This window comes from Melospiza melodia, chromosome 5, assembly GCF_035770615.1.
Source record: "Melospiza melodia melodia isolate bMelMel2 chromosome 5, bMelMel2.pri, whole genome shotgun sequence".
In the NCBI taxonomy this organism is placed as follows: Eukaryota; Metazoa; Chordata; class Aves; order Passeriformes; family Passerellidae; genus Melospiza; species Melospiza melodia.
Genome location: NC_086198.1, coordinates 69811911 through 69883999, shown reverse-complemented (window position 1 = coordinate 69883999; position 72089 = coordinate 69811911). Strand labels below are relative to the sequence as shown.

Below are 72089 nucleotides of genomic sequence, written 5' to 3'. Positions count from 1 at the left end.
TGTAAATTTGAAGACCAGAGAACCCAGATTCACGCAGGAGCAAGACTGAAGCACTGGAAGGTTTCAGCCCATGTTATTAAGGAAGTTTTTTGCATGCAAGTTTGAGGTAAATACAACCTTCTTGGCCTCATTTCATACAAAGACCAAATTTCTGAAACTTTCAGGTAAATTTTTCCCTAAATTGTTTTTCAGTTCCTCCAAGAGCTTGATAAAACAAAATGGAAATAAGCACTCAAAAAAAAGTGAATTTCAACTTCACATTTGAGCCAATTTGGTCAGAATTACAAGCAGAGCTCAAAAGTTATCTGCATAATGTGAGGAGGAATTATACATCCCTTGCTTCAGGAGCAACAAGAAGTCGCTACCCCCTTTCCTGTCCAAGAATGGGTTATGTTGTCTTTCAGTCTCCCATCAAATGGGGATGCTGTTAGCAAGGGTGGTGCAGTGCTATTAGAGAGATGAAACCTGCCCCCAGCCCATGCCAGACCCACATTCCTTAGCAGGCTGTGGAGGCATAACTTGGCAGTGCAGCATGGAAGCCCAGGGAGCCCTGTTACACCCCAGGGTGATCACTCAGTGCACGGGCAGAGCTCAGCGGAGCAGCCGGACGCGCGCTCTGCCCAGAGCAGCCTTGTTGTGCTTTCCTAGAAGATCACTGCTTTCAACTCTGGACCTTCCTAATCCCCTGACAGATGCTTTAACCACAAGTTTGCTCTCATGCCTCAAGACATGCAAGTGACCACCAAATTCAGCCTCATCCCCAGAGTTTACATTATGGGCTGTTTGCCCATGTTGGAAAGAGTGCCTGACATCAGGATTAAATCAGCTTCAAGGACTTCAGTAGCTGGGACGTCAGCTATGCTTCCCTTCTCCACCACTTTTCAGAAACTGAAAATTTCTGGCTGAAATCCCTCTCTCTTCCCTCTAGGAATCATATGCTGACCTTAGGTGTGCTTAAAAGGTGTCTGTTTTTTAAAACTTGAACACCAATTCACTTTATATCAAGATACTGAACAGCCACAGGGCTAACACCAGGGCTTTACTGATTTCAGGTAGCACACAACAAAATGTTACGGCCACACTGAACACCACCCTACCCATCTCACTTAGAGAAGAGCAGTAAATGGATAAAAGTGCAAGCATCAAAGAGCTGATAAAAGAATAAACACTGAGCAGCAGTTCATCACATGGTTTCCATCCCAGTGATCCAAGATTACTTAAAGCAACAGTTTACCCATGCACAGACCTAAGAATACAGCTGCTGTGCTGCAGCTCTGGAGATAAACTGGATTCACATATAACTTTCCAAAGGTTACCAGCCCAGGGGATAATGCAACTTCAGTGCAAAAGAATATAGTTTGATTTAGAGAGAAACATAAAAGCTAGATGTACTGGGATGTGGAAATATGTTTTGCAAATGAATCGTAATTACTTCACTTAGAAGAACTGTTCGTGTCTGCAAGTCACACGGACTAAAAAAAGTTCCTAAAAATAGGAAGACTTTTTTTAATGAAAAGGTTTATCTGGGAAGAAATTTTGTGGTCAGGATTAGCCACTTAGCACCCATAAACTGAAGGACTGATTCCATGGAACATCAATCCCAGAATGGATAACTTCAGAGTATTGAGCCTTTCTAAAAAAATATCTCCCCATAACACATTGTCTAGACATATCAAAGCATTAAACTGCTCTAATTAGCTAATTATCCTTAGGCACCTCTTGCTTCCCACGGGTGCTTCAAGCAGGGATGTTCAAGCCAAAATGCTGCACGTGGAACATGTCCCAGCACAGAGTGCTCAGTGCCACTGTGGGCATGAACATTAACTCCCACTGCAGACTCAAAAAGCTGAATTCTCTCAGGGGGGGCTGAGGATGTTCAGCCTCTCAGAGGAGAGACCAAAGACTTCAGTAAGACACGAAGTCAAATGTTACCGAGAAAACTCAACGCCTCATTAGATATGCTCTTTAGTTTAAATCCCCAGGTTGACAAGACAACTGGGGCAGAGATGAAAATCCAGAAGGGGCTGTTCATCACTGCATGGAGCCTTCTTGCAGATTAAAGTCTGTGGGAATATTCAGCTGTATTGAAATAGCCATTCCTCCATACAAACATATCAACTCCTTACAAGTATTTTGATGTTTTGATTGGAAACTACTTCATAATGCCTTCTCTGCAGCAGATAGAAAGAAATCCATCCTTGTTCTACACAGACTACATCATCAACTAAGAGCAGTTACTTGAATCAGTTTAGGGAACTGTAAGAAATGGGTCTGGAAAAAGCAAATGCTGTCTGCCATATTATCTCCTCTTTCAGTGGAGCTGACAGGACAGCTGCCTGTTATTACAGTGCACCCCAGGAAATGTTTAGCTGCCAAAAAAGTGCAGAGCCAGCAAGGGATTAGCAGACAAACAGAATTCGTGCACCTGGAAGTCATGCAGCTAGAAATGCCATCTTTGTAAGGTATACTTCAATCTCATTTGCAAAGAAACAAGAACAAACAGAAATGACTCAATGTCATCATAATTATGATAAATCTAAGAATTACTATACAGTTTTGTGACTAGATTAAGTGGCAGTAGCTTTCATTTAACTGCAGTAATCTGTTGAAGGACTTATATAACTGCCATAAATATAATGCTCTCTCTTTTATGTTTAAGCTGTTCCTTATTAATGCAGCATTATTACCATGGTAAGTGACCAGAACCCCAATGGCTCTAGAGATGAATAATGCAGATGGTGCATAGGACTTAACGATTTCATGCAACCTGTGTAATACAAAACTTTCATTTCCTTCACCAATATATTTTTAACAGCAAAAGTTCTGCTAGACATCCCTTTGCTCCTCCCAGCACTGCATTTGTCCTCCACAGGCACGCTCTCCCAAGCACTGGATCTGTGTGTGCTGGTTCAGGTGATGCCTAGTGCCATCCCCAGCCTGTGTGGGAAGGGCTGGACAGCAGCTGCCACATGAAGCTGAGCTGTGTTCTGAGCAACGCCTTCACTGCATCCCCATGGACCCTCATGCTCACTGCCAGCAGTTGTAAGTGGAATAAACTTATATCCTTACCTACACTAAAACAGCAGCACCAATACCGACAGCCTAAAGTGTCTTTTCTGATATCAAGATGGATGATACATATCCAGCACAGTGTCAATGATCTTCTAACTAAGCTGCTGCACAGTCCACTGAGGAGTATTATACAAGCCTTAGAGTGCTCTGTGCTTAGACAGCCCAGGAGAGTTCAGATGGGGACTTTTCCTTACAGTTATGCACATATTTATCATACCAACAGAAACAAGTTAACATAAGAGTCACTGAAATATTTAAGAAGTCAATAAATTCATTCTGCCCTTATTTTAGAAATACTTTCTCAGCAGGCTTATGGACAGAAGTGAGAAATTATTTAAGAAGTTTCAGGAATCAAAATTCATAAGAGCAGTCACACTCTAGGATACAGTAGCAGAAAATAGCTGGAGAGCACCAGAGTTATCCCAGCTGTGTCTGGAGAGTGGCTTTCAAAGATGAGCCACCACCAACCTGACTAGGTAGTAGCTAAATCACCAGTATTGAGATTATGCATTACAGAAATTCCTGGGAACAAACCTGTAGGAGTAAGCACAGTGCATTTCAACAAAATACAAGCTTTTTCTAACACAGGCTACCAATGTCTTCAGTTACTGACTTGAACATCAGAAGCAGAAAACAGACTCTGATGGATCCACCATAACTGTTTACTGGATTGTTTTGAGAGCAGTGCCTGTGCAGTAATAGCTCAAGGTTTGGAAAACGAACTTAACAATTCTTTCCTCTGTTTTTCTCTATAAATTAGCTGTAAAAGTTTTCTTGTATTGGTATAATTTCAAGCTTACTGTTGTTATAAACTAAGAACTGTTTATACTAGATCTAATTTCTCACTGCACTACTGAAAACCTGAGGTTAGAAATAAAGGTCTGTACTTTCCTGTATTCTGCCATCTCCTCTCTCAGCCTCTTCTTAATCCCTAACCTGAAAGATGCCCCATCTGCTCCTGTCTATTTATATGATAGTTGAAAAGAGAAATCTGCCAGAGAACACTGTTCTGGGGTTGCATGGATCAGCTAGCTCAGAGGGAACCAGCTCCCTGCTACAGGGGTGGGAGACCTTCGGGTCATGTGTGCAGAGGGGGCAACAGCAGTGGAGAGCTGCAACCAATTAAAAGTGCCTTCACATCTATTGACCTTCCCTGGAAACTCAAATAAGTAAAATGAGTGGCAGCAATTTACAAACTCATCAGTCCCATGAGGACGTCACAGGCAGCCTCTTCTCTTCATGAATCCCTAGTGTTCAATTTGTTTCCGGTTTTCTTGCCCAGACAAAATATTGAAAAAACAGAAAACTTGAGTCTAAAAATAACTTTCCCAGTTCCTTAATTCCACTAAGCAATCTCCCAATTGCAACTTCCTCTTCCTTATGCAGCAGCACGACTAATGCAAATGCACTCCAATCTTCACAGATAAAGCAAAAAGACCCCCAGTTTTATTCCTAAATCAAACTTTGCTTCAATGTAACGCAGTTGCAATAAACAACTTTCTCAAGGTACCTATTGCTCCACTCTTTAAAACCAGAAACTACCACAAATCAGTGAAAATAATAAATCAGTGAATGTTCTATATAAGCAAATTTTTTTTCCTATCAAAATAATAGTAAAAAGTCAAAGTAGATTACTATTCTGGATGTAGACCATGTAACACAATCACTGTATCAGTTTCTCTTGTCACCATTTTCAAAGTGCAATCACAAGCCATGCCATTAATCAGTAGATAAAAGCCCTCACACATGGAGGGTTTTGGTGGTGACTTCTGCCCTGCCCCCCTCCCCTGGCTTCACTTTGTAAAGTCTCTGGAAACCTTGTGGAAGCAGAAGATTGAAATTCATCATAATTCATCATAAATTAGCTCAAACAGTAATTATAGGGTGCTAATCTGCCCACTATCTTTCTACTCATTATTCCAGCAACCAGCCTCCTGCATGATGCCTTCAGGAAAGAGCTCCAGACTGCATCAGTCACTCTGTTTGCACACAGAGTGCTGATGAAGCAAAGATTTACCTCTTCTGAACCCATCACTCCTCTGCAGTGTTCTGACACAGAAATAATGTGGAGTAAAAACTCCCTCTGTGACAAAAAAAAAAAAAAAAAAAAAAAAACAACCTACATAGGCTTCTTTGTTAAGTAGTAAATCCAATGGTAAATAAAAGATAAATAAAAGATCACCTTTCTCAAATCATTCATGTAACAAAATTCAGAAATAGTCATAACAGTAGGCATGGAACACAAGCCTTTTGACATTCCAGGACAAATGTGTGGCTCCGTGTCTTGTTGCCTCATGAACTTTACCTGTATTGCCTGGGGAAACCTGAACAGTCTAAAATGTGAATACATAGGGGTGGCATATAGACAGGCATCTGTAGCACTCTGTGCAAGTGGGATACCCTGATTTCAACCCATACTATGCATACAAGGTTTGAACCTCGGTTTCCAGACACTTATTCTAGCTTGTAAAATGAAATTGGAAAAGTGAGAAGTTAACAGCAGTCCACAAGAAGCAAAAGTGGCCCTGGGGGAAAAAAAGTAATCTACAAAGGGGAGCCATTATCCACAAGAAAAACATGTAGCCACAGAAGAAGCCACAGCTGCCTTGCATTTTGGAGAAACAGGAGGCCTTTGCATTATTTACACACACACTCTCCCCCTCCACCCCACACCCTTATCTTCTTTTGTTGTTCTGCGGCCATAAAATGCCTTGGTCTGGATTTTCGAGGACTCTCAGCATGCCTCCAATCAGGGAGAGGCATGCAAGGCACCCACAGTAACTTCCCTTGGGTACTGGCAGCTGATGAACCACCACAAGGGGTAGTTTAGTCCTGAGCCACTGTTGAAGCTTTGGTGTCACCCCAGAGCCCACCCCAGTGTGTGGTGAGGTGGGCACCCAGGCACTGACACAGAGACCAAAACCTCCCTATACCCAGTTACTCACTGCTCATTCCTCACCTAGTAATCCTTGTCTCCCCTCCCGCATTCTGCTCTGGCAATTGCATCCACAGTGGATGCTGGCCCCCTCCTAAAGCTGCTGAAAATCAAAATCTTTAGTGCTGAAGCTGCTTGGAGAGAATATCGTAGCAACTGCAATCCTGGATGTCCGTCCAACACACTAACACACTTCATGCTACTAGGCAGGAAACATCTGTTTCTCTTTGCTCAACCAAGTTTTCCTTATAAAGTGGTCCTGAATGTGCAATTCTGGGTCAGTTTGGACATACACTAGCAGATGAGATATTTTTACTCTATTATATAAGTTGGAAGTGAATTATACTGGAATAGCTTCAGGAGGTCTACCTAGAAATGGTAGAACACACATGGAAGCAATTTATTTCAAAAATAGGAGAGGCTGAGTAAATTTACACAGTTCATAGGGGGGTTTTTTGAAAGGCCTTTTTCTGCACTATTCCCAAGTAGGCATTTACCTAAAAATTACTCTGTAGACAGATGTACATTGTGCTTGAGAGTACATCTACTGAGGTTTTGGTATTGGAGTTTAATTCCCTCTTCTCCCTAGTGGTGAATTTGCATATGTCTAGAGAAAGAAAGCCTTTGACTTCAAGCAGAGTGGTTCACACAGATGCATGGACACTAGGTGACAAGTTGCACTAAAAAACCCTATGAATTTAATTTACCCTGTGCTTATAAGTAAGAGTAATACATGATCACTATTTTTTTCTCATATTGACACTCATTAGGTAAAGTTTCAAACAGTGTAAAACTAGACTGCATTGAAGCATTGTTTGAAAAGTAACTTTTAAGACCTGAAAGTAGTTGGAGTCTTTAAAAATAATCAAACAGAAGGGGAACTTGAGCACTAAATTATACTGTGACATAGATTGTTTACATAATTATAAAATGAAATAACCATTTTTTGCACAAAATTTTACACATAAATTACTCAGTTTTGTTTAAATTACCTGGAATTGAAAGTAATTTTTCATAGATTTACTTCATAGAGGACACCCATTCACCTACTGTAGAATTCCTTTTCCTTTATCTGTTAAAGCATCCCAAAGCAGCAAGCTCACAGTGACTAAGACACTGCCAGATTATGTTCCCAGCTACCACAGGGAAAAAAGAAAAAAAAAATAGAGGGATGTGAAAGTTAAAAAGATGTTATTCTATAACCAGACATTACATAAAGTCCTTTTTTTCCTCAAATAATAGAAGATAAGGCGCCAGCCCACAATGCTAGTCAGACCATTTCTGGATCAATTAAAAAAATCAGGTAGCTGCTATTATTTCCAGAAATGCTTAAGCTGACACAAGCATAGTTCCGGGAAAACTTTCCAGTACAAAAAGGTACCAATGAGTCAATGCAACAAATATCAGGAGTTCAATAACAATTTCATGTTCTATTGTGAAAAGACAACAAAATTGCACAGTCAAGCCCCTGAAAAGTAAAGGATCTGCAGAAAATATTCCTTTCTAAGGCCATAGAAGTCCATGCATAAAAAAATGATAATAATAAAGTCAATAGAAGTATTTAAGAGAAATTACATTTGCAAACATGCATTTTACCCTTCCATTTTTCAAAGCAGACAAACCAATACGCAGAACTATTAAGAGGGGGAAAGAGATCACAAGGCAAAAGACTTAGGTATTTTAAAAGAGGGAAAAAAAAACCCAAAAACACCTTCTCTTATCTTCTTCTTTCTCATTAAACTCACTGCACTTCTCTATCAGGGTTTACTTCTCATACTGGTAGAATCAGCAGTCTGATGATCCTGGTGTGATATTTAAAGTCATGCCCGCATTCATCCTGCTAGTGCCACAAAAACTGAGTATATCAAACACCTTTCTGTTAACACACAAAAGGGGGCAAGCAGGTCTTCAATGCACCTTTCTGACTTCCTCTGAGCCTTTGCATTTGTGACTGAAAATGGCCTATCAGTTTTCCCCAAAACCATCCATGGTAACCCTTTATTTTAGTATTCAACCTCAAACCATTTTCAGCGCATGCTTCCCTTACACTTAACACCAACAATCAAACATCCCGTTTGGTTTTTTTTGCTGTTTTTTTTTTTTTTTTTAATAACAAGGACAGAAGAGTGTGAGAACTGAAATAACAAAGGTACACTGTTGATTCTCCCTGTGTCAGATGAGTGAACCACAGAAGCATTGCTCTTCATGGTTCTCCCCCTTCCCAGCCCCAAGGCAGGCAGACACCAGCCTGTACCTAAGACTGGGCACACTTGTACTTTTCTCAAGTGTGCTAAAACTTGACAAAAGTTTTTTTCTCACTGTGGCTCTTACACTTTGACATCTCTGGCATCTAGACTTCAAGAATGAAAGACTAAGGGAAGGTCTTTCACATCTCTGCAGATGGAGGTTAACTCATATTTATTTTTACAAAGCTAAACAGACAGAACCAGCAGCAGCAGCAGATGTACATGCAGTTCTGAGTAAGCAAAGCTTTTTCACACAGCCTGGCCTGCAGTAGTCCTTTTCCTAGCCAAGATTTCTGCTGAGCAAGGATAGAGAGGCATACAACAGATCTGCCCATATTCTACATCAGCAGAGCATAAGCCATTTCTAACAGAGTCATTTAGAAGCTTTAATCTTCCTGTCGCAGTAAATCCATATATTTGCAGTCTTTATTTTTAATCCACAGGACCCTGCCCTTCCTCTAGTGCATGGGATGAACTTTCTAGCAGTGCCAGAGTCCCAAGGTAAAGTAGCTCTTAGAAGCATAAAAAGTGCAAGAGCAAAGACAGTGGTACAGTTGAAGTTACTGAATATTTCTGGGAACACAAGATTTTGTCTCTAAAGTTCTGACATGAAACAAGATTTTATGCTAAACAGACTGAAGTATTTTTTAGAGCATTCTGAGCAAGGATGAAGAAAAAAAATGAACAATATGGACCAATAAATTACTAGAGACCACCAGAACAAGTATGCACTTAGAAGCCCTATTATGCAATTTTAAGTCAATCTTTGGATTGCTTGGCTTTGCAGCTTTGATGCAATTCTTTCCATGTATTTTGTGCAACTTAAACCACACAGTATACATTGATAATCAGGGTGCAATTTTCCCAGTGTTATTCAGGTAAAGTTTGATTGCTTTTTCTGTTTCCAGATGGTGACCAAAAGCCTGCTGAAATGCTTGCAAGTTAACCTGCTGAAGAAACATGGCATGTGTGTCTGATTACAAGTCAGCATATACACCTCACAATAAAACCTTAACCTGTACCTTTTCTTCTGCAGATGCGACGAATCCTTTCCTGCTTTGTGAAAAATCTTGCTTAGGACCAAGGCACTTTCACATCAGTGAGGTGCTCATCTCTTTGCCAGCAGGTATCAGCATACAAGGTCAGAAACTAAGCACAAGGAGAAAAGAAAAACCACCCCAGCCACTTAAAACCTCAACTCATCCCTGAAGCAGCTGTGGAAATGCTGGCAATTACCTCAGAAACAAGAAGCAGCTGGGTTCAGTTCCTGATCTTTACGAAGCAAACAAGGAGAGGGAGGGTCTTACACAATGAAGTGGGTTGGGAGTGGTGGAAGAACAAGTGATACTTGGGGAAAGTGTAGGGTTAACAACCTGTTAGTGTGCAGTTGGACAAGCTGTCTGAAGGGCCTTGTGGTTAGTTACTGGTGGTGTGGGGGAGAGAATAGCCTCAATTAAAAAGAGAAGTGTGGTATCCAAGTAGAGATACTGAATGTGGGTGTGTGGGTTAATCAGGGTTTCTTTAGGAAACATCAGTAAGAGCCTGGTGGTAGTCATGACTGAGGGAAGACAATCTGGAGGTGGATCTGTGCACTTTGTTTATTTCATCTGCTTCTTCCAGGGCACCCTGCAGATGGAGGGGGGAAAAAAAAAGATCAGAGGAATTTTTTCTACCTGCCCTTTATCTTCCAAGCACACGGTTGTATATCTGTAGTTGCCATGTGTAAGGCTAAAAATGGAGCTTTGAAAAAAAAGGAAGGGGTTAAGATGAAAAGAATCACTTATCAAAGTATTATCTGTGTTCTTGTTTTTCTTGGTTATTTGCAGGGACTGAGCTTGCCTGTATAATGATACATTTGTAAGTTTGTCACTGGAAATACCATTTGTACAGAGAACACATATATTTACAGGTACAGGGTTCTGTAGGGAGGCTGACAAGGTGGTTGTAGAACCACTGTGAGCTCACAGCACTATGAGCTATTCAGGATTCATTCATATGATACTGCAGCCACACACATGCAGGTAAATGGGATTCCCCTTTAAAAAAGAAGTATTTTTACTTTTGTTTCCAATATGACTATTCCTTAGTGATCCTTATTCTCTGTGACTGGTAGTTTTGCATTCAGCATCTCTATACCCTACATCCTCATGAGGAGAATTGTGGCATGCTGAGTGCATCAGGAAGAAGGTTGCCAGCAGGTCAGTTCCTTGTGGGAATTCAGATGCTCAGGTAACTCTATCCTTTCTGGTAAATATTAGTTTCACAACAGGTAAGCAGGAAGGCATGTAACACTTCTCATTGCTGGATGGGTTACGTGGTACTTGAAATACAAATATTCTATCCCATTGTCCTAAATTTTTATAAAATGTTTCAAAAGTTCACTTGCAAGAGGTTAAGGAGACAAATCCATAATGAGTTTCAAACAGCTTGCAGTAATATTTCCTAAGCATAGAATGCTAAAGATGATGAGAATTGTTGTGGGTAATTTTCCCATTTTATATATCTATAGATTATTCCTCATTTCCACTAAGCAAGTTAAAAATATTAACCTGCTAATAGATACTGGAGATTCACACTATCGTTGATGCTCTTTAACTATAATCAGATGTACAGCACATTTTACAAAGAAACAGGGAATGTATAGGCAAATCTGACCAAGAGTCTTCACTTAAAACAACACTGTCAACCCCAGGTCATTTGGTCTTTATGGAAAAAGAGGAACTTGGGAGATGCATATTCCATTCTCTGGCTTGATCCAGCTGTTAGTGCTGTGGCTGAAAGCTGGCATTGATGTCTGAAGATAAGCTGCCCACATGTGTCTCTGGGGTTAGCCAGATGGTCGGAGCATGCTGCTGGTGCACAGCCGCAGTGTTAGTACAGCCTGGCTGGAACTAATGGGCAGGAGCGTGGGTGGGATGCTCAATGACTTCAACATTTGTTTCTTTTTCCTCTTCAGATGATGCTGGTGGTCCATGCAGGCTAGCAAACCTTAGCTTCAATTAAGCTTGTAGGTGTAGGTTTCACACTTTTTTTGTGATGTTGACAGAGCGCTTGCCCTGTTTCACATCACCATCAGATATGCTGTACTCTCAACTACCTAAACCACATGCAAATTTACATTTTGTACTTCCCACAAACATAAAATGGGGCTAAGCTTTCTCCTGCAGTTAATGTGTTCATAATGCACCCTTTAGAGGGTACGTATGCAAAACATCATTTAACAAGGATATACTGAATATTGATTAAAACAGCCCTGCATATATAAATTAAAAAATAAAATAATATTTTATATCTTATTGGTTAGCTTGGCCATGCAGTTAGACAGGAACCCTGCACTGCACACTACAAAATCATATGTGATTTTTTTCTGCAATTGGTGCTTCACTGCTCTTTTGCCTGAACCATGTTACAGCATTTGAGGATGACACCAATATTCTAAGAGACAGGAATAAGGAAATGAACAAGAAATCTCCCAGGAGGACAAGAGTACAGAAACCCAGAACTGAAGTAAGCAAACAAGAGCCCAAACAATCCGGTGATTTTCTGTTGGAAGAAGGCTCAAGCTGACTTCTGAAGAAAACAAACCAAACCTTTCTGTTCCTCCAGCATTCTGCCTCATCTATACAGAATCTGTTCACATTATACAGAGCTTCTTGAAGAGAAAGAAAGCTTTCTTTACCACAAAACAAAGTCCATTAATTCTAGGGGAAAAAAGCTCTCCTTCTGGGTGGTGTTTAGATTTCTATAAATCACTATTTTAAGCACTTTACAACTTAGCACTTCAAAATGGCATTCTAGAAACTATCAGCTTAAATACAGGAATACTTACTTAGGAGGTACTTTACAGTCATTCCAATTTCATTTATTATACTAAAAATTAACCTATAACTAAAATCATATGCCCCTCACTTTCCTAGATATTTTATATTTTTCCTCAATTTTTCTTTTCAACACTAAGGAAACATGAAAAGAGTTAGACTGATTTCTTAGGGAAATGAACTGTCTGCAGTCACAGCAGATCTACATCAGCTTATAGCCTGAACCACAAAACTTATATTCTTCATTGTCACTCATAACTTTCAGCTTATGTTTTCCAGAGTTAAATTCCTGAGTTAGACACTGTAGTCCCAGCAGAAAATAATGTATTACATTGTATAGGTAGAATTAGGAGTACCTGAATGGGACTTGCAACTTTGAGCAGACTGACTGGAGAGAAGCTGAACTCAACACCCTGGGAACACAGAGAGAGAAATGTGGTTGTAATTCAGCCATCTCTGAGACATTGACTCTTCCTTGCAGCTTGACTTAATTTCCTCTCTCTGAGGCTGAGTTTCACAGTCCAGAAACTCTCCCCAAGACACTGGCCCCTGGGCAACATTTCTCATTTCAAATTTGGCAAAAGAAGAACAGTGGATTGTGGTCCTTCTTTCCTTCCCAAGATACAGTCTCACAGCTTAAGCCAACTTCTGAAAAGTAATTTTCAACTTTGATTCCACTCTTTCAGCGTACATGCCTGCCTCCTGCATACAAAACCTGATTTACTACATCTGAGATTGTCTCCTAGCCCTCCTTTTTGCCTTGCCATTACCCAAATACATGGGGCACAGAATGAACATATTTGCTTTGGTTACTTTTTCTTTTCTAGGGCCCCAAAAAGAAACCCCATGAGAGTATTGTCACCTTTGACTGTAGCAGAGGCAGCATTCGTTTTATGTACTATTCATAAGTAAACCTCCAGTAATGTTAGTCTTCTGTCTGTTCTCACACTCTTTTATTAAACATGAAGAATGGGGCAAAAACCTGTCATAATTACATGAGTTGCGATAACTTTTCACTCTTTGTTTTTCTATCACAGACAAAATATCTTCCAAAGCAGGAGGAGCAAAGTAACTCTTGAAATATTCAAACCCTAGTACTTTTGTGTCCATATTATATGTTTTTGGCTTAGTTTGGATAATGAAAATGACCACAGGTCATTGCAGGGAAGCACTGATTTTTAAAATTCTCTGTAGGATGCCAATCTGGTAGAACAGAGAAATCAAGGCGTCACTATAAGTCAGGAAGCCATCTGCCCCTGCCTCCTACTGGTAGAGTTTTCCAATCACCAAGAAGGGTGGCAGGCCTGCTCCTGAAGGTGATGGCCTCAGAAGATATAGTCCCTGTGGTCAGTAAAAAACCTGAGATACAGCTGTAGCTTTTTACATAGTTTCATACGATATCGTTAGAATTTTCCAAATTTTAGGAGAAAACTTTCAGCTAACTCATCCTGCTGAGGTCATGCTGATGTCAGAGGTGTTACAGCATGGATCATCTCATATCTGAGAAGCTAAGTAGCATTGGATCTTAGTTATTCCAGGTACTGACAGCATTTATTATTTCCCTGACATACAGCTAGGTTAGAGTCTTACTCATAATTATATCTGTAACCAACAGATATAATTATATGAGGCTTATCTGTGGTCTGTTAAGTAAAATTTGATGCCCATAAAAACCCACTGACATTAGATGATGATTCCAAGATAAATTACTTATGATAAACAGCAGCTGTGAAAGTGAAGTCCCTCCAAGTAAATGCAGAAGGCATCTTTCTTGGCAATTTGTCAGACTGGACTCTGGAGTCAGCAGAGGCTTGGATGTGAATGATGAACAGCACAGCAGCCCACTGTGTGTCTGCAGCCTCAGGAAGGGCAGGCACAGCCCTGACTTTTAAACAAGGACACATAAACAGAGCCAAAATGCTGAAAGCCATCATTATAAAGCCTGAGACAAAATGTAACAACAACAACAAACAGTTGGGTAACCTTTTTGAAGTGGATATACTCCTCTTTCTGTGCTTTCTGAATCTCCTTAAATTTTGATTGGCTTTAGATTTGAAAGCAGTTGGCAGACAGTCAAAATTTAAAATTGATGAAGTACAATTGGTCTGTTCATGGGATGCTTGGAAAAGAAAATAATGATCCTTCAGACAAAAATGTTCCGAGGAAGCTAAGCCTCCATGTCAACAGATAAGAAAGCAAACAGTGGTACTGAAATGACTGGAATAAACAGTATTTAAAGAAGGTTTTGTCCTGGAGGAATTATAGAAAATTCAGAGGGCTCTGTACTTGGTGATCATTAGGATATCCTTTTATGCTTCCAGGACATGCTGGCAGTACAACAAAGTCCAGGGGTCATACCTAATTTGCATAAATTGCATTAGTCCAGAGGAAAGACCTAAAAATCTGTAGCTCATAGCACAGAAGAATGATATGCCCTATATTGATCAAAAAAAATTTAAATGTCAGGCCTAATTAGCATAGTCTTTTAGGTGTCACCAGTATGAGGTGGCTTTGACTTTTGGACAAATTCAAGAAGGCATATAAAATACATGTAAGTTAACCTTGGCAAGATGTGGGGCAGTGCTGAATCACTCTGTGTCTATCATTTACTGTCCTCCCTGAAAGAAAGGCACTGAACTTAATGGGATGGCTGCTGTGTTCTGGATCAGCAAAGTGCTTGGCTTGCTAATCTCCCTGTGTCCTGAGGGCAACCTGTGAGATGCTAGGAGACTGAAGAAGCTCATGGCTTCTGCAGTTCTGGGGCTTGAATCTGTATATCAAATTTGATCTACTTTTGGATCTGGATGACATGTCCTTGTTGATGTTAGAGCAGAGAAAAGTGTCAGAGACAGAAAAACTAGAGGTGTGTAACAACACCACTCAAGCTCTCAGCTATCTGAGGATTCAGAGGATTAGTTCTGCCTGCAGTAACAAGATTTGGTGATCAGTGGGACCAGTGTGAAAGAAGGTAAATATAAGGAAGAATTTGTTTTGTGAGAGTGGTGAGACTCTGGAACATGCTGCCCAAAGAAACTGTGGATGCCCCATCATTGAAAGTGCTCAATGTCATTTCACAGGGCTTTGAGCAGGCTGATCTAGTGAAACATGATCACCCTGTCCATCCTGTAGAAGGGATGGATTTTTGAAGGTCCCTTACAACCCAAAGCATTCTGTGATTTTGCTGCGTTGGAGGATGAACTCTGTGGTACCTTATGGTGAAGGGTTTGTGACACAGAGTTACACCTATTTAGCAAATCCAAGCCACTTATTGGCATCTGTCTGACAATAAAGGAGTAACTCCTAGAGTAAAAGTGGCACTAACAGCTTCCTTTCCCTTTCCTGCCAATGCATGCTGTTAAAAAAAAGAAGATTCAATTTATAAGCCTAGTCCAGGGGAATCAGTGTCCCTTTTGATCAGCCAAGTAACAGCTCACAGGGGCACCAGCCAGTATGCTGTGCCAAAGGCTGGCTTTCCTTCAGCAGGAATGGAGGAGCAGGGACAGGATTCAGTGAAGGATCTATTTTTATGGATTTATTGGATGTCGGCTGGAATCATTTGGACAGGTTGGGCAGTAAAGGGAAGGCAGCCGGCAGTGTGTGTAGTGTGTGAGGAGCTGGGGAGCAGATGGAAAATCTGCAACTAATAGGCATCTTCATCTTTCTCACTCTCTTTTCTTTCCAGTGGTGCCCAGATAGGGGACAAATCTTCCCATAAACAGTAATCCTATAGAGAGTGCTCAAGTATGGCTATTGCTTAACTTCCTGATTAGTAGCAATCACCACCTGCTACTTCTGCTCCACATTGTCCAGCATAATGGAAGTGTTCATTTCCCTGGCTGTGAAAAAGTAATGGGAGGGGAGTCCCTCTTCCCTGTTTAGGAAAAAAGAGCAACAGTCCCTCCTTTTCTCCTGTAACTAATCCGAGACCATTTATCCAAGAAAATAAAATTTTATTTCTGATGACAAATAGCTGGATAAGGCAGATTATGTTCACTAAAAAAACCCAAACAAACCAAAACAACCCAAAAAACCCAAATCACAAAAGCAATCATTCTGATTTCTTTGAACTAATTAAGGGTTCCTGCTGCAGGGCTTTTTTATTGCCTGACTATGGCTCTGAGATCCCACAAAGCACCAAGCAAAGACAATATATTCAATATTTTTGACAATTCAAACATGCAAAGACTTTGCAAATACTTCTGCTTTCTTCGAACCTTACAAGCTGAAGCTGCCAAGAGAGTTGCACATGTTGCCTTGAAACACAGCTGTTGAAACAGTCTCCTTTGATCAGAATTCTTCCATGTTTATAGCTAGAGCAAGAGAAAGTATTATAGGATTTTCTTAGCACAGACTGAAAATCATAAAAAGAAAGCAAAACCTGAAAAGTGCATTTGTCATGGGCGGGCGTAACTTTTGAAATGTCAGTTAAAAGGAGACAACCCATGAATAGACTATGAGGATTTTCAGACTTTCTATTTCCCTAAAGTCCTCTTTTGTTTTACACTGGGAGTGGTGGTGTCCCTTCCTAGAGAAGCACAGGCAGGCAGTAGATTAGTTCTTATTTAGATGGTAAGTTCCAGCCTATTTGAATTGTATTAAGCATTCTCCTTACTTCTGTGGGATTTGTCATAAATCTTGAGTAAATATACTTAGCACAATCTCAAAGACTGAAGTTTTGATTTCTCAGAGGGCTCAAATCTTTCAGCCTTAAAACTTCTCTTGTTTAAGAGAGATAAAGCAAAAGAATCTACTTGTCAAAACAAACATGGGCTAAAAAACCCTCAGTACAAGCCTAGACTTTATCTCAATGGGAAGTGGCACTCATTCCATAGCATTCTTTGCCCAGGAGTGAAATCTATTATAGGAATTAGTAGTGCCCCTTAAAATGGTAGCATCACTAAGAAGCAAATGAATCCTACTCTCTTTCCCTCTCTTTTCCTATCCATTCTCCTTCTTCTAAACAGTATTCAAAGATTTGTTCAAAGGTCTTCATCCTATCTTTGTTGCCATGGTCTCTCACAGAGTTGAAACAACATTTTCAAAACTAATGCCCGCTCTAAATGCATTGTTGTTGGGATGCTGAGTCAGTTCTCCACTGAAAGAAAGAGAATCTTTGAAAATCAGTTTTAACATTCAACTAACCTGAATGGGAAAAAGCAGGACATCTATATGCTACTAGACAGAAGTAAAACTTTTCCGGGGTGGGATGCCTTGTATTTTGGAAAGAAACCCAAACTGTCTTTAGGTGGAGTGTTGTTATTTTTTTTGGTTTTTTTTTTTTCTGTCAGCTATGCTGATTTTACTCCTTCTTTTTATTCATACCAGACCTGAGAAAGACAATCGCTCTTCAGAAGGGAAGAAAAACAGAAGAATCCTGTTGATTAACACACACCTCCCCCCCAACTAAACCCTTGCAGTGGGGGTGACAGAGGATGCTTGGTATGCAGTTGTGACAGGCAGGGCATGTTTTGGCAAGGCTGAAATGAGTAGGGGGAAATGATGAAGAAGCACCATTATTTCTAAGGGAACTAACAAGATATTTTGCTTGTATTCAGCTTCTCTCTTTGCCTCTCTTGTTTAACTACTTGCACATTCTTTGAAATAAGGTCCATCTTTAGCACACATATTTGTACAGCACAAAGGGAAACAAGCTTACCTTTCTAATTCAAACTTTTGAGCTTTATTATATAAACGAGAAAATATATTTGCTATGTAAATTAAAGCACTGTGCACTCTGTACACACATTTCAAGGAAAGACAATCTTTGTCACAGACTTGCTTACATCAACTTTAAATTGTTTTTATATGCCTGGCTTCAATTTTTTTGAGATCCTTTGAACATCTGTCCTTAGCCCATGGTCTGGCATGGCATTCTGTATATTTGTTCATTATTCCCAGGGGAGGAATTTACATGAAAATTCTGTTGGTCTAATTATATGCCTCAGCTAGAAAAGCAATTCATCTGTCCGCAGCAAATTTCACCTTTATGAAACAGATGATGATTTTGCCAGAAACTTTCTGGACATTGTAACAACTGAAGGTTTTACAGCCCACATTTGTAATATGGGTCATAAACTGAATTGAAGTGGGAAAAAAAAAAAACCCTTAGATCATTACAGTGCTTCTGAAAACAACCCTTCATCTTCAGGAAAAAAATCCCAGTTTAATGGAAGAAGATGTTTGCAGCAGCTTATTAGGGGTAAAATGTATCTTCCCCTGCTACTTGTATCTCCTGGAGTCAGAAAATTCAGGTTGTGAATGAGGAAAAGCTCAACAAAGATCTGAAAATAGCATGTTGTGGGTCTCAGTCTTGGAGCTACATGTGGGACTGAACACTGGAAGTATTTCAGGGTGACAGGTTGCAGAAAGAAAAATAAATGGGGTGCGAGTTCTTCCTATAACTTAAAAATCATGAGTGGGAAAGTGCATTCACAAAATGGGCATGGTAAAGATCGTCCCAATTTTTCGTCCTATAGGATGAAGATGGATACACCAAAGCAGAGCTTGTGATCCTGGGGTTTGCAGTTTCCAAAGGTGTCCACATTTTGTAAGGTTTAAAGGTATTTCTAAAGAGATGAACACAGACTGTGCATTGTGTGTACACTTCTCCTGCTCTTTTCCCCCACTTTTCTCTGTTACCACGTCACTTTTTTTCCCCCCATGATTTTAATTCACATAACTCTCCCCTTTTCACTTGTAAAATCTTTCTTTTCTGGCCTTTCAAATTTATTCTTTTTCTTTCAGTGCTCCTTGCTCATAATTTTCTAATTCTCACTAAACTTTACTTTTCCATGTCCTCCTAAATTCCACACTCCCAAAACTTTCATATTCCCCTTTTCTAGTCTGCTATTGCTTTACAGTCTATTTAAACACTGTTTATATACTGTTGCTGAGGATTCCATTGCCTTTTTAAGGCTTCCCCTATATATTTTAATTTTCCAATCAGCCACATCAACCCATCAGTCCTATTGCTTAATTTACCAAGCACTCTTCTTTGTAGTCAATATCATAACCTGAAATCCATTTCTCCAATTAATTTCCGTTTTGGATACCAGTGCTATACATCTGCATTAATCTTTTGACGTTCTGGGACTTGGATCCTTCTAGGCTCATCTATCTACTGCCCAATAAGCTCCTCTTCTAATGAGTACATTCTCTGAGCTCCTCAGTATGTATTTCAGTATCATTACCTTTTTTCCTACATGGACTGCTCTTTTTTTCCCCTCCCAATTTAACTAAAATATCCCCCCCTTTTAGTACCCATCATAGTGGCATCAGAGAGCCTCATGACAAGCACGAAAGAGAGAGCTCCCTCTGCTTGCCAGCTTGGGCTTCTCCTGCCATGTTACTTCCTCACAGCTTGTGGACTTCCTATGGAAATTGTATTTTCCCTACCGATCCACCGGTGGGATTCACAGAGCCGTGGGCAGAGGAGGGCAGCGTCTCTTGCACTGCCCGCCCAATGTTCTTCAGCTGTGGGCTTCCACTCCTGATGGGTTGCCCCAGAAGAGGAAGAGTTATCCTCATCTCCATCCTCACAGCACAGCTGGATCTGTCCTCTCCTCCTCATCGGGGAGATTCACCGACTGCCGCGCACAATCTTTGGCACAAAGCGAGGCAGGATTTGGCCCCACATCAAAGACCTCACCAATGTGTCCTACGAGTTAGCACGAGTGTCTGTCTGTGCTGGGGAAGGGCTAAGAGCTAGAATAGCAAGGGTATTTCAGGTCAGGCCTGAGGCGAATTAGCAGACAAGTTGTGAAGCTTACACAACATGTGGCCACATTATGTGTGGCTCCAGTCAGCGCTAATAGCCTGTCATTGAGCTCCACGTTTAAACAATTTGAGCAAACAGCAAACAGAGGATGGGAGGAGGGAAAAAGACCTTCGAGGAATAAGCAAGACCAGGCTACTTAGTACACTTGACAAGAAAATATTGCAGCGGTGAGGACAATGGAGTATCTATCAGGTAGTTAGAGACACGACCCAGTTCCTACCATGCAAAGTAACATAATACAAAACCAAAAATCCACCATTTTTCCAGTTTTAAAATTCACTTGGCCAGCAGTTTTTTAAGCTACATTGGAAACCAGTTATTGGTTTAGGTTGTATCTGATAATGTGCATTATAAGAGAGGAAAAAATAAAACATATATGGTTTTGGTTTAGCAGCAAGGAAACCAAAAAAGGGGGGAACAGAAGGAAAAAGAAAAAAAACAGTTTTAGTAACAACAGAGAGTAAAGTTCAACCGCATCCATATAAATAACATTGATATTAGTGTTGGGAAGTAAATATAAAACATTTAATAACAGAATTTAGAAACCATACTGCACTGTTTAATATGAAAATAATAGCCTTTCGAGCCAGTACTGTTAGAGTACTTATTTCATCCAGTGCAGAATTGGCTAAGGAACCATCCACTCTACCATGGGAATGCTTAGCTCAGTATCTGGTAGGTTGCCAGCCATTTAAAATGTTTTTGTGTTGGTTTAATGATTGTTCCCATGAGCACTGACGGTAAGGGTTGACATTAATTAAAATACTAAGTCATCAGAGCTTGCATTGTGGGGAGAGAAAGAATGGGCTGGATCCAATTGTCTTCAAGTTTTCCTTAGCCTTCAACATTTTTCTCTTAGCTCTATCATACACGCCAAATATCCTTTTAGCTGAAGTGTAACAATGTAAACAGACTGTCTCCATAAATATAATCTTTTTGAGTTTTTCACATAGTTCCATTTAACTGATTAGAGGACAGTCATTAAAATCAGCTAATCATGTAATGTGGCTGTGTTCTGAATGCTAAACAAAATGCCTAAATGAAAGAGGATTTTAAAACAGTGTCTGCTTCTCAATTTGTTTCTACTGTATATTCAATGGCACACAATACAGTACGAATTCTGGGCCTTATCCTCATTAACCTCAAAACTCATTATCTCATATAAAAACAGGCCCTTTCCATAGCGTATGTTGCAAAAACTATGAAAAAAACAAACTAGAGATGCATTTTCGCACACACTCTGGAAACATGATGAAGTATTTCACTTACAACTGTGAAATTAAACCAGACCGGCATAAAATCCTGAGTAAGACTCACTGATAAAATGATTTTTGCATCATTCAGATAGAATAGTTATCTTATTTATTTCTCTCATTTTATTAAAAATTACTCAAGATCCAGATCTTCAAAGGCACACAAACAGGAAGAAGTCACTTAACACCTGGAGTCTGCAAAAGGTCCCCTCAAAAATGAGTAAAGAGGCTGAGTTCTACTCCCATCCATTCCGCAAGCCTCTGTTCTCATCCTCCTGGAAGGAGCTTAATACTGCAGAGAGCAAAAACGCAAGACAAAGTTTATTCTACATGCAATATGATCAACACACTACAAATAAAGACCTCTGGTTTGACCAATGTGAAAAAGCAAGCTGAGCCTTCACAAACACAATGGGACATTTTCACAATAAGCAATATATATCATAAAGGAGACTGCTGGTCCTGACACAAAAGACAGAGCAATCTTTTCTATATATAAATCACTTTCGCTCCTCTGAATCAGAAGCCACGTGAATCTGCAACTTTGGGTCACTTCTATCTTGGCGAAGACCAAAATCTAAATGAGGTCTAACACCAGTTACCATCCCAGCTCATCCACAGTGCTCACACTGCCTCCCATCTCACCAGGGGGCTGCGTAAGAGAAATCCTCATCTCTGAATATGTGCAACCACCATTGCGCTTTGCACATATAAAAACTGCTCCTTTACCTTGTTTGTGGACAGACACAGACCTTCCCTGCTCTCCTGGCATCAAACAGGGAAGGAGTTTTACACTACCTGATTTCTCTGATGGCAAACCCTGGAATATGGGAATGCTCTTTGGCTTTTTGGTGTAAATGTTCTCTGAATAATCTTCCCATATAAATAAGCTATCTGCACTTTGAGTCATTCAGGAGCTTATCTATGCAATGCAGAAAAGCCAGAGCAGGCAACGGAGGTCCTTGTCCTTGTACATGAGGGCAGGAGACCTAAAGTCCTCCTGAAGCGTCAGTGGAGCCATCTATGAACACGAGGTTAAAGGGCTTTGGGTGGTTTAAAGTTAATCTTTTTTTTTTAAACTCTTGGGCCTAGTTTGGGGGATTTGTTATTTGTTTCTTTTTCTGGTGGAGTTGCTTTTTCAGGGCGGCGGTGTTCTTCTGTTTGTTTCCTTTTAAAGGACAGGCAGGCTCGCAGAGATGAGGCAGTGCCCAAAAAGCGCCACCAGCCCTTCGCCAAGGGCGCCACAAAGCCAGAGTGCCCGAGCGCAGGCTGCCAGCTCAGCCTGCCCGAGGCGGCGCACGGATAGAGCGGGGCCGCCGCTTCTCTGTGCCCCATCCCAGAGCCGCGGGGAGCCGGGGCACAGGGCGCGGCCGGGGGGCACGGGGAAGACGGGCGGTGCGGACACGGCTGCGGAGGCCGAGCTCGCTGTGCCGCCGGTGCCCGCCGTGCCCCGGGGAGCCGGGAGGGCCCGCCGTGCCCGCGGGGCGGTCGGAAGCAGCAGCAGCGGCAGCCGCGCGTAATCCGCGGGCCGGGGCGCGGCGAGTGGGTGGTCCGGGCGGCCGGAGGCGCGGGCTGTCCCCCTGCCCCGGCGCCGGGCCCGGCCCGCTCCCGCTCCCGCAGCTGGGCCGGAGGCGGCCCGCAGACCGCTCTCGGCACATTTCTTCATTTCTCACTTGAGTGCCCTTCTTTAGTTCCCTTTCAACTGCCCACTTTATATCGGCTTCATTACACCACCGCTCCATTTGTGATGTAAATCGGGAAACTCAGGGAAGTTTTTCTTTTGGCCTTGTCTACGGAAGAATACCGAGAGGTATTCAAAACGTATTAACACAAATCAATGGCACCAATAAAAGCAAAATCTCCTTAGCAACATAATCTTGATTGCAAAAGGAGAACTGAGAGCATTTAGCAGAACAGTGGCCCACATGGAATACGCATTTGTCTAGAAGAATGCAGCACAAAGCCTAAAAGAGAGATGCTGAAAAAATCCAAAATTAACTCACACTGAACAGTTACTCTTTTTTTCAAAAGTACACAATTGGCTACATTAAATCTATCGTGCGCTTTTCTGCTCAGCAACATTGTATCTACCGCTTTGCAAGCCCACATTACAACACCCGGAATGCTTCACAGCGCCGGGCAGGAGCACCCCTCCCCACCCGCACGTTGGGACATGAGCATGTCTAACACACCTCTCATACATGCTAGAGACATTATACACATGCACTTTGTAAAGGGACTGCCAAGACTGCCATACTAGAGTAACCAACGAGCTTAAAACGTTTCATGCAAGGAAAAGCTGCCGGCTGATGAGAACCAAGGCCATCCTCAGCACGGCGGAGAGCACAGACTTCGTTTTTGTTCATAAGGTTCAGGTTAACCAGCATTTCATATTGAATAGTCTGAAAAACACGTGAATTGCATGGATGGGAATGATTCCTTCCTGAATAGGTGGTGTCTGCCCCAACTAGAGGACACGTGAATAAAACATAAAAGCTTCAAAAAAAGACACAGCTTCAAAATCGCCATTCAACCATAATGATAGCACTTTTAATAAATCCTACTATCATTAGGGCTTGAAAAGCTTAAAGAACTCCAAATGTGGACCTAATGAAAAACCAGTTTGAAACACTTACAGCAGGCAATGCCTGTAATTTGGTAACTCCAGTCCTAGAGCCACCTAAATTACCAAAATAATTTTCTCTCCCCTCTCACCCACCCCCCCCATTTAGAGTAAAAGTATCAACTGGAAGTAAGATGAGACCATTGCACAATACAGCAGTTCCTCAAGTTTTTCCTTTTCTTCCTCTCCCTACCACACCCTCCCCCCAACACAGATGAAAAACTGTAAGGCTTAGAAGGTATGTTAAACAATTATTTTATTAATTTATAATACATACAACTTAAGAAATGCTTTAAAAAAAGTTATATTGGAGTCCTTTCCAATTCCGGGTCAGGTCAGGAAAAACCAATGTTGATGTATTAAATATTATTCTATAAGTCAACAATAGATCAGCCTCAGTAATTTAGCAGACACGGTTAAATATTCTTAAATATGCATATATACAATTGTGCAGCCTTAAAGAAGTCCTTTAATTCCTATCTTCTCCTCCCAAAGCTGTGCACACTGTAAACACAGTGCTGGCTTCTAAGCTTTGCGTCTCTCATCTGGACTTAGGATACTTGAAGAGGAATGTTACAATAGTGGAAATCACAGCAAATCTATCTAAACTCTGTGAGAGGAGAGATGCCCAACTGGCAAAATTAACATCAAGGCTCTCTAGAAGTAGCAGCTTCTTTAATTTCCAGTTTTAGGTTAAATTATTGCTTACACATTTTCTGCTTGAAATGGATTTTTAACATACTACAAAATATTGGGGTTTAAGTTTCCCTCTTGATGGTAACATCTTTTCAGTGACTTATTGACCATAACTGCTTCATACATTTAACAGGTCTTTCCTAAGCACACGCAGTCCAATGTAAGTCTCTGCAAATTCTTTTCAGTTCTCTGCAACATGAGTTACACATGGTCTAGTTTAGCACACAATATTTAGGCACTGCTTTGTAGTTTACTATTCTCTTTCAAATTTATGTTTGCAATGAGTTCATATTCTGATTGCCAGACTCCATCCTTTATGAAAAAAAGAGTCTGGGTTAGACTTTTCAAATCAGGAACCACTTTCACATTCCCTGTTATCTCACTGAACCAAACTGTTCACTGACAATATTAACCAGTAGGTACACTGCATATCCTAACAAGTTAGAAAGCCTATTGCTAGCATAAAGGGATCAGAGATACACACTTGGAGTGGATGAGTTAGATATTTATATCAGCACAATGAAACCAGTTTAAACATACAGCCACTAAAAATATCAGTTACATTGTATCAGGATATGACTTCTTGAAACATTTCTAAACATGACTTAAAAAATGTATTCATAAACCTAAAATACTGTAACAAAAAAGTATTCAGCTGACTACTAGTCTAGTTTTCAACATGAAGCAAAGTAACTTTCATTTATTAAGTTATAAATGAGGAGCGAAGAACAAAGAAAAAAGCATGTTTCAATAAACATAATAAATCTATTTGTTCCCTCAAAGTGAGCATTTGTCAATGGTTCCCTTCTCCATAAAAACTACAATTAACTACAAAAGTCTTACTTACCTGAACATAAATTGTTCTAACTGGATCCTACTTGCGGGCCTTAGATATACTGTCACATGACAGGAGCTGTCTGGACAGGTCAAGAATTTTCTTTGGAAACAATTAGTCATGCATTACAGGCTCCAGCTTAGGAAAAGACTGTTCTGCACTCAGCGCAGCTCTCATCAGCAATTCCATTTTGGTCTGGCTATTTTAAATGAAGAGATGCTGAGTTTAGAAGGAAGCTTACCTTCTGCATTATTATTCTACATGATAGCAGAATTGTCTATCAACTAGAGCATAACCAAAACAAATCAATCACACACCAAAACAAAAAAGAGAACAGAAGTTAATACACAGTCTACATAACTACTGAAATGGACTGCTAGCTTTTGCTTAACTTGCACCATTCAATATAATTTCATTCAGTTCAAAACTATTTTCTGCCATACTCACAGAACTCTAAACCTAATCATCAAGTCCAATCTTTTCAGGGTTGCTTCTCCTAATTCCTATGTTTCATCTTTTGCCTAAGTTGTTCCTACCGGTCTGTTGTATTTTGAAGAGCCAAGCATTTATGAACCCCTTTTCAAGAATATAAATCTTAATGAAATATTAATGAGCTAAACAAACCAGAAGACTTCTTTTAAAGGACAACTTCCATGAAACCAGTAAAATGTAGTTTCATAAAAATGTATATTACCCAGGTGTTATGTGGTAGGGACACATATATACATCAGCACAAGTGTCAACATATGACCTTTCATGCAAGGAATCAGGGGGTTTTAATCTTTCAAACATGGTTTCTAATTCAGCCTACACTGACTGACATATCAGGAAGATGAAAGTTCAAAAAGTAATGAACTGCAAAGTACTGTTACCAACAAAACAGTCCAAATGAATATCTAATTAAGAATAAATGCATGGTTTAAGCAGTGACTTTTTTTCAATTCTAGAGTACTTTGCCCCTTGAAATTATTCTACTTTCTTAAGAAGAATAAGAGTGTTTTCTTAGTACACCAGTATCCCCTGATTCACCCAGCCTACAGAGAAAACTTTACAAAGAATAAACACAGGAGTTAAGAAGGTAGCACCATTAGAAAGAATCACTCCATCCAAATCAGAAAAAAACCCCTTCATTTATCCTTATCCAACTTTGACATTTAGCAGCCTAGTAATACAGGGTAAAAGAAGCTCTCATAACTTTATATTGATAACATTCATAATGGTCATGCATATTACAATCAAGTTCCTAGGGTGACATTTGCAAGTAAGCCTTCATGCAGACAGGCATTCAGCTCATTAATTCCAAGTTTGTATTTCTTATTAGTCCCTGAGAAGTTAATATTTCTACCTACAATATGGCTATTAAAGGCATTATAATGATCATACACTTGGCTGTTTGTCATGGAAATGCAACATGGCTATAGGGAGAAGCACAGAAATTACACCAAATTAGCAGTGATGAATATAGATTTCTGAAATGCTTTCTTTTCATAAGCAAGGTTACTGAAGAGCAACATAAATTATTTTAGTCACAGGTACAAAAGTAGCCAGCGCCACTTATCCTTAATAAGTCACTACTGTGAATCCAAGACATTTGAGGCTCTGAAATCTCTCTAATTGAGTGTTTCTTTTACACAAAATCATCTGGATTTTTACCTAATGTAGGGTCATCATGATCCTTATTTTAATTACTCAACAGCAGTGCTGGGAGAACTTAAAAGAACCACGGATTTTCTTTGCTTAACAAGTCTTTCACCTCTTCAATTAAAGTGATCTCTTTAAACTGCTCAGAATTCAAATGGGGGTTTTGGTGGACAATTTGCATTATTGCCAGCTGCTCAAAACCCATAAACTAGGGCTACAAAACAAGGGGACCAATTTAAAATTAAGACTTTAGGGTAGGGGGTGGAGGGAAGGGAAAAAAGACAAGTTCTTTTTCCTTGGCTCCTGGCTTCTAAGCAGGTACAGATTGCATTTTAAAGCTCTTCCCCACAATCTTTGGGGCTAAATAATGACATTAAGAAAAAAAAAAATTAAAACTGACTTTTAAGTAAGCCTGTGTCTGAGAGACAGTGTGTTACATTTAAACATCATGGTCTTGAGAATTACAAAAACGTATAATTTAACAAATTGAATCAGAGGTTATAATTTACATCTAAGTACTGTAAAATGTTTTTACAAACTATTTTTTTGGGGGTTTAAGTATCATGGGAAATTCTGGATTTGCATAAATAGTTTATTAAAATTATCTTACTGACCTATTACAAAAAAATGTACTGACTTCCTGTATCTCCATAAACATTTTCATTTCTGGTGAAGTTTGTCAATCCCAATATAAACTTCGAGTCACAACTATTTAACAGCAGATGAGCTCTTCAGAATTTTTCACGTAGGGTCAGAGAGAAAGTCCTTCTCCCTCAGAACTTATTTCCACCTATGACTAAAAAATTTAAAATAAGTTGTTTCTATTATATGACAGTAATTAAGAAATCTTTATTCACCAGTTAAAGGCAACTATATCTAAAACTAATAATTAGCTCTCACAGGGATTTATTGATGCCTTCACCATTAGTTCAGCAGGGTAAAGATGAAAAAGGCATAATTTGCTAAATTATTATTATCAACTTGATACCTAACTTAACTGTTCAAGGAAATTCGAAATAGGTAAGTTTATTTGTAGGAACTGCTGAGTTGCAAGAAGCTAAACAAGTTAGTATAATGTAATAGTTATTTTAGCAAAGAGTAGGCTGTGTCCTGGAAGTCCTACTACAGCTTCTGGTCTGCTCAAACTGCAATTTTCTTCTTTGCCAAGTGACAAAAAAGGTAATATATTATCTTCTCAATAGCAATCAAAATAAATAGATTTAGTATTTCAGAAGCAACATCAAAAGAAAATCCTGACAACTGCCACAGGCATTAAACAGTTGATTAAAGCTCCTGCCATCTTCAATTTCCGTCACTATAATTAATGAATTGAAAAGGATTGTATGAAAATGTTTTGTAACATTCTTACTAGGTGAGTGTACTACTTCTTCAGGAGAGTACCACTTCTGAGAGAAAATTCATCTCTCGATATAGGCATCTTCTCAAATTTCCTGATTATATTTTAAGTCAGAGACTTTGTATTAATAAAATATCCAAAATACTTTTTGAGGGAGTAAGTCTGGCCTCCTTACAAAGGAATTTAACTTTTTAGTTGCTCGGAGCTCTACTTTGGATCTTTATATTATTTCTTAAAGAAAAAGTCACAGGTATAATATAGAATTGCCTGCTAACCAAGCCTATGACTGCTGATGCACCTAGAAGTAGACAAGATCTTAAGCATCACTACTGTTGATGAGGAAGCTTTACTAATGGGATACTCTGTAAACCTGTAAGCCACACTGTTCACAGCTCTGGTCTCAGCACACATCACACCTGAAGCAGCTTTACTGTCCCTGGCTTTGGGTGCTGCTGGCAAGGTAGCTGTGGATGTGGACAGAACATACTATGGGAAGTTTGAGAAGTAAACTAAGGCAAATAGCTGCTATGAACATATCAGAAGCCATATCCTCCACTAGAGTGAAGGGATGGGTTTCCACTTCAGTGGAAAACTGCATCCATGACACAAATTCTAGTCAAATGAAATTTTTTATAAAATCTAGGCCTCATGTGGTCCAGTATTCATTTTATTGAAAACTGACACAAAATAAATCAATTATATTTCTGGTCATAAGTATTTATCACCAGTTATGACTTCTGTTCAATTCCAACCTCTCCTCTGCACCTCCAACCTCCCCTGTCCCTGCTGCCATCAATGTAAGGTTTCTGTGCTCCCACAGGCTGACTCTACTCTGAGGTTACAATTGATACCTCTGGGTGAGAGGAGGGCAGCAGACCCAGATTTGTACTGAAGAAGAGGTTGAAATTGATTTTTAGAAAATTATAAGCATTTACTTTGTAGAGAAAGCATGGGTGGCACTCAGATGCCTGAGGCCAGCACAACACTGGGATTTGTTTATGAAAAATCATATTCTGTCAAGTCAAAGAAACACCCTTGTAGGCTTATATGAAAAGCATAGCTGAGCTATTCTCAAAGTGAACAGTAGGAATCCACAGATGAAAGCTGTGCAAAAGATGAATTTTGGTAACAGATATAGAAGGCTTAGATTTAAGAAAACTTAAAACTTTCTAGACCACTCCCACTGTGGACAATTTAGGAATATAATACTCACTAGGGAATATTTTACAGAGAATAAATATTTTGAAGACATAGAAAAATAGTTCACAGCATCAAGGTACCTGTAATACATTACCTTGAAATAAAACTTGTATATTTAAAAGATTAAAAAGAGAAGACTATTCTTGTAGTGGTATCAACTTTTCATTCATACAAATATTAAGCAGAGTATATCTGTTTTTTTAATATATTCACATTATTGCTTGCTAACACAACTGTACAAGGAATATGTTCTTAACTTACATCAATTTTGTGTACAGTAATTTCAGACACCTAAGTAAATTTTACAGTTATGAGAGTTGCAAGTAAAAAACCCCAAAAGCTATGTGTGAAGATATGTAAAACTAAAGTATAATCAGAAGAAATGAAATACAACTGGCCTGACCCAAGCATACATCACATATCCAGTTAAAAAAAAGTCTTATACTTGTGCAGAAAATAAATCTTGTAAGCTAAAATGAGCAAAAGAAAGGGTGCAATAAATAACTGCCTAACACATTTAAACATAGGTTGCCCGGTGCACCTTACTTTGATTACTTTAATACATGGCATTTGCATCTGGAACTGTACTGTTCAAGAATTCAGGAACTTTTTTCCTGCATCTGTGGCTTTAAAAGAAACAAAAAAAAACAACCATGAAAGGTTTTCTTGGGCAATTAAGTTTTACTAAAACAAGTCCTTCTGCACCCCTGTGTACAAGATCTGGTAAACAGCATGAATAAAGCTGGCACATGGCAATTGACTGAGTTAAAACAGCTACATTATAAAATGCAATAATAATATACTTTTGTGATCTTGAGTTCTACTAACCAGATGCATGCAATGCTCTCAGTGATTCTTTTAGTCTGAGTAAAATTATTCCACTTGGCTGCCTTATTTTTTTTTAATTTTTTAAAGCCAAACTTTTTCAGAATCAGTTGACAGGACTTCTTCATGAAAAGCATAGAGATTTCTACTAACAATATCTGGATTCCAAAAATCACAGTTTCAAAAAGAACTTTGTCTCCTTTTGCTGGAAGAGACTAGTCAATATCCCAAAAAGAAATAAAAGTATTTACAATTGACTAGTCACTGACAGAAGCTTCCAAAAATCTTAGAAGCAACTTCAGCAGCTTCAAAATTGACTAAAGGAATTTACACAAGGTACAGTCAACCAGTTGTATCATATAGGGATAAAAAAATACCTGTTCACTTGTATGTCATTTTCAGCTGTGTATTTATATAATATATATATGTACACACGCGCGCGCACACATATAAAAGACTCCTTTGAAAATCAAGATACATTAATAAACAGAAGTAGCAAAAGTAAAAATAACTTAAGTAGTAATTAACATTTGTATGAAATTACTTTGCAGAGTTTGACCAAATACACTTAGAACATACTCTTATTTAAAAAAAAAACCACAGAAAACAACTAACCAACAAAAAATAAACCAAAACAAACAAACATGAAAACCCAAAACAAACAAAAACCAAATGAAACCACCACAAGATTCTGTAGAACCAAAGTTATGTCACTACCAGGAGAGCACCAAGCAAGGCACCATTGGAAAGACAACATACTTGAATAAGTCTCTATAAATAAATTGAATGCTAATCCGGTCGAAAAATCGGTGTCTTTGGTAAAAATTCTATAAGGATGACCTGTACAAAAAGAAAAAAAAATGTATTAAAGATGGCAGCAATCCTATTATCTATCACAATTACAATTCATATGGTTTTGGGTTTGGTTTTTTTTTAATTAGTATATCAAGCTGTGATAAAAAACAAAAAGCATGGCATTTGTCTCAGGTAGAAGACCATTAGAAAAGTCATGTATGATAATTGGTTTGGGGTTGAAAACCAATACTCATGGAAAAAAATTCAACTCGAAAAGTTTGCCTACTGATATGAAACACAAACTGAAGTAATTATGTTCAAGAATTATTATACAGTAATTTATTTATTGGGGAAAGATATAAATGCATTCACTAAAAAAATAAACTAACAAACCGCTTGAATGCACAATGCATAAAAAGTTAGTTTACAATTCCAATTTCACTTAATTCAGAATTGTTGCCACTTAACACAGGATTCTAAAAGTGTATCAACTTTTGCAAAGCTCCCATATCTACAAATGTTCAAGTAGTTAACAAGAACTTGACTAATGGCTTTGTGTGATTATTCTTATGGTCTCAATTCAAATTTAAACTGCATTTTTCCCAGCTAAGTACACTATAGGGTTCATTCCAGAACACAATCCAAGTATTTATCCTCTTTAAATAGGAAGCTTGAAGAAAATGTTGACTTGTGCACATTCTTTCTTCAGAGACAGTCATAACACAGCAGCATGATCTGATTTATAAACAAATAAATCCATCTGGTACATAAATAAGGATTTTATTTACTTGTAAGGGAAACTCACCTTTTTAAGAAGTTAAAAATTATTTCTCAATGTTTGTGATTGTAAAGGAGAATACAACTTAGCTGCTTAGAAAATAAAGACTTCTATTTTTGCAAGCATACAAAGCCTCAGAAAATAAAAGTCTCCAATCTTATTTCTAAGGCAAGTACTTTTGGAATTACAAAACCTGAAATTAGGTAGGTAAGTTTATTTTTTGAGATATTCAAAAGTGACTGATCTTCAGAAGTAATGCAAACTGCTCAAAATCCACTGATCACTGACCTGAGTCAACCACTGGATTCTGTAGACATACCAGGGCTTCTGATTTTCAGGCAAGTTTTCAAAAAGGGAGCAAGAAGTAAAGCTGAAGCACTGTGTTTATGCCAAAGGTACAAGACTAACTTGTCTTTCTTAATTTGATTAATTATTTATTTGATTTGTCATCTACTACAGTGCATTTCAAACCTCAGTTTGGTGAAGTACCAAGTTTTGGGTACAAAAGTCTGATTTTAATCATCTGTTTAGCAAAACGTTGAGGATAGGCATTTATTATTTAAAATTAAATCACAATCATATTAGGGGCAGTTTTTAAAGACACTAGCAAATCAGTTCACTGAAAGCGAGAAAATGTCACACTGAGGTTTTGTAAAAATTTTCTCATTAATATACCCAAAGATAATATCTGACATTTCACAAACTGAAAATAAAATCTTTGACCTTTATCCTGTGAAACTATATGCCCATGCATATATTATTACAGTAAGCAGGTCAACTAATTTGAAATTATATTTGATAGAATGAATATTCATCTGTAAATGTTGCTGGGCCATAGTATTTACAAACTCACATTATGTTTTTTCCAATTGAATCTGCAGAACATTGGGTTTGACAATGTTTCCTGTAGAAAAATAAAGTTTTCAGCAAAATGCAAACGCTTCATTTAGGCAAAGCTTAGGTCTATTTTCTGAAATTTGATTTATTCCATTTTCAGTCACACCCATATATCCAACCTAAAAGATTCAGTAGAATAAATTTTACAATAAAGTACTTATTCAGTGAACTGAATAGAGCCATTCTGTAAAAAATTCTTTTTGAAGACCTTGTATTTCAAGCAAGAGATAAGATCCAGTGGAGGGGCAGGGAAAAGGAGAAGACTAAAAGATAAAGATAATTTTAATATAATTTTGAATCACATTTAAAAATTTTATAGGCATTATAGATTTGTTATTTTATAGAACAGACAAAGTATTGTGTAATAGAAGATCACAGATAAGTTAGACCTAATGCAGTATATGTTTCTCCAAAAATAATCTTTATTTTTAAAAAGCATACCTTCCTACAGCCTTTAGTAACTACTAAAGCATGAAAAGAAATTATGGAAATTCTAATGTTGTTTACATTTTATCAGATTAATTTCATCCTATCCTATGTACATCCAAAATATATTGAAAATGGAAATAAGAACAGCATCAAAAAGAACAAGTTGCAAGCTAAATAAACTGAAATCCTATGCAGGACATAGTTAATTTTAAACCACACAACTTCTCACTGTATATTTCCAAGATGGGTTTATGGAGTCTCAGCCAAAAACTAAAGCATATTAAAATTCCAGAGACTGACTTGAAAATATTTTAGTGACACCAATTGGAGATAAAGATACTTTCAAGATACTTGAGGTAAGGGGCACTTAAAATCTACAAAAGGTTTAAAGGTTAAAATCTTAAAAAGGAGCTAAAGGTTTCTTAAGCTCCAACAGCTTAGTTGAAAGGTCTTCTTCCATACTTTTGGACTTGATTAGCATTATATAAAATAGCCATATCTGACTTGCTGCGTAACCAAAGTTGTGGTTATTCTTTATACAGCATCTAAAATTTCACACTCCATCAGCACATGTTGAAGCTATTTTATCTTGGCAATTAATTTATTATTTTTCAGAACACAGTGAAGCGTTGTTTTCAAGTCATTCATAACTTTATAAATCAGTCCTGCACATGAAACCATGCATCTGTGAACCGTAGAAAATCCTTGCACTCAGGCGATTAAGCTCCTGACACCTTTACTGATTAATAATCATGAAAAGAATAAGATCAGAAGCAAAATAAATGATCATTTAATAGAGAAACTCACAAAACAGCCCTTTAACTTACATATTCCATCATGTTATTCGTTTCACATTTCCTTTTGCTTAGTCTCCAATGCAAGCACAGCTAGACAAGGAGGAAAGAAAAAGAAGAAAAATGAGCTGTATTTTATTGCAGCACACAGACTAGCCCATTTGTTCACCTTTCATATTTTTCGTTCAACAAAAGCATCTGTTTCCATACTGTGCAATTCAAACTCCAACAGTACGAAGCTGCTCCCTGCGGCACTCACCTTGTGGTATAACCTATTGTTTTCCCATTCTAATAACTTCTCAATCGATCTTCGTGTCTGGAAGACAAATGAGAAAGAATTTTACTCTTGACTGGTTTTAGAAAAACTTTGTTTTGCAGCTGCTTTTTGTGTGAAAAGGAGAGAGGTACAGGACAGTGACTGAGTACAAGGTGGTCTATAGTACGATCAAAACTTGTCTGGTATAAAGTATCTAGAACAGAAACAACTTATTGTGATAGCCGAGTAAGTACCTTCAATCACTTTGGAACAAAAACTGTTGATATGCATGCTCTCTGGTTTTTATGGCAGTTTTAACTTTAAATTCACAGAAATTTCAAAGTGATCTAAGTATAAAAAGCAGGAGCACTGCTCCCCTATGATCAGTGATCTAAATGTACTGCTTCTAAGGTCAGCATATAAATTCACAAACGTTGCAAACTATTTTGCAGTGCTGTATGTCAAGTGCAAATACACAGTACTCTAAATAAATGAGGAATTTTTGTTATATTTGCATCCAGATTTTAGAGAGTGAAAAACCAAATGCAGAAAGTTACAGTATATTCCCCAAATAAGCATTAGTAAGTTTGTGATCTGTATAGAGAGCAAACCCAATATTTAGGATTCTAAAGGAAAGGTTTACTGCCTGTGTCATCCATACTTGACATTTCAGACAGAGAATCCAGAAAGCTGTTCTGCACAGCTTTTTAAGATTACGCATACTAGAATTAAAGGACGCTCTGTGCTGCAAAGTTTCACAGCATTTTGAGTATAATTATTCAGTTATATTTACATTTGAGAAATACATAGTGACATTTATGGTCATTTGACTGCCAGAATATATATTGCTTAGCTCTAAATGGGATTTGCTACAGACAGTGAATAAAAAGAGGATAATTCATGGTGCCAGGTGTTAAGATGAGACCAACAGAGCTGCAGGTGCAAAAGGACGGAGCAATGACAAGGATCAAATACAACTTAGTGCAGCTGCAGCTTCCTCACAAGGCAGAGCGGGGTCAGGGGAAAGGATGAGAAAGCATCTTGCTGTTATTCCTACAAAATACAGTAAATGGACCCTAACAAACCAAACTCAATGCTGTCCGAGAAACAAAAATGTCTGAGTAAAATAAAAATTCGACAACAAATTGTTCATTTCCGCACAAATATTAACATCTTGGTTTTCAAACATCCTCTAGTTTAATACTGAAGCAGTTGTAGGGAAACACAGCTAAGCACGTACTGTGGTCACATGATTAAAAATTAGATCATTGCTATCTATCAGCATTCATTACAGCAATTTTTTTATTATGCTTTATTTCAATATCACAAGCCAAGGAATTATCAAAAGGTGGACATACCAGTGACTAATTTATCACATCAAATGGAAATTGAGTATTTTCGGGTTATTCTTATTATTATGTTTTTAAAGACAGTGCCCTTTAACAATAATCAGTAGACCTCACTTGTTTCTTTGTAAAGATAGCCTTTTAGAGTCTGCTCTCCTTTTAAATGAAAATAGGGCAGCAGTTATGGTCACACTTTTGTTAATTTAGTTGCCAGTCAGCTCCAAATCAAAAGAAAATAAGGCTGCAGAGTGTAATTAACATTCAGTTCAGTCGTTTTGTCCCTTGTCTAGCCCCCAAGCTTTGTTAAAATTGCCATCTGAATGCTGAAGGCTGTAGGGAAATCGATTTGATTCTAATCGCACCATGAAAAGAACATGATCTAACTGCTTTCAGCCCTCCGTAAATCTGTACTAGGTCTTTAGCACAATGCAACTTCCAATTTAAAAAGCACTGAATGTCTCGTCAATGACTTTGTGAAGAAAAAAGAACAAGGAGCAGACATAAAAATTCCAATAGTTGTTTAAGCATTAAAGTTCATTTGCATCACAGCAAACCTGAAAAGGGCTGACCTCTCAAACCGCCTCTCAGGTCTATGAAGTTGTAGCCTTGACAAGCTCACATTGACAGAGCTCATTGACTCTGAAAGGCTACTCTATCAATGGTGAAAAATGGCAATAGGTTCTACTCTGAGCAGGCATCTGCCTGCCCACCCGCTGCTAAACCAATGGTAAAACTGATTCAAAACCTGAATCTACCTTGTAATCTTCCTTTCCAGGACCTTTTAATAATAGATTAAGATCACTATACAATTTAATTTCATTGTTTGCCCTAAAGACTGTGAAAAACATCCAAGCTTTTCAAATTCCAATAAAATTACATCTATATTACAATACATAAATATAAATAAGAAATTGATAGGTACTATTAATTGGTTTATTCAAATAAAAGGACAGCTTAAAGACATTTGACTAGCATGAGATAAAAATACATGCAGACTCGGGACCATGACTCTTTATCTTCCCAGGGCCTTAAATACTACTTACCCTTCCTATAGTATAATCTGGAATAGTCATAGCTCCCAAACACACCATATCACTAATACAGAAATGTTAATAAAAATTAGACTGTAAAATATTTCTGCAAACCTCAGATCTTGGAATAAAAAAGAAATTCATTAAACAGCATCACACAATTCACTATAGTAAGTTTTCTTCCTACTTGACAGGTGAAAAAAAGCACTTGCACGTGCAGCTTAATTAATCACTGCTCTTGACATCTCAATGATTTACAGTGAGGAGCAGGTGAGGATATACAAAACCAGAAAGGAACACTTGATTTGAGTGTAGCATTTCCAGCGCACTAGGATGACAAGCTTGTATATTCTATCAATGGTGTACAGAAAAACCCATACAGCAAATTATTTGTTAGCCACAACAAAAGCACAAATTAAGTGGAAGAGAGACTTGCTTATTAGGAAGATTTAATGCTATCCAGCTTTTCATTTTTTTTTCTTAAAAACTCAGTCCAATATTTGAGCAAAGAAAAAAACCTGCAATTCAAGCACACTTTTCAGCATACCAAGGATAAGAAAATATGCTTTGTAATATATTTTATGAAAAAAACAGCGTCTTCAATGCTATCCACAGAATTTTGTTAACAGACCTCTTCAACTGTCTAGAAGCAATGTTTAATGAAATATTTTTGTAAAACAACAGATTTTTTAAAAGATATTCATGTCTAACAGCGTCTTTTGAAGAATCAGACTCCCAAAAACTCTAGCACAGAGTACACTTTCACTAATGCTTATCACTCCTGATTCAGTAAAATAAAGTTTTTCTCTCAAACATAGAAGGAAAAAAAAAATCTAAGCCTAAATATGAACTTTCCATGCAGAAACAAGGATAGCACTGAATATATTACCAACTGCAAGACATTTCTGTTACACCTTTGCAGGGTCTATCCAGTTAGCTCCAGATGGAATTCTGATCTGGACAGGAAGGCTGTGCAGCAACAGGACCCCTCTGGCAGTGCACAGCCAGGAACACGCACACTGCACTAAACCACACTAGCAAATGGGCCAAGGCCCCCTCAAGCCCTGCTGTAAATCAGTGAATGACTGGTACAATATTAAACAAAAGGATCTTACATGACTCCCAAAATGGTGCTAATTGGAGAACTTCCCTTTGTCTTTGTTATGTGGGGAAACAACATGGATAGCAACAACTCGATCCTCCACTAACAATTGTATTTGTAGTTGTTTGGGAAAAACCAAAGACTCTCCCCATGTGCATTTGATCTTTGACTTCTCATCTGAAAACATACATATGTATACCTTGTGCACTATTAGCCCAATAAATAGCATGAGATTTTCAAACTCCTTCATACAAAACTTTACCAAAATCAAGTATTATTGGTTTTGAATATCGCCCTGAACAAATATACTTTATGCTTAAATCTCAAAATACAAAGAGACAACACTGGGCAGACTTTTGTTAGCTTCTCACATGGCCAGAATTTATATTATCCACCACAGAAAAAAGTCAACAGATCCTGACAGAGGTCGGAGCTATAGTATCACTATATTCCACTCAGTCAAAGAGAGAAATTACAGAAGCAGGAATTTCTATTCATTCTGGCTACAAAATTTATACCCAAGTAATTTAGCTATCACCACAAATGGTGAAATAGAAAGTTAGATAACAACTGAGTCACATATGCTCACTTTCAATATGACAGAACATACTCTAAGCCAATTTTGAGGCCCATACTGGTTCCACAAAAATGCCAAAGCTGTACACAAAACACACTTAACTGAACGATGCACATCTGTGCTGAGAATGTCCTCATCTTGAACACCATACCTCAAGTAAACCAATGTAAACTGCAAATTGGTGAGACTGCCGTGTTGCTAAGGAATTCTCCATTTGTGAAGGGAGAAAATCACAAAGGTGAAACCTGACTTGATTTCAGACCCTGGCATCTGGACTATCTGCTTTAGTGCACAGTAGTTTGGTAAGGTGTCTGTTCTACTACATAGGTGAATGTGGAGATCTTGAGTACTTTCTCCTATTAGCAGCTAGGATATTTCTTATTTTAGACCATTGTAAGACTGCTCATCCCAGAAGCCACTTCAGCATCCATGCAAGAAAGCAAGTGAAATCTATACTAAAAAGAATGAAGAATATCTGGAAATAAATGCAGCAGTCTGGTGCTTTTTACAGGATCTTGAAAAACTGCCTTGTCCAACAAGATTGCTATTGCTGCATTTGCCTTACTAGATCGATTATTCTGTGCAGAAGGTGAGTCAGCCTAAAGCACAGATCAAAACTCCATAACACACAGAGAGAAATTCAATCAACAGAATTCTGGAGCAGAACTGATGACATCGAGCTGACTTCATGAAACTTCACATTCTGGAAGACAGCCCTGAGGATATAGTCTCACACGATCCATAAACTAACTCATTTGTACAGGTCTCAACTGTGGCTTGGTACATCACAAAGAGATTAACTTAAAGTTTAGTGAACCAAATCACACCAATTACTTTCTGGAAAGGTCTCTTCCACCAAACTATTTGCTGACACAAAGAGAAGCACAGTGTTATTTGACACTACTTCAGGTAACACTTTTTTAATATCTAAACTCAAGATGATTCCTCAGTTACCCTGGTTGCCTTGATTGTCAAATTCCTGGAGTGTTTAAAGAAAGTAGTAAAGCCATTAGACATGTGCAGGATAGAGAAGGTGTGCAGAAACATACAGCCCATGTATATTACCCAGGAGTAAAATGGAGAGGGTATTGAATCATCACCAATGTGCTAACTGACAGACACTGAACAAGTATTTTCCAAAGGCATTTTGGTCTGCAGTAGAAACACTCAGCAGAGAGAAACTATCAAAGAAAGTTTCTAGAAGTTGATTAAAGTCCTCTGTAAGTTTCCTCTGAAATACACAAAATCCAAAAGATTCAATATGCTAACTGATATTTTAGCCATTGCATATTTTAGCTGTCCTACAAGAGCTAAGTCACCAACTAAGCATTGCTAGCTACTTTCTATAAGGATGTAACACTGACTAGAGGCAACCACTTGTGAAAATTTCATAATATGGAGAAGCCTTGTAGCAGAAATAGTCTTGACCTTGGCAAAAAGAACACACTTCCCTTAAGAAGGCCTTGAAATGTGGTGAAAAACACATTTCTCGAGCAGACTGGTGTTCAACTGATCCATGAAGCATCATGACTACACTTCATCCTGTTACTTGAACTTTTAAATAATATTTGTAACTCATTCATTCTAGGATTAAATTCTAGCTCTGATTCTGTCATCATAATGAAAAAACCCATGAAGCTCTGATCCCTCCAAGGAAATTATTCAAATCTAGACATGACAATCTAAAGCATCCACCTCCTGCTGAAGGACGTTCCCACCGAAAAGGCCACAGAAAATGAACATGTAAATTGGAATTGACCATAACGGGGATGAAAATAGGATCAAATTTCCACCAAGGAACTCATCAGGTGTCATTCTCTGTGGGAAACTTTACACTGAACATGAACGAAAATTCCACCTCCATCTCCTCTTTTAAGGTTAGAGAGATGTTCATTTAGGTCCCTGTCATTTATTTCCAAAATATCCAGGAGTATGCCACAGAAAATAGTTCAAGGCCAATGTAGGTTGAGAAGCTAAAGAATCTCTGGTTACATCTCTATTAAGAAATGAAACTGTGCCCAGAAACACTCCCATTCATTTCAAGCCAGCTGGCAGGGAACAGCTTACATCTCTATCAGTAAGCTTTCATAACCTCCAAACTACTCACAGTGCCTGAAGCATTCTGATAATGCCTATGAATTGTTACACCATACAGACCCAGAGCCTGCCAGGGACCCTCCTAAAGTACAAATTATAAAGCACCAACTCCTAGGAACATTCCCAGGTTTAGTTTATTAGTACATAGGAATCCTTTGATTCCTGCTGTTAGTAGTGTCTAAGGACAGTGGCCAAGAATGGGAGGGAAGCCTCATGACCAGAAAGACTGAAAGGCAGCACAAAACTCCATAGAAGAGTGTAAAATCCATCACTTCATTAATCTGCATGCTGAAGAGAATGATCCCTTTTAAAGGGACAGCTCCTACAGTCCCTTGTACATCTGAGGGCTGAATCAGAAAAATACTGCAGCTACTTTACCAATTTAGAAAAAATAAATCTGGCAACTTAGTATTTCCCATCATCACTATAGTTCTAGATTCAGTCATTTATTCCAAAAGTCAGCAAAAACTATTTTTATGAGCTCCAAAATTAGAAGTAGCTGGTCACTTCACACTTAAATGTGTTTGGTATGGTTTTTAAGATTTATTAACTCCTTCACTCTTCTCCTTTGTAGAACTGCCCCCTCATCCTCCCAGCTGTTTTATCAGCAGTAATGGTTCTTGAACTACTGTTTTCTTCATTAAATAACTTTCTTTATATATAGTGCTTGAATTACTGAGAATGCTACACTTCAGCAGAAATAACATTTTACTGTGATTTGTTTTAATAAAGTGCAAACATGAATACTTTCCAGACCTAGGGTACTTCGAGAAAAATCAAGAGAAGAGGCACAGAAGTGTGTCACTACTTCACACTTGCCAGAACTCCATTCTGCTTTTATGTTTTACAGTAAAGTCTAACAAGCTATTGTTCTGTCAAGTGCTTTCTACTTAGTTTAATTTTATCATATAAATTTCAGGTAATTTTGTGTTCTACTACTTTGCTCAACAGTGTTTGCATATGTCCCTTATTTGGGATTATATTTAAGTTGCTAAAGACAGAACCCTAAAAATGTTCCTTTCTAAACTGATTTCCAAATCTTACAACTAACTAGATCATTTTAGCATGCTCTTTCAAAATAGCTCTATGCAAATTTCACCCAACTCATGCTTGTAGTTTCAGGAACACATCAACCTGGACAGGAAGAGCAATATCAAAAGCAACACTAAACCCAAGTAACTGCACGATCCCTTTATATACCTTAGCCAGCACAATATAAAAGAGGCTGTAACACAGAAATGTTAATTATACCCAGATTGTTTTGATTAACATTAAAATGTTCAGAGACATAATTCTAATTATAAATGCAATTAAATTTTAAATAGCATTTAGAATATTTATGATACATCCCAGAGATACACAATATTTAGGATTTATATAAAATCAAGAAAAAACAAAATCACAAATTTAACTTCAAAATACATATTTTTGAACTACAAAAAGGTTTGTATTTGATCTATAAAGCACCAAATTAGTATTCTGTGATCTCCTTTTATCTGTAAGTATGCTTCATGCCAATCTTATTGCCCTGTCCTCCACCAGGCAAGTCTGCAAATTAAAACACATGATAAAACTAGCTGCTCCCACACCCCACTGTGCACCAGGAAAGCACATGAAAACCTGGTAAGTTTTTGTGGGTTGCTGTGAAGGAAATGAAATCTGATTGCAGATACAGAAAAAAAAAATAACCACACAGGTATACACATCATGATTTTACATTTATTTGCTCTACAAGCTGAGCTGCTTGAGCATATAGATGACTTAGTGACTCTTCTGACCAAAATCATAGTTAATAACAGCTAAAGCAAAACACACCAGGCCTGAATCTTCTGATTTTTTAAGTTTCCTTTCATAGTAACACTTCTAAAAGAACTCCTCCAAATACATTTGAAAACAATGGTCAAGAATGCATATTTGATATATACAAGTTCCACTTTAAAAAAAAGTTTTACTAAGTTGACTAGAGCCAACACAGAAATTCTACGTGCTCTGGTTAGGATAACCATAATAAATACATTAAAATTTTAAAGATTCTTCCAAACTGAACTATAATATAAACTGTCTAAACACTTCAAAAGCAAGGCACCTTTTGTTTTAAGTAACTGCCTTGTGGAACTCCTCAGAAAAGCATTAAGGTACCATTAAGAGTACCTCGAGTACAAAGTCCCTTGCAGATGGGCATAGGAGAAAAACATATATTTTCTTCAGTTTTGATAATAAATGAAATGTATTTATAAATTCAATAAACTGATCTAATGTATTTTAACATTAGTGTCATCCACTGACAAACAAGACTATAAAATTTAGGGAAATTCATTCCAGCTCCTCCACCACATATTTAATTTATACTTTGGAAGTTGTAATTAGCTATGTTTATACAGCAATTTGAAGATGTGAACTGCTATGAAAGTGACAACTAATGATGAGGCTTAAGCAGCATTCATCAGCTTTGTGTGAATTCACAAACAAACAAATCACTCTTGAAAGTATTAGTACAGATCACACTGTTAAATATCTAATTCTATTCATTTTAAAAGATTGCCCATGAATCATTTGAAACATGCAATTTACTTGTACAATACCAGCTTTTAAAAAATCTAGCAGTACTGCAATGCTATCATAGTTTTCATTGTTACTGTTTCTGTTGAAATTATATATCCTATTTACCCATCAGGAACTACAGCATTTAGTTAATGCTGAAAATGAGTGCCAATTCATTTGAAAAAGTGGCTTCAAATGGGCACCTCAGCCTGCAGTGCTTTTAGAATTATAATTCACTATGCCATTCTTTTCATTCAAATAACAACAACTTGAAGACTAAATGTTCATTTGTACAACCTGGAATTTGTCCCAGAGAAGATGGCAAATTCTATGAGTAAAACTTCTTAAGATCATTTATGATCCAGATCTGCAAATGAGGGACTGTACTTCCTGTAACTTTCTTGCAGCTTTTATTCATTAAAATCTATTAAGACCACATAAAAGGAGAGAAGCAATAAGATACTGAATCAAACAAAACACTTATTTTACTGCTGAAGAGTAGAAGGCTTCTTCCAAATATCTCACTGCAAATGGAGAAAGGAAACAAGACTATGCAAGGACTCCAAAACCAGCACTGAAACAAAAAATTCAGTGAAGGGAAAGCTTTCACTGCATAGAAGCAAATTAAAATTACATAATTAACAATTAAACTTACAAACATTTGTTGCTTAATTAATTCCTAGTTTGAAGCATCTGTTGATTTAAGGAAACAAACCATTACGGTATATTTCACTACACGAAATGAAGCATGTATTCCTATTATACACAAACTTTCAATAATTTCACAATTTGTATTTACATTTGTGATAACTTTCTCATGTTAAAACTTAAAAAGTCAATGAAAGACAGTAAAAATACAGAATGAAAAGAACTACTAAAAATTATTCTAACTCTGAAGCTGCAATTGACATTTTGTCTACATAAACCATTACAAAAAAAAACCTTTGTCTGAAAAAGAGCCACAAACTATACCAGCAATTCAAGACCAGGGTAGATTGGTTCAGACTCATTCAAACAGGTATTTCAATTGGTCATTCTGTGGAAAAATTTCTATATTAAAACTGTTGTTTCATTTAATAAAATCCTTGAGAAACTCTCCCACTTGTTAGCTCCCTATATTTGTAATTCAACAAAACAAATTATTTAGTCTTCTGTTTCAGCAGAAAAGGGCAAATATGAAGACTTGTACATTTTTGTTATGAAATTAAAACACAATCTGCACAAATTTCAGGTTGGGAACACTCCCATCATGCTTTCAGAAATCAAACTCTCTAATTGTAAAGTCTTGGGAGTCTATTGTGATCATTGCAGCAAAGGATACAACAGAAGTCAGCTCCAAGTAACTGTCCTTTCTCTGGGAATCACTTAGAACAGGGCTGAGCTAGCAAAGCCCTCAGGGTAACATTTCTCAGACAAGTGCAAGTAATGCAAAAGAAGCAGCCTTTTATTTATTGATCATTTGTTACACTTGTTTTACAGTATGAGTACAAGTGCTAAATAATTCATTGTATCTATAAATTAAAGGGAAGAAATAAGCATACATCTTTATAGACCCCTGTTTCCTCAAGAATCCTGATTGTTGTGACTTGTGGCTGAGTCCAGCCAGGGAAGGGATAGCTAAAGAAGTCAAAGCATGAAAGGTAATTTGATCAACACAACCCTCTTCCAAGACACAGGTAAAGTCTGACACAAGCAGTTTGAGAGCTCAAATGTGAGCAGTTCACACCAAATACATTAGTCTTATGTATTGGCAAATCTGCAGCATTAGCAGCAAACCAAGGTGATAGTGGGAGAATATGAAGTTGCTTCTTGTCACAGTTCTACTGGAATCTACTGAGCAAATAACAGACTGGAACCTAGATGAACCAGGTATTTTTTACAACTGCTGTTTTTGCTAAGCTGCTCCAGGTAATTCACAAAGCAGTTTCTCTTATTTCTACACTTTAGGGAAGTATGCAATGTTAGTTTCCTGCTCTTGTCACAGTACTTTGACATAAACTGACAGAAAGTCCTAAGATTTTTCCTTTATGCAGAAGCTTGTGGATACAATTCGATACTGATTGAATTATTATTATTACAGGGTTCAAACCCTGTAATTCCAGGTAAGAGGGATTTGTATTACTTCATATTTTTCTGCTATAGATCAACCAAGACAAAGTTAAATCCACCCATATCTGTACAAGCAACCCAAGTGGCAGTAACTTTTCACCATTTTTCTGTAAGTAAAAGTAGCGGCCCTGACTAGAATCATTAAAAACTCTTCTGCTTGTTTCCTAGGCTAGAATTTCCAAACATGTCCTTGAAAAATATTCCACAGTTTTCCCCCTTAACTCCTCCAGCACAGAAAAATGTTCCTTCTCAGCCATTTCCAGGATGAAGAGTTAGGAGCTTGGGAAAGCAGACTCTCTCCTTTCCCTTTTAGAACACAAGTTAATTAATTCTCTATATACACTCTTCAGATGTCCAACAGGCACCAAGTTGTAAGTTCTCTATCTGAGAAACAGCCCTGTAAAGACACATTCATTTGGCAAGCTGCAGACATGGACAAGGGATGCTGATCCATTGATTTAAATTACTTTTACTCTGGAAGAATAATCAAACTGTTATCAGTGTCTAGTGCCATTGTGCCATCTACAGTGGCACAAGATACTTTGTTTAGGCAGCTGAGCCCTAGTTGCACTAATGCTGGACATCCAAGTGCAGAAAAAGATGCAAAGGTCCATAAATGTCTTCTGGTGCCAACCTTAACAGGAAAAATGCAACATTTACTGATAGTCTGGGCCACACTCTAGGATGACTTAGACAAGTTCAGTCACAAATCTGTGTCCATGCTCCTGCTGTTCATATTATTTCCAGGACTCTTCTCTCATTATGCATTCTATATTACAGCAACAATGACACCATTATCTTCTTTCCAGCATCCTCTGAACAAAGTATCTGTGGTTGGGGCTTTTTTTTTTTCCAGATTTATCCTTTTGGAAGGAGCTTACCTTTTTACCTTACCCCACACATCTTCTCTAACTGCTGCTTGACCAGGTTCCCACACAGAACCTCTCTCCTCAGCTTCAAACTGTTTTCTGACTCCAGATGCTAGAAGCCCTTGTATTTTTTTCTGACACTGTTTGACACTGTATAAAAAGTTGATTATAGGACCCAGTCTAGAAGATGAGAGCTTGTGACATCAGCCCCTACCAAGTTACATCCTGTTATCATTTCCTGCTACAACACAGTATGTGAGAAAACTGGGTCAAACTTCATAACAGCAGAAGCATTCACATTTAGAAGTTAAACATGGACAGTAGTAATGGATGCTTCTCTTGTGTTTGCTACCTACAGTGCTAGGCCTTGACTGGTAAAGGACTCCTCTACAAGCTAGTGAAGTCACCTGCTTATCTGTAGAAGCAATCACCAGATTCTAATTTCTTCTAGCAGATTTTTGGGCTAAGAATGTATGATCATGCTACAGGATACTTACCAGTTTGCAACAGCTTGAAGATAAAAAACTTAGGGTTTGATATAATTCACACTGACACCAATATTTTTGTTTTGGTTCATTTCTCCACAGACTCCAACATTACCAGGAGGCTTTTCTACTTTATTTTGTATACAATTAAAATTAGCCTTAAGTAATCTCTAAAAGAGACTAAGCATTAAGATCTTAACACAGATAGTCAGATGATACAAAAATGCATACCGGTTTTGCTATAATCAATGTTCACCCCATAAATCTTTTTTTAGAATGTCTTTACTTATTAAGTCTAAAAAAATGATGATTTTGGTAAAGAAAATAATGACAATGTTCATATACCGAATTGTACCCAAGTTGTAGCATTAAGAGGGATAACACAAGAGAGAACCATGACATGAAATTGAAAGATGAACAGTACTAAATGGTGAGGAGATGATGGGGAGGCACAGAGACTTCTTGTGCATTAGTGAAATAGAACTAGCCAAAGACAATTTTTACACACACAGAAAAGGTGGCAGGACAGTCTAATTAACTGCACTGAGAAAAGGAAGTGAAAACCAGGCATGTGAAATGAGCTTCTCTGGTGAACAATGCTCTAAGTGCCAAGAGTACATAGACAAAAGGCTATTTTCAAGTTCTTCATGTAAAAAGACAAAAAAGGCATCTTACTCATCTAAACTGGGAAGAAAATTTAAAAAGAAAAATCAACTATTCTTTTTTAAAACTGCTCTTTTAACAAAAAAACATGTGGTTCTTTAGGGTCACAGTGTAATCAGAAGCTCCTCAAAAACAAACTGCCACTCATTCACTGGCAAATTCTCATCATCTCAAGGTATCACAGAGAAGATTCAGCTATTAAAGAGTATATTGAAAGTTGGTTCAAAAACAATAGCAGCTTTATAAATGGCTCTAGGAGGCATTCAGCTATACAACCTCTCATTGAGTTACAAGCTCAAAGTCCTGACTGGTATCTCCTGTAACTTTAACCAGTACAGCTGACAATTGATACCAAAATGTACAAAATAAAAGTGATTTAAGTAAGTTCTAGTAACAGCTTTTAATGGTGAAGGAGGAAAAAACCCTAAAAAACCAAAATGAGAACAAAACCAGTACAATTCTAACTATCAAAATGATATTAATAATTCAACTTACTCTTTTACTGAGGCAGATAACTGGCCACATACTACAACCTAAAGTGCAGCAGCAGCAAAGGCATCCACATAGAAGCCATCGCACATTAACTGGAAGATTCTTCTTAAGACAACTGTTAACTCTACTGATGCTGGCTTTGAACTCTTCAGGTGCAACCTACAAGGGAAATGAAAAAGAAGAAACAAACTAGTACTACAGCATTGTACTTTGTTACTTTTACAGTTCTCTATACTTGGAACACTTGTTTGTGTAATAAAACCTGAACTCCAATTCCAAACCTCTATTCAAAGGTACTCACCTTTCCAGTTAAAGATGAAGGAAATTCTGCTTCAAATTTGTTACTTAGTCCAAACCTGCAAAAACAAAATTTCGATTGTAGCAAAATTATAAATAACCCTAATCCATGCCACAAATTACAAGCAGCTCATAATACTCTCAGGGTCCGTATCAGTAACAGCATTTCAGGAAAACACTAGTAGTTATTAAGAGTAATTCTTAAAATTATACTAACAAACAAAAATATACCATTGTACACAGATTAAAAGCCATCTTGCCCATAGTATCTTCTTCTAGTTCTCTTGATATTACTGACTCTTCCCCAAAGTCAGCAAAACCTATAAGCAAGAGTGGCAAGCAAGCTAAGTGAAGTACTTAAGGGGAAAGGGAAGCAATTTAAGGCCACAGTTGGAACTACCTCTCTCCTGCACCAGTACAGATGCATCTTGAAGAAAAACTCATCCAGCGCTAAATAACTGTTCTAAGCATAAAAACAGAATAAACACCAGCTTAATTTTCAGAAAAGAAATACATAATAAGTTTCAAAATACAAAATGCTAAGTAACAAAACAAGGCTTAAACAATAACTAATTATAAATGTGAAGTTGTAAAGCAGTTTGAAATGAGCTGGAGTTACTAAATCTACTGGGTTTTACAAGACTTAAAGGTCAGAAGAGTGTCAGCTTATCTATTAAAAACATTTTCTACCTTACAGTTGTTTGGTTGGGTTCACAAATACATGAACCTCAAAGAAAACCTTATTATTTTCTGGCATCTGGGCTGGACAATAACTTCAAGTAGAGACTATACAGACTATAAAATCTTTAATGCGACTGGCTACTAATTTGGTATACAGCAGTCAGTGTAAAATTTAAGTTGTAATCAAAAAAATTCTGAATATAAACAGAGCAGTCTATCAGATACTACAAACAAAAATCAGAAACTAAACTACTCTAGACTTGAAATACTGGCAGCAACACGTATCACACATTGCTGCATTGTATGCAGAAAAGCTTACCTGAGCCTTGACAGCTGAAGACTTTAAACACATAATTTGCTTTCACAATATGCTATCAAGCAGCTAGGTACTTCCCAGAGTTTTAGAGTTGTTTTTCTTTTTCTTACTGAACTGAATGATCTGCATGCCAATGGAGAACTTTGTCCAAGTAATCAAATAGGCAGTTATGTGGTAAGCTATTGTGGAAATCTCAAAAAAGCTATTGTGGACAAAAAGGGGCAGATGAGTTTCTCTGTAGATATATAAAAGGTGGTGAATTTTGAGATTCCTAAACTATGCTTATGTGACACTCCACTAAAGTTTGACAGGTACAGCTCACAGGACAGATCTTTCATCACCACTCATGATTCTCTTAAACATCACCTCAATGCAAGCACCAGTCACCAGAAATAGCAATAAAATACTGGGCACCACTGGGAAAGAGATTAACAATTTTGACTCTCCATGAAACCCACATACTCAGTACTGGGTGCAGCTCTGGTATCCACATTTCATGAAGGATTTGGAGTTAGAAAAAGACAGAGAGAAGGAAGGCTAGTATAATAAAGGGAATAAAACAGCTGCCTCAATAGACTAAGGCTGACATTAAGCTGGAAAAGAGAAGGCTGAGAGGGACACATGATTAAAGTGCAAAGTTTCAGGAAGGCAATGGTAAGGGGAGCGTCCATCCACAAATCCCACAACAGAGCGCTTTGACTGAAATTAGCCAGAAATTGGTTTAAAATAGTTAAAAGAAAGTGCAGCTAAAAATAAAGTGCAAGTAGCTAAGTTCTGGGTTTGTTTCCACTTGACATTACTGATGCAAACAGTGCCAAAAGATTTGAAGCAAGATTACACAGGTTCCCTGACAGACACACTAAAGCAAAGGCAATGCTGAAGCATACATCACTCACATAGCTGCCAATGCCAGAGAGTACCAGACTGGACACCAGGAACAGCCAGACTCACATGCAATCCATATGCAGCAATACCTGCTGCCAAAGTTTGCAGCAGCACACTGGGCTATGCAGCTGGAGGATTTAGGTGACTTTTTCATAAGGTCTTAAGGCAAAGAAAGCAGGTAATTTTCCTATCAGCGATTACACGCAGTAGAATCATAGAAATATAAAATTATTTGTGTTGGAAGGAATAAAAAATCATCTAGCCTAATCTCCCTGTCACTAGATCAGGCTGCTCAAAGCTGCATCCAATCAACGCTTCCAATGAACCAAGTGTTCCATTGAATACTGCCAATGGTGGTGCATCCACACCTCCTCTGGGCAACCTGTTCCAGTGTCTCATCACCTTCACCTTTATATCCAACTAAACCTATGCTCTTTCTGTTTAAAACTATTCCCCATAGTCCTGTCACCACATGCCCAAGCAAAAAGTCTTTCTCCACCCTTCTTATAAGCCTCTTTTGCATACTGAAAGGCTGCAATAAGATCTCACAGGAAACCTTATTTACACAGAAGTAATCTACCATATTTCAGTAATTCTAACTAGAACAGTAGCTCTGCAAGCCTGTAAGTCTCTCAAAACTCGTGAAAGAACAAATGAGAATTGTTACAGAGAAACACGTATGGCAAGTTTACTACTTCAACACAGAACAAAGGCAACTTAAATTACTGGAAACATTGCTACCATTGAAAATCTTGCTGAATACTCCATGACAGGAGGACCATGCACCTTTCTGCAAACTGCTGAGTGAAAGTAAGCACTGAGGCAAAAGTTACATAAATGTCAGAGTCATGCCCTATCAATTAAGTGTCATGCCCTACTTAAAATTGCTAGTAAGTTGAAGTGGAAACCAAAGTCTGAAAAAACCCTTGGATTCACATACATTTTAGAAGCACCCAAGCCTGGAGAATGACTTCAAGCTCAAGATACAGAGGTGCCATCCCAAGTCTCAAAACTAAAATGCCATTTTACTATATAATTAGCTTATTAAATCAGTAGTTGTGAAGTATTCAAATGTTGACAGCTCCATCAAACACAAATATTCATAAAGCTCACAAAAGTCATGCCTGACAAAAGCAGCTCCCACTGGAAAAGCTCTACAGCTACCTGAAATTACAAACACTGAGGCAGAGTGAGGCACAGAAACGTCAAACCAATGCAGTTACACTTGGCTGAAGTCACAAGCAAAGAGACTGAGAGCCTGTACTCAAGGCTTGTGGTAATGTTCAATACATGGCAGGGTAGCAAAGCTGAAACTAACTCAGTTACCAGCATAATTTTGAGCTTGACACATCAGAGTCTTGTCACCATATGCAGGTAGTAAAAAAGCATACCATACATTGTAAGTAGTTATGTGATCTCAGAATTTTCACTCCTGACTGCAAGCTGAAATTTGGAAATTAAAATATTAGAAACTCCACAGAACACCCTACACGTTCAATGTAAATATAACTGCTGTGACCAAAAAAATAGCAAAAGTAAGCCTTACAATAAAATATTGGAAATCAATGTTTTGGAGATGCATTTCCTCAGACAGCTGTCCTATTAGCTTTCTTTAGTACAATACTGCATCTCCAGTGACACACACCCTTCTCTGCTTGCTCTGTGCCTTCCCACTTTACATCATGGCTTCAACAGATCCATGCTCACCTCACTTTCTTTACCCTTCCTGGACCTGAACAAGCATTTCTGGAACCTGACTCCACTTCAAAGGTACAGATAAATTCCTGCCCTTGTATACAGTGGAGAAAGAAATGGTGAGAGGTGGAAACTTTAAAGTACAGAGGTTTACAGTATAGGACACAGACAATATGGAACCTTTTCCAGCATGCAGCTCAGATCACCCTAACAAAAAAATTTGACACACGCTATCCTCTTCCTCCTTGTCCTCTCTTATGGGGACACTAAACCATTTTTTCACTGCCTTAACTCTACTCTTTAGGTCCACATGTTCCCAACCCTTAACAAATAAATATACATTTCACAAAGCTTAACATGCTTCATGATTCTCACATAGCCCCGTTTTCAGTCTCACATAGCCCTGTTTTCACTCACATGTCCTTGATAGAGAGTCAGGTTGAAAAATACATTAGCAGACTTCAGTTTAATAATAAAGAACTTACTTGGATAAATGCATTGTTATAAGTTCTTTTTCCCCCCACAAAAAGTTATCTTGCATTAAGATATAAGGTGCTGTAACAACAGCACAGAAAGGCATTCATCAGCACATCCCAATGGCTCACCACCATTCCAGCACTGCAAGAACAAATCCAGTATTACTAGTTAATACAGTCTGCTATATATATGAGACATGTCTCAACTGGTCGAGGAACAGGAAAACAGTCACTGGGAAACAGACTGGAAAACACTATCAGGCACCTACCATAAATATTCTCTTCAGGATGTCAAACACAGCATGTACCTCCACTCCTACCATAATACAGATTTCAGAAACAAATATGAAACACCTTGGACTTTCAGTTCAGTTTAAAGTAAGGATCTCTATTTTCAGAGTGTTTTCAAATTTTTGCCATTACAAGAGAGAACCTAAATTTTCAACAGCCGGGTGATGTTACTCCTGTCTACCAAGCTATCAAAACTCTGCTGGTGTGAAAATAGTTTAACTGAATATTTAAAAAACAATGTTAAAAAAAAATTATTAGCATTGCCGGCCGCCTGCTTCAAACAGTGAGTTTAAGGAGAAAACTTAGTGCTAACCAAAAGCTCCACATCCTCAAAAGGCAAAGACTTCATATGCTTTATTTGGAAAATATTTAACTGCTTTCCTTTAAGTGATTTTAATTACTCAGCTTAGAAAAGACTCATACATTTCCATTCTCTGTTGGATGAAATCAAGTAATGGTAAATGTCTTTCTGATGTTAATATGTACTCATGGAATTGACATATTTCAAACTCAACTTTATGTAAGATCAGAATGGATATGACAACAGACTATGAAAAGAGAGCTTCTGTTTAAATACACACAGCAGAAGCAGTCAGCAACTCTTCAAACTGCAGAGCCAGGGAAAGATCAACCCAGTATTTGCTTAACTGCTGATCATTTCTGTCAGACCTTCAAAATGCACACATGCTTTTATGCTGGCAAGACTAATTCATCATGTACACAGGACTAGACCTATTCCTTATACTCACCAAATGAATGTTCTAAAAGGGATCTAACTTTTAATAATAAGCTTCTGGATCAATGACCAAAAAAATTATAGGCTGTACAAAGGTAAAAGTGGCTGATGCTATGTAGTTTACTGTTAACACTTGGCACAGTGAAGAAAGTAGATGAAGATCAATTGCCTAATTTTGGAGGCACACACTGGTATTTCATTGCTCATTCAAAACCTAAAGAACAAGTACTTCAAGGAAGATCTTAAAGTAATAATGAGCTAGTAACTATTAATGAACAATTATCAAGTTAGCCATCCTTCAACCACAAGGCCCTTACTAGTCACAGCCAATGCTTCACAAGCTTCCACTAACTGGCCTGCATCTTGTCTTGCACAGCTTACCTTCAAGTATTGGAGAAGAAACCAATGTTAGCCTCTGCTTCGGTTATTTGTACTTTTCATTTGCTAATATGAAAACTATTTCATTGTGGCTTTGCTCTGTTTTTCAGAAACAGACTAGGCTACTGGCTTATTTTCAGTGAATCACTGGTACAGCTTCTGTTCACAACAAACAGCCGTAAGTTGAACACACTGACTACATGCTTCTACTCTTTCACAGGGCCTCCTTGGCCTCCAGCCCCATCTATGTCCTTCTAACTTTCCAAATCTCTCTCTGTCTATCCATAACTTCCCATTTTTAACTAGACAGCTAACTGCACTGCCCAGCTATTAGCACCTGTGTCAACCTAATAATAACGCAACAATACACCCAAGTGCCAAAAAAATTGTCAAGTCAGTATCTGAAAAACAATAGAGTTTATGAGACTCAGAGAAGCCAATCACTGTATGTTCAGCTTTCATGTCTGCGCTACAAACCTAGTTCTGCTGAACACTGAACACAAAAGAAACCAAGTTTGTACAAAAGTTTGTTCTACTGTGCCTTGTCTCCAGGTTCGTATTTCAGCTTCTGACATTATACATTGTAACTGACAACTACTACACTTCAACGGAGTGAGCCTGACAGAACTGATGGAAGGAATGATACCCTCATCTCTTACATTATTGACAAGTACTACACAAGCTCATGGTCACTTGCTGCTAGATGCAGATATCAAACACACACAAAACAAAGTTGCTTCCATGTCAAACACAGCGAAACAACACACAGTAATCACAACATCATTTTACACATAGCTATCGGAATAACTGATGCCTTTCTCTTTGTTAAAGTCCTCAGAGGTATATTAGCAGCCACAAGTTAAATGGGAGTGGGTAACAGGAACATAAACAACCTTGTTCAATAGTCCAGCCGGTCATGTGCTGGCAGATACCTGTTACACAGAGGAACTGAGGCACCTTACTTCCTGACAGCTCATCATTTTGGACAAATACTTCACATTCCTCTGCCAGTCACAGCCCAAGCCAGTCTTGTTTCCTCATCCCTAGTTAGAGGTTTGCACCCGCCTGCGAGTTTCCAGGCGGCTCCCGGCTGCCCAGTGGGGCCGACAAGAGCCCTCTCGCAGCCCCACGGACGCAGGGGAAGGGCAGCAACCCCGCCGGTGCTGCCCACGCCCACCCCCCGACTTGCCCCAAGTGGTACCCCCGAGCCCGGCGCTCCAGCCGCCCCCGTCCCGCCGCCCGGGCCTCCTCCGCCGCCCGCCCCGGCCGCGCAGGCCCCGGCGCGGCCCTTACACGGTGACATGGCCAGAGCCGCGCACCACCACCGGGTCGGGGGAGTACTTCAGGAGCTGCTCCTCCAGCGCTCGCTCCTCATCCTCCTCCTCTTCGTAGATCTCATCGAAGTCCGCCATGGCCGGGCCGGGGCGTCCGATGAGCCACAGGAGCCGGGGCGACGCGACGGCAGCCGGCCAGGGAGGCACACAGGAGGGTCCGGCGGGGGCGCCCCGGGGCCGGGCCAGGCCGGGCCGGGCCGGGCGGCAGCGGGGCCGCGTCAGCGGCTGAAGCGGCGGCGGCTCCGGGCGGGGAAGCGCCCGTCGCCCTCCGCGGGGGGAGGGGGCGAGGGGCGGGGCAGGAACAACAACAACAACATCCGGCCCCGGCCCCGCCCCCCCGCTCGGGGCCGCGCCGGCCGGGGCGGGCCGGGGGCGGGCTGGCGGCAGCCGCGGTGTGAGGGGGTCCGGGAGCGCGGTGCTCCCAGGGGCACGGAACGCCTGCGAGCGACCACAGCGGTCATCGGGTCCGACCCCCTGCTCGAGCAGGGTCTTCCTAGAGCGCAGGGCATAGGATTGTGTCCAAACGGTTCCTGAGTGTCTCCGGTGATGGAGACTCCACAGCCGCTCTGGACAATGTGTTCTGGAGTGTGGTCACCTGCACAGTAAAGAAGTTCTTCCTCCTTCCACACTGCGGTGGAGCTTCCTATACATCAATTCCTGGCCGTTGTCCCTTTTCATATTGCTTGGCACACCTGAGAAGAACCTGACTCCATCCTCTGACATGCTCCCTTGAAGATTCTGATAGATACTGGTTAGGTCCCCTCTCAGACATCTCTTCTCAATGCTGAACAGGACCAGCTCCCTCAACCTTTGCTCACAAGAGAGAGAAATCGCTCTCCAATCCCTCACTCATCTTTGTTGCCATCCACTGGACCTGCTCCAGGAGCTCCATGTCTCTGTTGCCCTGAGGAGCCCAGAGCTGGGCACAGCACTCCTGATGTGGCCTCACCAGGGCTGAGTAGAGGGGCAGGATCACCTCCCTCAGCCTGCCCTTCCCAATGCAGCCTAGAATACCATAGGCCTTCTTCACTACGAGACTTTAACCCTTTTTTGGGCGTCCATGAAGCCCATGGCTGAGGGCAGGGGGTGGTGTGGATGGTGTGTTTGGACATCTGCTGTGAGCTCAGGGGTTGCCCACCAGTGCCTCTGGTGCAGGCAGTGTAGGGAAAGTGGCCCCTGGCCAAGGCTTACCTGCTCACGTGGAGGCTGAGACCAGCATGTCCCTTGGTGCTATCCGTTCCTGGATCTGCCATTCCTGTGGCAGCCTTGGATCCTCCATGGAAAGGATCATGCTAAGACCACTGTTTGCAGAGCAGAGGAACAATGAATTTGCAGAGGAACAGCCCCTTTAGGACTACATTGATGAATGCTAAGCAGAAAACCCTAAAAATGGCAGGGATTCTTCTCTCTTGGCAGTTTTGGTATTTTTCATAACCAAAACTTAAGACAAAGACTGGAAAATGCCAGTGTGGGCATAATGGCCTCAGCAACAGGTAGGCCATCAGCTGGTGTGACAACAGTGGAAGGCAGTGTGACATGGGATATAGCACTAGTAGGATGGCATTTTAAAAACAGGGAGCAGATCTTTTTTATTTGACAGAGTGAACTGGAGTGGTGGATTATGTACTTACAGCAGTATCTAATATATAATGGCAGAGGGTTCAGCCTGAAACAGTCAAAAAAAAAAAAAAAAAGGCAAATCTGCTTATCACAGAATGCCTTGGGTTAGACAGGATGTTAAAGATCATCAAGTTCCATCCTGCCTGCCCTGCTGTGAGCAGAGACTCCTTCCACTAGACCAGGTTGCTCAAGGCCTTATCCAGCCTGGCCTTGGACACTTCCAAAGATGAAGCATCCACAGCTTCTCCAGGCAACCTGTTCCAATGTCTCACCCTCACAAAAAATGTGAAAACTGTGTCTTTCTCTCACAGTAAATAATTTCTTGCTAATATCTAATACATGTCTTTGTAGAAAGTCCCTCTTCATCTTTCATGTAGGCCTCCTTCAGGTATGCAAGCCACCTTCAGGTCACCTGGAAGCCTTCTCTTCTCCAGGCTGAACACCTCCAATTCTCTCAGCATTTCCTCCTAGCAGAGGTTTTCCAGCCCTCTAATCAACTTGGGGGCCCTTCTCTGGACTCACTCCAGCAACTCCATGTCCTTCCTGTGTTGGGGACCCCAGAGTTGGATGCAAAATTCCTTCCAGGTGGGGTCTCACCAGAACAGAGGGGCAGAATCCCCTCCCTCCCCTGCTGCCCTCAGGGCTCTGGATGCAGCCAGGACACCTTTGGCTCTCTGGGCTGTGAGTGCCCATGGCTGGGGCATGTCCAGCCTCTCACAGCACCCTCAAGTCCCTCTCAGCAGGGCTGCTCTGGATCTGTTCATCCCCAGCCTGTGTTCATGCTGGGGCTGCCCCAACCCAGGTGCAGCACCTTGTGCTTGGTCTTGTTAAACATTTGAAGATTCCACTTCTTATGCTTGTCCAGGTCCCTCTGGATGGAACCCCATTCTCCAGGTGTGTCAACCCCACCTCTCAGCTTAGTGTCACCTGCATATTTGCTGGAGGGGCATTAGATCCCTTTGTCTACATCACTGATGAAGATATTAAACAGTGCTGGTCCCAATACAGACCCCTGAGGGATATAATTTACCACTGATGTCCATCAGGAGCTGTTGACCTCCACCCTCTGGATGCAACCATCCAACCACTTTCTTATCCATCTCACAGCCTACCCCTTAATTCCATCTCTCTCCAATTAAGAGAAAAGGATGTTGTGAGCTTTTACAGGCTTTACAGAAGTCCAGACAAATGACATCTGTAGCACTCCCCTTGTCTACTTCCATTAGTGTGAAAGGAATTCTGCATTCCCCTTTACTTTCTTAGTACTTCGTATATCTTATTTACAATAGCCTCCTTTTCACATTATAATTTTTGCTTTGAAACCTGCAGGGTTTTTTTCCTAGCTTGTTTCAGTACATCATAGAATCATAGAATGTTTGAGTCAAAAGGGACCTTAAATGTCATCCAATTCTCCTGCCATAGGCAGGGGAACTTCCACTGGACCAGATCACTCAAAGACCCATCCAGACTACCCTTGAACACTTCTAAAGAGAGAGTACCCACAACTTCTCAGGGCAGCACATTCCAGTGCTTCACAACCCTCAAAGGAAAGAATTTCTTGCTGACATCTAAATCTAAACCTATAGTGTTTCAATTTAAGGCCATTTCCCCTTCTCCTATCACTACAGGCCCCTGTAAAACCTTCCTCTCCAGCCTTTTGTAGGCTCCCTTTAGGTACTAGAAGGCTGATGTGAGCTCTCTACAGAGCCTTCTCCAGGCTGAACAATCCCAACTCTCCCTACCTACTTTCAATGGAGAGGTGCTCGATCCCTCCAGTCATCTTTGTGGCCCTCCCCTGGGTTTGTTATACTGATCAGTTTATTTTCTGAAAGACAACGTTGCCACTCACTCTCCATTACTCATAAAGATCCTCACGGTTGTATTCCTCAGGTGCAGAGTGTACACAAAGATGTGATGATGCTTGCTGCTCTGTGTAAAACCAGGGTAGAAGCAGTGTGGTTGTGAGGAAATCCAAGACACTGGCTTTGCTGGCAAGGCAAAAACAGCATTTTGTGCTGTCACACTAGAAAAATGTGACAGTATTTCTATCATGAGCTTCTTGTAGCAGGTTTCATTTCCTAAATAATATAATTCTACAGAATAACACAGAATTCACCTGAGTAATAATGCACTTTCACACTAGTATGTTTAACTCATGAGGTTTTTACTTAGTTACTCTTCTTACATGTCTCACACAGAAATTGCATTTAGCAGGACTGATGGCTCAATAATTCCGTCTAACAGTCGATTGAGTAAGTGGACTAAATTTAATACTGGCAAAAGCAAAAGAAAACCCAGTAGTTTCAATGAAGCTATGCCTCCTTGTTCTACCTCACTCTACAGATGAATTTGGTAACCAGTTTGTTTTCAGATACCTGTTTCACAGTAGCAGATGGATAATCAGGGTTAGTGCTGTGCAGCGCAGCAGCACCATGCTGGAAGTCTTGGAAATGTCATCGAAGGGATGGGCTTACCTACGTCACACTGAAGCCCTTGGAGCAGTGCTGCAAGGACGAGGAAATGTTGGAGGTCCCAGATCCCTGTGCTGTGCGGCATGACAGGCTTGGTTAGCTCACTTGATGGATTTGAAATAAGACAAGAGAAAGAAAGTCCCAAGCCTCTCGATCTCGATTTAGGTGTGCATTACTTGCCTAACAAATGCCAGTTCCACAGTCTGCAGTTTCCAGGTGTTCGGTATGTGGCAGCATTTAATAGATGAAGAGCTGTGGCAGGCATGATGTGGAAGTTCTAAGGTTCTAGGCTGAGGTGCCCATGGTGCTTCAGTGTGTGTTCATAGCACCTGTGCTCAAAGCCTTCAGCACTGGACTCAGCAGTACTGGACTGCCCTCAGAGGCTGCAAGGAGACTCCTCATTTTGTGCAGCTTGTTCTACCACCTGCACTAAAGAAGGCAGACCTCTCCTTTGTTTCAAGAAGTATCAGTGAGCTGTCACTTCTCCACTGGTGATGTGTCCCTGCTATGTACCAGCCCTGCCACCAGCCACGTACTTCCAAGTCCATGCCTTCACATCACAGAGTTTGCTGGTGACTCTTTTGGTGTCTACTCTGACCCGGCATTGTGGGACTTCCACTTACAGTTACTTATCTTTTCCTTGGAAACAGTGAGAGCAATGCCAGGCTCATACTGATTGCATTTTTAAGCAACTTAACTCTCATTATATCTAAATAAAAGTGTTAGGCTTAGAGTCCAGATTGGGGAGCATTGTGCTGTTGTTAGAGGTAGGAATGCCCTCCCTCCCCAGTGTATTTCCTTACTACATTAGGGGAGAACTGATGCCATGTACAGATCTCTCTAACAGAAGTACTCACTGTCCTCAGAGTTGCTCTGTAAGAATTGCCTACTGTAATCTAAAGGAGACTTTGAATAATTTCTTTTTATGCAACTCTTTATTCCAGTTCCCCATCTTCTGATTTCTGCCTCTTTTTTTTACTTTCCTTTCCTTTATTGTTTGTCCCTCTCCTTTTTTCTGTGTTTCTATCCCAGCTCCCCCTTTGTAATTGCTTCTTTCCCCTGCTTTCCTCTGACATCTTTCAGTTGTTACTCACCTCATTCCTCTCACAGTCTTTGTCTTGTTTCTCCCTGTCTTTTCCTTTGTTAATTAGTACATTGTTGGAACTTCTGAAGGAAATTGTTTCACGCAACAGGGCATCAAAGAGCAAGCAGCAGGTGCAGGCGTAACCTTGTTCTTTGAACTCCTACCACTACTCAATAGCAAAGCAAAGCTGGCAGGAACAGCTTCTCTTTCCCTGATTAATTAGGAGAAGAGAGGTAGCCAGAAGGAAAACAAGAGTGGGTGGTGACAGCAAGGGAAGGGGGCAAGCAGGGATGGTACAGAAGCCAGAGAAGAGGAGATAGAAATAATGTACACTGCAGAGGGAGTTTAACAAAGCCTCAGACCTGTAGCAAACCAGCCATTTACAGCAAACCTTCAAGGGCACCCACATCAGGCTGTGCTTTTCTTGATGACCTGGTCTGCTCTGGGACCTGGTCATCAGTCCCTTCTCTTGACACAGAGCCCCTCACCTCTGGCTTGGCTACTCTGTCCTGCTTAAATGTCCCATTGCTCCTGACAAATCTGAATAAAGTGAATCTGATAATGTACATGTTTCTGCTAATGGTAAATCAAATAGAATTTCTAAAAAAATTATTTACAGTGTTGCAGAAACATGAAAAGGCAAAGTCAGGAACGGGCACATAGCTAAAACTCACACAACAGAACTTACTGTTTGTCACGGCATTGTATTTGTTTGTCTGACCAATTTCATTATGTCATTTCTTGCTGATTAACTGATTATTTTGTAAAATCCCTGTAAACCCCAAATAAACAAACCAAAATTTTCTGTGCAAAAATCAGAGGGAAGTCTTGGCACCAGACCATCATGGTAAGTCATATTCCTGTTTCTGAATTTATGATGAGGGATTGAGTGAGCTTCTAGATTAAAAAGGTATGTTGAAACACTCCAATTCATGTTCTTTTTTATTAGGTTTTTTTTTTCTTCTGTCAAGCAATTGATTTTATTTTCCTTTTGGTCCAGCTTCCTATTTTGCATGAGGTTAATGAGAGGAGTTCAAAAGATACCTCTATATAGAAGATAGTATTTCTGAAAGAGACTCTTTATATCATAAATAAAGTACAGAAAGCATAGATTGCATGTCAAGAGAAAAGCAGATGCTTCCTTTTCATAATTCCCTTAACATACAACAAAACGAAGAATGGAGTCCTTGTAGTTTCAAATCTGTTAAAACTGTGGATGGGTGGAGTTGGATACTCCTGATCTTTCAAGGACCAAATGACTGCACATTTCTGAAGGCAGAATCTCCAAATCCATGAAGAATTTGTGATACTCTTGACTTAAAGACCTACTTGTGTTTCACATAACCTACAGGCAGGATAAACTCTTGGCTGTTTTTAGGCATTACACTGGGTTTTGTTTTCTTCTTGGAGGACTCATTGACATGTAACGTACACGACAATTTGTTTCTTCTTTATCAATATTAGAATCTAATACAACATGCTGCTTGGTTTTTTGTTTTTTTTTTTTTTTTTCTATAATCACATCAATTAAACAGAAACACACAAAAACGTTTGTATTTGATTTAAGATTAATTTAGCATTGAAACTGATGGGGTTTTATTCAGTGCTGGGAGACCAAAAGCATAAAGTCCACTAAAGCAAAATATAAACTAAATCATATAAACATGCAAATGGAACAGCAAGTTCTAGGTTTTAAAAACATTCTTAAAACAGCAGATGTAGAATATCAATCCTTTCTTCAGAAAGTCACCTTTAAGAACAGTATCTGCTGGAAGTGCTGAAAACAAGTATAAAGGAGTAATGGGGCTGAGTCCTCTGCTGTATGTATCAGAGATACAGATACTGTAACTTGGGTAAAGCTGTGGTCAACTTCTATTCTAAAAAAATTGAACTAAAATGTGCCCCACACCAAAATGGTCAATGACAAATGCAGGCCTCCCCCAGCTGCTATTGGAGTGAACAATCCCACCTCCCTGAATAACAGCACAGATTTTAAACTAATGTCTTTATTTTTTCTTGTCTCTTTGTTTTTCCCTCCTTCAGTGCCTTCTTGTAGTTTATATTTATTCTGAGGACAGCTATTTTCCTCTTGGCAAATATGACTGAATGACTAAATTGTTTACTTACTGCCTTAAAGAAACAGTGGGTGACTTACTTAACTACTGCAACTGAACTATAAATCTCAAAGTCACTGTAAAAAGAAGTAGCTTTTATATGATGAAATTGTTAAAATAAGATCTACTAATCTGTATTAAGGTGAAATGCCTTCATGTAACATATTTTAGAGAATTAGACAATGCCTTTGTCCATTTCTGCTTGAGAATAGAAAGTGCTAAAGATTTTATCCTGCTTAAAGACAAATACCCTCTGCTATGCCACCCACATGTGCCCAATCTGTTGGAAAACTAGAACTATGTAGTCCTTTAGGATTGAGAACATAATTCTTTGCCTGTCAGATTATTCTGATAAATTACATTATAATTACTTCCTCATTAGTTACTGTGACAAATGTGGATCTAAAGAGAACAGGGAAGGATATCTTTCATTTTAAATGATCAAAACCTGAACAATTGAGATTTCCTCTGAATACTTTCAAGTTCACTAATATTTGGGAATGCTAACATGCTCATTCCTATTGCATATAAGCAAAGAGAGATTTCTAGCATCAGTCTCTTTCAAAAATGTCAATTTTTATTTTCATTTGAAAATCTTTAAAATAGTATCCTTTCTGCTTCCAAGTAGATATTTTTTCTCTCTGACAGTATTTGGCATCATCCTTAAATAATAAAAAAATAGATATTATTATTATGAGTTGTTTAAAGTGTGAAAAATTAATGTATAGTGGAATATATTACATTCCTAGAGCATGATTTCATCGAGGAAGGTAGAGAACAAATAACAATTCCAACCTCTGTGGTAAAGCATGACAGAGGGGAATAATCTGCAACTACAAAGGAAATTTACTTTCCTTTCAAACCAAGGGAAACATTGGGAAAGAATATCCTTTCTTCAGCATCCAGATCCTTCGAGTTCATTTTTGACTGCTGGCAGTCTCACCCTAAGCATTGCCTGATGCAGCTCAGTGCAAGTCTGTGCTTTATCCCATCACCTTGTGAGTGCTACAGTTTCTTGATATGCATGTGAAGAAGCAGCAGAGGAAAAAGTTGCACATCTGATTCAAAGGCACTTTGTGATCAGATTCACTGCAGGGGAATCCTTTAAGACATTGTAGCAGAGTTTTGCTCCCCTCAAAGAGACTAGAGTATGAATTCCATCCTGAGCAGAGAATTAAATCAGGGAAGTTTGGGTAACTTATCTGTTTGTACACAATGGCCAACTTGTACCAGAATGTCCTTGCAAGCAGGAGAATAACCCATGAAAGTTCTTACCCACAAAGGAATAGGAAAGCTGCATTAGGCTACCTCTGCCCAATGAGTTATTAAAGTACAATCAGATTCAGCAGACTCTGCAATTCTTCAAGGTGCCTTATGAAGCACTGTAAAATACTGCAGGATGCTGAAAAATAGATTTTGGGTAAAATCTCAGTTCTGCAGCTGTCTTGCTCTGGCACCTTGGACAAAATAAATTGTTTGATTATGTACACCTTTCCCACAGTGGGTGAATTACTGGCAGGACTCTTTATTAATTGGGATGCTCCCAGGGGTTTTTCCACTGGGTAGTATCTTAACATACAAGTGTTGTTTCTATGTGTGCATCTAGGAAGTGTGATCATGGCTTTTATTTTTATTTCTTTGGTATCCTTGAAAGACCTTTTGTAGCTCTGGAGAATGAGCTGACCTCTTTTGTTCCCCTAGCCTGAAAAAGGTCATATTTTGTTTAACTAACCTTTGAAAACACCAGGCCAAATTCTACTCCCACTGCACCATTCAAATAGCTGAAGAGTTATTCTGTCTTACAGCTCTGAACTGAGAGTAGTATTTTACCCAAAGCTTTCCATCTTCTGACTTGTAACTAGCCTGTCTTAGTACGTCTGAGAGTGCAGACAGCCACACCTCTTATACACTGTAGTGTTACTTGTATTCTAGACACATGCATGTTTTAATAGGAATATTCATTCCTTGGCTCAGCTGAAGTGTAAAAGAGAGAGCACAGACTGCTAATGTGGACAGAGTTGTGTCTGAAGTACTCATAAAACTTTGGACTCCTTTTTGGCTGAGGTTTTTTCATCTGGTCTATGTATCATAGTAATTTTTTGCACAATAAATTTGTGATTTTTACCTTCATAGTTACATCTTCTACCAGCTTATGTTCCAGTACTACTTCTTTCTTCAGAGGCTTCATACTGTTTTAGATTATTTGGTTGATTTTGGGGAGTTTCTTTCATTTTAATGTGTTGGGGTCTTTTTCCTAACTTTATAAAATTATTTTTAAGACTTCTATAAGTTTCTTTTTTTATTATATTTTGACATAGCCTCAATATTATAGCATATTAAATAAGCTTTGAACTAATACACTTAGACAAAATCATAAAACATGTGAAATTATTTTGTTTCCATGAATTTTTAAACAGAAAGCTTCAAATACAAGCTTATACAATGTATTCATGAGAAATAAGAAGAGGCAGACTATGCAAAACTTTTTTGTATTTTTTTAATAAAAACCTTCATCTTGGTTTCATTTGGATGTGCTCATATTGTGTCCTTCTTCAATATATTACTTTCTTCATAGGAAAGCAGGAGTGGAGTACCTCTAGCCTGTATTTTACTCAGACTCTACTTCCTGAAACTTTTGGGTTTGTTCCTGTATTTTAAATTGAGGCTAAAAATGTGTGTAAAAAGATGAATGTGATAAAGGGCTGCTTCCAGCTACAGGCATTGGATATTTGTTTTCACATAACAGCTGCTCAGGCAGAGCTAAGACTATATTGTGAAAATAGAACTGAAGAAAGGAGAGGATTAGTTTGTTTCTTGTAGAGCTTTACAGACTGTATCAAAATCAGACCAAAGTTTATTCTAACATACGAAAAATTCTGACCATTTTGGCACATATGGCTTTTATTACATGTTGTAATAACAAGTGTAGAAACAGAAAAAGCCCAAACAAAAGCAACAGTTCCTGTTGGAGCAGAGGCAGAACACGGAACAGGCAATGAACTGGGTTGGTATAGGGTAGAGGACAGGAAGGATGCAGCAGAGCACTACTTCCACACTTGCTCTAGGTGCTCTGAGGACCTTAGTTTTTAGGAGTACAAATCCAGCATATTTTTTAGATAACACATTTCCTGAAATAATGAACAAATTAAATCAGTACTGTTTCAAAATGGATGTTAAGCAGAGTTTGTATGTGCCTTCAGAAAAAAATCCCATAACGTCAGAGACTGTTACATAACAGTCAGAAATGTGTCAAGTTTTCTCTTAAAATTACTTCAATTTCATATGCCTATTGGCTGATCCCACAAGGAGTTCCAGAACCTCATTTCTCTCATAGTTAGAAGGAGATTTTTCCTTTTTTTTCTTGCTAAATTTCTACATGGCCAGAGTATATCCACCTGTTTTTATGATGATACTCTTCTTTGTATGGAGTAGCTCTTCTCTCTTTTGGATATTTACTTCACTGGTATAAACAAAAATCATGTCTCCTCTCTCTGAGTCTTCTCTTCTCATTGGGTTCCATGTTCCTCTGATGCTATACTTCTAAAGCTGTTCACTGGATGTGCTCTGATTTAGTTTTTTTCTGAGATGGACATAGAAATCTGTCTGCCATCACTGATGAGGTTTCTCCACACACAATGTCATGGGCTTTGACCATCTATATGGGTTTCTCCATGTATGGTTGACATACTCCAGAGTCCACACGCACAGTATTTCTGTCTGCTTAGTGCAGTGGCCTTGCCTGTCCTACTCTGTCATGCCTGTCACCTGACCACACCACAGAGATGCTGTGTAAACATGGATAAATGTGTCTGGGTCGTTAATGTCACATTCAGGTGTGGAGCTCCGAGCTTGTTGTTTGTCACTGCGCTTCTCCCAGTATGGCACTCCAGCCTCCACAGGTACTGACTTCACCTCTTTCCTATGAATAGTGAAGGCCTATTGGCTGTGGCAACGAAACAAATTAAACAAGGTCAGTCAATTCCTTCTGAGACTTATTCTTGAGGAGCTCCATCATAACTGTATTCCTCTCTGCTTTCTGAATTTGGAGGGGTGGTATCATCTCTCCTTAGGTAATTCCTTCATCAGGCTACAGGTCTTGAACTATACCACATCCATACTTTCATTACAGGAAAAATAAAGAAATTATAACCATTTTATTTGTTTAGGTTGCGTGAATTAAACTCAAAATTTACAGTTTTCTGACTGTGAAATAGTTAGCTCCTACAATATGATGATATGTTTGATGACCTCTTCATTTTTCTCACAGCAGCATTGAATGTCCATTCCTGTTAACCTGCCTTTTAAAAATGTGGTAATTGCTCTGGTAGAAAATTCAAAAGCCTGCTTCTTGGTCACTATTGGGTTTAGGTCACTATTAAAATGCTCCAACCGAACCATGACACCTGAGGATCAAAATTCATGAGGTCTGAATTTCAAGGAGAGAAATGGAGTGGGACGTTTAGTATTACACAGAATCTCATGTTCTTTATTGGACTGGGGCCTGTGATACTACAAAGTATCACTCTTGTGTTGATTTGTGGTGCATCACTGTACAACCAAAACAGATGGTGATTGGTGTGTTCAAGAGTCCACAGCAGCATTTTGAATCCTTGTTCTGACTCACATAACCTTGGGGTTTCATCTCCATCTCCCAACATAAAACTTCACTGAGGCTGCTGCAGGGGTTTAACTTTATTCCCTTTAAAGATACACCATCACAGCTTTCTCTCACATATATCATGTGTAGCAGCTAACAATTCTAGCTGTTAGAGCTGTAAACAGCAGCCATTAATGAAACCAGGGCCCAGACCCCCTGTAGTGTCTGGCCTGATGCTGCCCCATACCTGAAGAGTACAAGAAACATGGCAGACTCAGAGAAATATCAGACAAGACTGTGGGTAACAATCTCACTGGGTATTTTCTTATTCAAGCTCCTTCACGTGATCTCTTGTAGAAGTGCACTCTGGTGAGGAGACACAGACAAAAGATTTTTGCTTCCAGACACTGAAGGGAACCCATCAAAGTGCTAACACACTTTTTAAGAAGGTGGAAGAGGAAGAGAATTAAGGCCTACACCTGCATATATATGAGCAGATCTGATTGACTTAGGAAGAGCCTCGTGAATTTCCCCCCCAAATAAAATACATAACAGAATTTAGCCTTCTGGCTGCTCTTTACATGAAAGACAGTTGTGTCTGTGGGCCTGCAGGTGAAAGCAAAAGGCACTGAAGAGTGGATGAAGGCTGCTGCTGGAGGACTTTGGAAACTGTCAGTCAAACATATGGGATCATAGTCGCCCTGGAGGACTCATGTAGAAATTTGCTATTAATCGTGTGAATGAGTAACTTTGTGGACAGCACCAACAGCGTGGAGTAGCATCATCTCTCCAAGAGCTGGAAGGGGTTGAAAGACGTAGCAGGTTTCTTCCTAGAGAGAGGTGGCCGCTCCCGCTCCAGCTGGAGCTCCGCGTCCCGCCATCCTCCACCATCCCCACTCCAGGATGTGCGAGAGGGCCCTGGGACAAGAGGGGCTGGCAGTCCCGGGCAGGGTAGCCGGGGGGCTGTCCCTCCTCAGCGCAGGAGTGCCCCTTCATTCCCTCGGAAACGGCCCCGTTTCCTGCAGGGGGAAGGGGGTGCCGTGCCAAGTTCTAGGTGGGGTAATTTATGACCGGGGATGGAGGTAAGGGAAATCTCTCACGGAAGGGAAGGGCATCTGCGAGGAAAGGGGAGAAGCTGCCTTCCCTCTCCTCAGCCCGCTGTCAGCCCGCAAACCCTCGGGTGAGCTCCCTGGCTGCGAGCCGGTCTCCGGAGAGAGGCTTCACGCCCCTGCCCTCTGGGGCCGAGAAGGAAAGGCGGGTGCCCGAAGATGGGCAGAGTTCGAGGAGTGGTGGAGGAGGATCTCGGCCTCGACTCTGCCCTGTTCCCCCAGGCAGCAAGCGCGGGCGGCCCTGAGCCCTCACACCCCCGGGGCGCGGTTCCCGTTCCCGCTCGGCCGCCTCCGGCTCCGGCCCCTGGCCTTAATGAGATTCTTTGAAATCCAAAAAAGCGAGATTTAATGTTACATCCTTATCTTTGGAGGAGCGCGGTTTTCTTGCCGCGGCGACGTCACTTGTTAAACAATCCGCGGCTGAGCCCCTGAAAAGAGAGGCATTGCACCCTTCGTGCTGAATACGCTTCTCAGTGCGCCTAACGCCAAGGCCTTTTGATGTCTCACAATGCGTGTTACGCCCAAAGATTGTCTCTTTGGACAGATCTACAACGCTTGGCTTCATGTTTGGAAGTTAAATGGACAGCGAGGTTGTAGAAACTCCCACGCTTGAAGCTGGCGCAGACACTCGGTACTTTCGCCTGTTACTTTCCATGAGTGAAAGCGGCAGGGGTGGAGGGAAGGGGCTGCTGGTTTAATCCGTGCTCTGAGGCAAAGGGAGGGGGGGAAAGCAATCCAGACTTTTCCTCTCTTTTCTTTTCTTCAGTTTATTCTTTGGCAGCCTTAAAATAAGAGCTATGTGCAAAGCGTGCGCCCTGCCTAGGTAGCTTGTGTCTGGAAGTCGCTGGCAATGTTGCTGCTCCATGAAATCAAAATTTATGATTATTCAAATGTTGGGGACTGTGAAAAGAGAGGAAGAAAGAGAGAAAATTAATATTGCAGCTGTTCTTCTGATTAATGAGAGATAATTGCTCATGAAAAGTCACCCCTGTGGCATTTTGTTGTCTCCTGGATCTTTGTTCTTTTCCACTATTATTGAGGACTTTCTTGAAGACTAAGCGGTTCTTTTCAATTTTTGGTATTCAGAAAGTGTTGCTTGGTTACAGATAATGGAGAAATCTCGGGCTATATTGGGTAAGATGTGCCACAGACAGCAATATCACAATGCCACTTTCAGAAAAGGATGGATACAAGTTAACGATGCGCTTTCAATAAAACATTAATAGACTTGTTCACGCTTTTATAATGACCTCCTTAATGGGAGCTGGGGGCAAGTCCTGAAGATTGCGTTCACTTCAGAAAGGCCAGCGTCGGGATTGCCGATCACTTTGGAAACTAATAGGAAATCAATGTTAGAGTAGCGAATAAATGCGATTATAGCGCAGGAGCCTGCGGCCCCTCTCTTACCCACGCAAGACTATTTTGAGCGGGACTTTGCCGCCCGGGAACTGCCCCAGCCCGGGGCGCAGCCTGCCCAGCGCCACCGCATGTCACCCCGGTGTGATGTTTGCGGCCACGGCCGCTCTGCAGGTGTTGTTCAGGGTTTGTTGTTTTGAGTTTGGGTGTTTATTTGGGTTTTTTTTTTTTTTTGGTTGGGTTTTTACTGGGGTTTTTTGTTTTGTTTTGTTTTTCTGCTTGAAGCGTGTCCCCGGGCTGCGGCGCTTTCCGCTGAGGCAGCTCCTCCCGTGAACTCCGCGGAGATGCGCGCCTGAAAGCCAGCGCTTTCTCCGGGCGGGCATGCCGGGGTGGGGGAGGGAAGGGAAAGGGTTGCTTTTGTCATTTAAGCCGTGAATCTCTTCTACATAAAGGTGTTAGAGACATCTGGAAGAAAAGAGGGACCAGCACCCAGTCCTGCGCTCGGCGGACCAGGGGAGCGGCTCTGATGTTCTTTTTGAACTGCTCCACTTTCAAAAGGGGGCAATTTCGTTACATTCTCATTTGTTACACTGTCTTGAACTAAAGGCAGACAAAGCTGTACTCTGTCACCCCGAGCAGAATGAAGGGAATCAAAGGATTTTCCCTTAAAAGGACTAATTTTCTCCTTGAATTATGAAAGTAATGGCTAGGTAACAGCCTGTGCTCTGTACCCAACTGCTTAATACCTTCTAAATCCTTCCACGTGGCTCTCCCAGTCGTAGCAATTAGAGCTCATTATAGGCTCATAAGAGCTCTCATTTCGGGGATTACTTAATGGACAATGAAATTTTATCGGACAGAATTATTGAAAAATAAAATTGTAACGAGGCCGATGTGATGTGGGCGCACGCCTTGCATCATTCCGCCTGGTTTGGGATGTCTTTGCTTTCAAATGACTTCTTTTCTTGCTCTGGCTCTCAGAGCTGGGTTTTTCTTAGTGATTTCTCTCTCTCTCTCCCTCTCTTTTATCACTGCGTTTGGTTTATTATAACAATTACAAATTGCAATTTTGATCCGACTCTTTCTCTGTCTGCCTTCCCTTACGACAGCCCCCTCCCCAGATCCACTCTATCACTGCAGACAGCTTTTTCCACAGAAGGTTGGGGCTGTAGTATTATATTCTCATTTTCCAGAATAACCTTTCCTAAAGGAAAACAAAAAGAAAAAAAAATTAAAAATTAACATAAAATACAGATATTAGTTCAAATCTTCTCCAGATGTACTTTGCTTTAAACTGGAAGAGCCGAACCAAAGAGTGCCATGCTTGTGCACGGTGACCGTGGCAGGATCTCACGGGCCCCACCGGAGCTCAGAAGGAGCCCCCGGGGATCCCCAGGCCTCGGCGGGCGGCGGGGCCTCGGCTGAGCCCGGGGCAGCACTTTGGGCAAAAGTAGGTGAGGTCGGAGCCGACCCGCCTAAACCCCGTGAGCCCCTAATTGTTGTCACAAGACGCGGGATTAGCGCATTGCTGGAATAGCTGTCTGTTTACACTCAGGAGCCCCCGCCGGCCGGTAAACACTTTCTAATTGAATTCTAATCACATTCAAATAGCCACATAACAGACCTCAGCTGCAATTCATAAAACTTTAATTGCTATCCATAAATCCTCAGATCACCGAGGGCGGAGTGTCCCTAAAAACGCTGTTGCATCGTGCCTGCCCGGGGAGGTGCGGGGGAAAAGGGGAGCAGGGCTAGGGGAGAGCCGGCTCCTGCACAGGGGGGCCTGCACAGCGGCACTGCCCGCGGCCGGATGGGGATGGGGATGGGGATGGGATGGAGATGGGGATAGGGATGGGGTTGAGGTTGAGGACGGGACGGCACAGCACAACCGGCCGAGACCGGGCCCCTCTCTTAGCAAGGCTGCAGTTGCACCGCCGAGCCTTGCTGGTTGCAGGGGCGAGGAAATGCCAGCTCCATCAAAGGCGGTTTTATTTTGCTGGGTTTAACAGCGAAACGCTGGGTTTGCGTGAGGGATGGTAGGATGTGCGCGGCCCGGCCCTTGGGCATGATAACCGCTTCTGAACACGTTTCGGCTATTGCTGCACTCCCGAGTCTCTGTTCAGCCTCTGGTAATCAGGCGTAGTCTGTGTTTTCTGCTTTAGAGCACAATTGTCACTTCCCTTTCCCGTGTCAAGTGGGATGGGATCCGCAGTGTGTTTTAAATGCCGCTTCACATCTGCTAAACAAGAACGCGATAGTCCTTCTATTAACGATAAGTCTCTTCTTAAACTCCCATAAAACAGGTCATTGGAAAATCGCGTAAAATGCTGCGAATACCTTGGCTTTGTAATGCACTCTGAAATGCTCCGGAGCCACCGACCGTATTTAGCTGTTTATCCAATTTTACTTTGAATGATTGCTTCAGCAAACTTGGTGGAGATCAAAGAATCCCTCTCTGACATGTTCGCTTTTCATTAGCGCTGCGCACTGCGGTCCTGGAGAGGCCGGGGAAGTTCGCTTGGAAGTTTTCCGTTTAGATACCGTTTGGCTGAGAAGTGTCCAGATACTTGAAGGCTTTGTCCGTTGCAGTAATTGCCAATTTGGCAAGACTCACTTGAGGTGAAAAGGGCGAGGAGAAAAAAAAAGCCACCCAACCCACCTTACGTGCATATGTATGCACAGACACACAAACGCGCTCCATCCCTAACCCTTTATCCACGGCTGCATCTGTGTACCTGGCTCCTCTGATGCAGAACGGGCCTCCTGGAGGAGTCCTGAGTGCAGGCAGTGGGCCGGACTAGGGAAAGGTGTTGGCCCCAGGCCTCTGTGGGATCCTTTTGGATGTTCTTTTACTGGGGGTGAGGGGGCCGGAGTTGAACCTCTTGTTTCGGGGCATTACCTGCTCTCACCTCTCCTTCCCTCCCGGCGAGGGAAAGGAGCGTTCTCCTTGGGGAAAGCCCCTGAGCAGAAATTCCTGCCGATTAGTTTTATCCCCAGCATCCCGGCTGTGTTGACAGAGGGACATGCCTGCGAGCGCGACGTGTGACGGGGCCGCGGAGCAGCCGCCCCCTCCCCGCTTTCTCTGCTCCTATAATTTATTTGAGGCGGAG

The 72089-nt window shown here is 40.0% G+C and overlaps 1 protein-coding gene across 2 annotated transcripts; it reads right to left on the bottom strand.

Moving 5' to 3' along the window:
- Nucleotides 1–23963: 23963 nt before the first annotated feature.
- CHIC2 (cysteine rich hydrophobic domain 2) lies at nt 23964–54783 on the bottom strand. 2 transcript variants are annotated; one of them, XM_063157264.1, is made up of 6 exons: nt 54588–54779; nt 47841–47895; nt 47543–47698; nt 34231–34287; nt 34005–34064; nt 23964–31118 (listed from the first exon to the last, which is right to left on the bottom strand). In XM_063157264.1, exons 1-6 carry the CDS (start codon nt 54704–54706, stop codon nt 31068–31070), a joined length of 498 nt encoding a protein of 165 aa, XP_063013334.1. In that variant the 5' UTR covers nt 54707–54779; the 3' UTR covers nt 23964–31067. The 2 variants fall into 2 exon arrangements, with proteins under 2 accessions (XP_063013334.1, XP_063013333.1); XM_063157263.1 differs by lacking the exon at nt 23964–31118 and adding an exon at nt 31176–32755 and having other exon boundaries at nt 54588–54783.
- Nucleotides 54784–72089: the final 17306 nt, after the last annotated feature.

Coding starts and splice junctions, on each gene's coding strand:
- CHIC2 (XM_063157263.1), bottom strand. CDS start 54,706: ATGGCGGACTTCGATGAGATCTACGAAGAGGAGGAGGATGAGGAGCGA. Junction 34,288..47,542: donor TTATCTGCCTCAGTAAAAGA/GTAAGTTGAATT, acceptor TTTGTCTTCCAG/ACACGAAGATCGATTGAGAA. Junction 34,065..34,230: donor ACAATAGGTTATACCACAAG/GTGAGTGCCGCA, acceptor CTCCTTGTCTAG/CTGTGCTTGCATTGGAGACT.